The 70,562-nt window shown below is 42.8% G+C and overlaps 7 protein-coding genes and 1 long non-coding RNA gene across 9 annotated transcripts in view; 2 read left to right on the top strand and 6 right to left on the bottom strand.

Moving 5' to 3' along the window:
* Positions 1-1,263, top strand: part of LOC105918921 (C-C chemokine receptor type 6) — a 9,648-nt gene extending 8,385 nt beyond the window's left edge. For both annotated transcript variants that reach the window (XM_021311488.2, XM_012854104.3), the window contains one exon: positions 1-1,263. This exon is cut by the window's left edge and continues 1,000 nt beyond it. In XM_021311488.2, coding sequence (XP_021167163.2) covers positions 1-146 — 146 coding nt within the window. In that variant the 3' untranslated portion in view covers positions 147-1,263.
* An 8,279-nt stretch (positions 1,264-9,542) lies between these two features.
* On the bottom strand, positions 9,543-11,753 carry LOC105918920 (kelch repeat and BTB domain-containing protein 11-like). The gene has a single exon (XM_012854103.3). It carries the CDS (start codon positions 11,344-11,346, stop codon positions 10,063-10,065), a length of 1,284 nt encoding a protein of 427 aa, XP_012709557.2. The 5' UTR covers positions 11,347-11,753; the 3' UTR covers positions 9,543-10,062.
* Positions 11,754-21,861: 10,108 nt separating this feature from the next.
* Positions 21,862-27,750, bottom strand: LOC118559857. Its single transcript, XM_036130388.1, has 5 exons — positions 27,719-27,750; positions 24,977-27,450; positions 23,523-23,617; positions 23,336-23,444; positions 21,862-21,908 (listed from the first exon to the last, which is right to left on the bottom strand). The coding sequence occupies exons 2-5, from the start codon at positions 27,282-27,284 to the stop codon at positions 21,862-21,864; spliced, it is 2,559 nt and encodes an 852-aa protein (XP_035986281.1). The 5' UTR covers positions 27,285-27,450; positions 27,719-27,750.
* A 13-nt stretch (positions 27,751-27,763) lies between these two features.
* LOC118559892 lies at positions 27,764-28,803 on the bottom strand. The gene is made up of 3 exons (XR_004929000.1): positions 28,377-28,803; positions 28,108-28,191; positions 27,764-27,865 (listed from the first exon to the last, which is right to left on the bottom strand). It is a non-coding gene; the product is annotated as an uncharacterized LOC118559892 (long non-coding RNA).
* A 6,131-nt stretch (positions 28,804-34,934) lies between these two features.
* On the bottom strand, positions 34,935-39,652 carry LOC105918919 (C-C chemokine receptor type 6). The gene is made up of 2 exons (XM_021311480.2): positions 39,222-39,652; positions 34,935-37,427 (listed from the first exon to the last, which is right to left on the bottom strand). Exon 2 carries the CDS (start codon positions 37,416-37,418, stop codon positions 36,333-36,335), a length of 1,086 nt encoding a protein of 361 aa, XP_021167155.2. The 5' UTR covers positions 37,419-37,427; positions 39,222-39,652; the 3' UTR covers positions 34,935-36,332.
* A 1,545-nt stretch (positions 39,653-41,197) lies between these two features.
* Positions 41,198-42,381, bottom strand: LOC118559889 (C-C chemokine receptor type 6-like). Its single transcript, XM_036130568.1, has one exon. It carries the CDS (start codon positions 42,379-42,381, stop codon positions 41,299-41,301), a length of 1,083 nt encoding a protein of 360 aa, XP_035986461.1. The 3' UTR covers positions 41,198-41,298.
* A 5,088-nt stretch (positions 42,382-47,469) lies between these two features.
* LOC118559888 (C-C chemokine receptor type 6-like) lies at positions 47,470-50,481 on the bottom strand. Its single transcript, XM_036130567.1, has 2 exons — positions 50,407-50,481; positions 47,470-48,619 (listed from the first exon to the last, which is right to left on the bottom strand). Exon 2 carries the CDS (start codon positions 48,608-48,610, stop codon positions 47,522-47,524), a length of 1,089 nt encoding a protein of 362 aa, XP_035986460.1. The 5' UTR covers positions 48,611-48,619; positions 50,407-50,481; the 3' UTR covers positions 47,470-47,521.
* A 6,080-nt stretch (positions 50,482-56,561) lies between these two features.
* LOC105918917 (C-C chemokine receptor type 6) lies at positions 56,562-63,097 on the top strand. Its single transcript, XM_012854101.3, has 2 exons — positions 56,562-56,639; positions 61,630-63,097. The coding sequence occupies exon 2, from the start codon at positions 61,646-61,648 to the stop codon at positions 62,735-62,737; it is 1,092 nt and encodes a 363-aa protein (XP_012709555.2). The 5' UTR covers positions 56,562-56,639; positions 61,630-61,645; the 3' UTR covers positions 62,738-63,097.
* The last annotated feature ends 7,465 nt before the right edge of the window (positions 63,098-70,562 follow it).

The raw sequence follows: 70,562 nt of genomic DNA, 5'->3' as shown, positions 1-70,562 counted from the left end.
GGAGGATGTTCCGGGATCTGTGGTGTGTGGGTAAGAGGTACATCAACCCCCGCCGGTTCTCCAGGACCACCTCCGACACCTTCATGTCCACAATCCGCCGCTCGGTGGATGGGTCCAGTGAGAGCGGAGCATCTTTTGCCATGTGAAGACGTCGGTCTCAGGATCTCTGATTCAGACAAGCGGCTCTTTAAAGTCCAAACCCGATTCATTCTAAAGTCACAAGACAATGGATTCAGAAAGACTCTAAAGAAAAAGGACAAAACATGACACACTCTTGAGTTTTGAGTTGATTGTTGCTGTTTTTTTCAAAAGGATCCTGGCTGTTGCTGAAAATACTGTATAAGATACAATGATGTGTAAAGGTCAAACCTCCAAGCAAAGTTTCATTTAAAAGAAGATAAAAAGCCGAGTTCCCTTCCACCGAAACCAGTTTAGAAAGGAGAGGCTCTACCATTGTGGTTCAAACATTGATCAGGCAATGTGGACAAACAACGTCTGTCTTCCAACGTCTCTGTTTAGTGTAATTTTTTGGGACTTGGGTGCAACAACTGAACGACCCAAAGACCTTAAGATGTTTACGATGGTCCAGTGTTTGGAGCGTCCAGCACCATGTTTAAAGGCAACTTCAGACAGGAACAAATCAGAACATTGACACGTTTATTTTAATCTCCTAAAGACCAAACAGACACAGTATAAGTTTCAAAAGCTTTTGCAAAAGTGGTGCTGTTCACTGAGGTGTCTCTGTTCAACTCCGAAGGTACTTCCCCTTGCAGGCTTCTTTTATTTAGATTAATTAGGAAACGGATACATTGACACAAGATTACATTGACATACAAGATACTGCGTTTGAGATAAGAGACAGTCAACTCCTAATCTGGGCCTCATTTCCACAGACTTCTAATCATAATCAGTCAAAGCGGTTCTGGCTAGTACATGTTGCTCCTTGGGTTCAGCAGACATGGGTCACCTCCTCTACCCAAGGGTCAAATGAGCTACTTTTATCTCCACACAAACATGTTCACAAGCAGAGAGTGATAAGACTATAAGTATATAAAATGGTAAAGGATTAATAAATCCAACAAACCTTTTATGTGATTTTATCAGGGTCATAATCTGCAAACATCTCATTAAGTGTTCACACCCTTAAACTAATACTTTATTCAAGCAGCTTTAGATTACAAGAAAAAAAGAAGATGGATAAATCTTCTTCTACGGGACGTTGGTTGAACGTGATGTAAAGGAAAAGTACTTAGTTTCCAACACGATGACAAGACAAATAGATCTAGAAACAGATTACCTGTACTTTTAGTTTTCTGTTGTGGAAATCCACAGTCCAGAACCAGTAGTGGCTCCAGGGCCAGAAATAGCAGAACCCCTGGGTTAAACCTACCAGAACTTTAATTTTCTCCTGATGAAGCTGTTGTTTTGTTGATCTCCATTTATCCTTGGACTCCGTGTGTTACAGAAAAATAAAAATGCCAATTTTATCTAAAAGTTAACTCCACAGCATGGTGCTGCCTCCACCGTGCTTCACTAGGGCTTCGGGGTTCTTTGGGAATTGGACCCTAAAGTTCAGTTGCGGTTTCATCAGACCAGAACACGTCTTTCTACAAGGTGTTGGCAGATTTTAGTCAGGCCTGGGCGTCTGTCCCATAACCTACTCTTTGGTCCAGACGTGGAGAACCCAGCGGGCCGTCATCTGAAGTAGAACCAGAACTTGTTGGAAAGTCCTGCAGCTCCTCCAGTGCTGCTGTTGACCTCTTAGCGTCGGAGAAACGTCCCGTTTTGATGATGTCACTACTGAGCCGACATTCTCTGCCATTATTTCTGACTGTCTTCACCGTCCAGTTTTACAAATAAAAACCTGCAGGTTCTGGACCCTGAACGCAGGGATCCTTATGTTCCTCAGTAACATCTCTGCTCTTGGCTGAAGGATGCTGAAGAACAGAAAAGTTGAACAAGGAGAGCTGAGCTTTATTTCAAATTCAAAAAATCTTTATTACAGAGGTTTTATTCAGCCTCTAAAACCTGGAGAATTTCTTCTGTTTGTTTGAAATGTTTGTGAAAAATACTTTTTTATAGATTAATCCTAATATTTTCCTGACTTTTAGTGATATCTGGGGTTTTTCTGGTTCATGTGTAGAACTTGTTTAAGTCGAGGATGTTAAATATGGAGACTTAATTTCTCAGCACCAGGCGGCTCTCTGTCTTTATTTCCTCCGATGTTCTTTCTGCTTGAACTTAATCAGCTTTGGGATCAGTTTAAAGATTAAACTCTGAAACATTTGCCAGCTTTGAGGCTTTTTTGCTGCTGAAAGCTGAAGGAGTTCAGGAAGTCGGTCGGCGCTGACGCTTCCTGTCAGACTTTAAGCAACATCAATCTGCTGCTTAAATGTTAACATTGATGCTGATGTACAATCTGGATTTCTGTGGACGTTAAATGTAAAAATAAATATTTTATCATTCCAAAGATGTTTGTGTGAGAAGTCTCACTCTGGTGGTAATTCTCTGACTCAACACCAGATGACAGCAAAGATTGCAGACACATTGAAGAGGTCTCACTCCTTCTGGACTTTATGTTTTTAGGCTGCAGCATCAGGACCCACAGAAGGAGACCCTGAGGTGAGATAAACTGCTCTCTGGAACTACACTGTGAGTTCAGATGATGTTTAGACGTTTTCAGCAGGAAGAAGAATTTAAACAGTGATAAAGTCATTATCTGTAGAACTGCAGCCATGACTTCCTCATAATAAATCTGTCTTTCTTGATATCATATGTCCTCTGCATCATCTTCAATCATCATTTATGACTCATAAATCATAAACAATGTTTGTTGTTTATGAATGTGTTTATAAATTCTCACTTACAGACTGATTATTCTGTTTCTGTTTTGGTTCAAAAGGTGGGATGTGTTCAAAAACATAATTTACCTGAACCTGAACCCCTGAAAGCCCAATCCTTCTCTCTGATTGGCCGAAAGTAGCAAAGATGGTTTCCAGATAAAATATTATGAAAACTAGAAAAATTTGCATTTCCTGTGAAAATGCACTGTGAATGCAGTAAGCTGAATGATTGAGCAAAAGATGCAGAAGATCTTTGAAGAAGAGAAAAAATAGGTGAAAAGCATTGAAGAAGTTGAAAAAGTTAAAGAATTTGAAAGAGCTGAAGAATTTGAACATGAAAGAACAATAGCTGAATGATTAGAAGAAGAAAAAACTGAGGGAATGGCACCAAACATTTCCTAACTCATTCTAAACACTGAATCGTTTAACAAAGCAGAAGTAGAATTTCAAACTTGAATATACTGTAGCCATATGTGGGCCTGCATGTCCAGGAGTATAAGGGGTTTCGCCCCCATTGAAAAGCATTGGATGTTTGACACCTCCTAACTTGGAGATGCTTTACGTGACGAGGCCCAAATTTATTGTGGAGCATTTTGTATAAAGGAGGTACAGACTTTGTAAAGCAGAAGTTTGTAGGACCTTCCAAGAGCTACTTCCGGTTAGCAACATGCTAACCGTTAGCCGCTAACAGGGTTGTATTCAGTATCACCGTGTGATGGTACTCTGTTAGTTTGGTCCGAATCCTGTAATGGGAAGTGCCTCAAAAAGGGTGCCAATACTTAATGTCACCAAAGGTCACCAAAGGTCATGGGTCAGATTGGCCTCCTTTAGCAACTCAGCCTCACCACATCTGGGCCCAGAACTCAACATTTGACCAAAATGGTGTGTAGCCCCATTTCCCACAGGTGGGTGGTGCTGTATTGGCCAATTGGGTCGTGTCTGGGCATCATGCCAGGTCCTGTTGGAAGCAAAGGCCCAATAGGAAAGCATGTGAAGTCCAAAAAGTGACAGAAAAGTCACACATGCCTCATAATCACTTGCGAATTTCAGATTCCTACATTCATCACAGCCACTGCAGTGGGCGTCGAAAGTTGCCATTCTATTCCTATGTAGCCTGTCCCTCTGGCCAGCAGAGTTCCGTCGTCATGGAAACTCGCTGACACCTGCAGTGGGCCGTCTACAGAAGTGCAGACACTTCTGACACTGCTCAGACCATGTCCAATAGGATTATAATGCAGAACATTGCCTCGCACAACACTTCATATCTCCTGATCCGTAAGTGGTAGAGACGTAATTTTTTCTGCGTTTATTTCTTAACGGACAGCGGAAGAAGACTTGCTATCGGTTTTTGCTGGAAATATTTTAATTAAGGCGTAAAAAATTATGATATAAAGGCGATTTTTAAGGAATTTCAAAAATCCTCTAAAAACGGTCCCGAACAAATCGCTCTAGCTGAAAAAGCATAAGAGATATCAAAATAATTCTTTCACTGTGAGTATCAGCAGGCTTTTGACGACTATGTTGCTCATTTTTATGTTTGTACAGAAATCGGTGTAGGCACAGCGACAATGTAAAAAAGTGGATGATGTGGAACAATGCAGCTCTAAAGCATTTTCAGGATTTTGCACATTCGCTACTCCCGAACCAATTGTTCCTGCGGCAAAACCGTAACAGTTATCCAAAAAATTCCTTTTTTGTGAGTGCCAGAAGGGTCGGGACATTCATGTGTGAAAGTCTCATGCCTGTACATCAAACGGTTTAGGAGTAGCGACGATGCGAAGACGTGTGATGTTTTGGATTTTCAGACGTCATTTTTCAAAACCGCTCCATAGGAAATGAATGGGGGAGGTTTGGGGTTTGTGTCGCTCTGAGGTGATTTGCGAAAAATCTGTAAATGCTACACCAATGAGGGTTACATTTCCTGAATCCAGACAAAAATTCCTACGTTTTGATGTATAATTTATGTGGATAGGTTGAAAATTGAGCAAGTGAGAAGAAGTTGTTTGGAGAAGAAGAATTAGTTGAATTTCTAGAGTGTGCACTCTATAACTGCCTCCTTGACAACCATAGCAACGCATGTTATTTGCTGAATTTCTTGAAAAGCCAAAATTATTTTAAGGAGGTACTATATGAAAATTATAAAAGATATGAAAAAGCTGAAACATACCACAATAGCTGAAAGATATCGCTGAATTTTAAAAGTTGAATGGCGTTTCTAGCTGAAAGTAGGCCAATGCAGTAAGCTGTCAAAAAGCAGCTGAAATGAGCGGAATTTTTGTGAATTACTTTCATTTCCTATGGGAGAAAAAAAAGCTGAAAATTTGCAGAAAAAGCTGAATATTTTAAAAAGTTGAAAAGTTAAAAGTACAAAAAGATATAGCCATCGATTCCAGAAGAAGCTGAATAGTTTAAAAGTTGAATGGTTGAAATCGGACAAAAACTGTAGGAGGAGAAGCGAATCAAACTTTAAACAGTAAAAACGCGAAAGAGGATCTCAATAACTGTGAATGCCTACTGCATTCACGGTAATGATCTTTACAAGAAGAGGAAAAAGAAACTGGAAACTCTAGGTTTGCTCCTCATGTGGCATGTAACCATCCTGGCCATGAAATACTCCATTCCTCATGAAAGGCTTTTCCCACAAGAATGAAATCTGCAGTAGGAAAGCCAGAGAGCTCGCTCAGAGCCGCATTAGTCTGATAATCTAATCAGCTCTTCCTGCAAATGTTCAACCCTTTATTTAATATTTTCTGAGTTTCCATCAAGCATCAGAGTCTATAGAGAGACTTTATCTCCACTTATCACTTTTTTTCTCATTATTCCTGCAGTCAGATTTCTGAATATTCACCAGTCTGGTGTAGAAATATTATCTCAGAACACCATCAGTGTTTCTGAACGCTATGAACGACAATAACCAGCTTTTCTGACAGCTGATTGGTCGTTATGACCAAACAGCTGTTTTAAGCAGCATTTATAAACAGCAGTGGGTCCCTGCTAGAGATGCTAACAGTTTATAAATTTAGCAGAAAACAGTGATTGTAGCTGCAGCTCAATGACGAGGGTTAACCTATCATTATGGGATGTTTAAATGATGACCAAGCTCAATGTTTTTATTGGTTTTATCTACATTTAAACAGACTAAAAGCCAAACTCAGGGTTTTCTAATATCTTAATCAATTGTTGGTCTTCTTCCATCGCCTGAAGTAAGCGTTTATTCATCTGGTCCAGCAGATCTGCTGCTGATATAAAACCCCAGTTCTTCAATGCCAGAGACAGTAAAGCAGCAGCTAAACGAGAATTAACTAAAATCTAAATTCCTAACATCTGCATAGTGAGGAATTTACGCAGTGTTTTCTGTTTTTACTTAATAAAAAAAATTGTTCCAAGCACAGGACCTTGTGGAATACCTTCACGGCTATTAGTGATGCAAGTCAGTTGTTACCTGTGGACAGAGAACTGGTTCAGCACTTGAGTTTGAAAGCCTTTCTTCTCCTAAAATGAACGGTTTAACCAACAGAGAAACATTTTCTTGTATTTCCTAATAAAGTGATCAGAAAATGTGGGGGAAAGCAGCCAACGGCCTTCAGAAATCCTGGAGAACTGCTTATGGGCACCATCATAAAAAATTACAGGAACGTCTGTCTGCTTAGACGCAACAAAAGGTTCATCACCAAAAAAATGTGGAAATTCAGCCTTAATAACAGAAAATGAGTTAGTTTTGGTCCAACAAATGAACAAAAGAAGCTCAAAGTCAACAAAATATTTGACAAATTCTCAGAAGACAGGAACAGGTCTACCTACCAGATCTTCACCCAGAAAGGAGCCGTTTATAAAGAACTGTTCAACGTTTGGAGACGGTGTCACGCAGAAGTTTGTTGCTGCAACTCAGAGAAAAGAAACCAGCTCCTAAAATTTTTTTTATTTGCACCAAATGCTTACATAAAACAGACAAGTGCAACATTGTCCAATAACCCTCCAATAAACAATATCTAGCCCCATGTTTCTGTAATTCTAGGTCTAGAAGTCCTCCAGTGTGATGGCTGATTCATGTTGCAGATCCGGATCACATTAATAACCCAGACACATGCAGGATATTAAACCGAGGCCTGCTGAGGAAATATGAATGAGTCCCATTCAGCCGGAGGACACTGCAGCTCTGTTAACCGCTGACAGTAACAGTTTCTGTGGATGTCGCACCAAGCCAGCGCTGACCGTGGCGGCTGGAGGCCTCTGGCTCCGCTGGGCTCAGACACACAGGCTGCTGCTGTGTGCCACGTTGTTACGCACATTTCTACAGATAAAGCTGCAGTTTAGCTTCCAAAGATTTATGCCAGAACTCAGGGAGCCACAGCCGGAGGAAGAGGAAGAAGTTTTCAGAGACACAACGTGTCAAATGATGCAGCCAGCTTGATTTTAGGACGTCCAGACTCAGATTGGGCCAATTGAACCAGAGTTAACATTTAGACTTTATCCACAGTCTCATCTGGTCCCACAGATGTCTGGAGCCTTGTGGTTCACTCAGAAGAAGCTTTGCAAACCAGAGCAGCTCCTTCCTGGAGAGAGGAGACAACCTGCAGTCTAAGCCAGTCCTGGTGAAGAAGTCTCAGATCCTCACACCTCCACCCCCGTGTTTGACAGTATTATCAGGCTGTGCATAAAAAAAAAACACTTGTCTGGTCTTTTTCTGTTTCTCATATCATGAGGCCTGCAGCATCTGAGCTGGAGCTCTGGGGTGTTTATTTATTATTTCTCTGAGCATTGCATTGTCTGAAGTTAATTTGTCAGTGTCTCCGGGTTTAAATATCTTCCTCTACAGGACTGTCTCAGAAAATTAGAATATTGTGATAAAGTTCTTTATTTTCTGTAATGCAATTAAAAACATGAAATGTCATACATGCTGGATTCATTACAAATCAACTGAAATATGGCAAGACTTTTATTGTTTTAATATCGCTGATTATGGCTTACAGCTGAAGAAAACTCAAAAATCCTATCTCAAAATATTAGAATATTTCCTCTGACCAAGTAAAAAAAAATAATTATAACAGCAAAACAAAATCAAACATTTGAAAATGTGCATTAATGCACTCAGTACTTGGTTGGGAATCCTTTTGCACAGATTAGTGCATCAATGCGGCGTGGCATGGAGGCAATCAGCCTGTGGCATTGCTGAGGTGTTATGGATGCCCAGGATGCTTCAATAGCGGCCTTTAGCTCATTTGCATTGTTGGCTCTGGTGTCTTTCAGCTTCTTCTTCACAATAGCCCACAAATTCTCTATGGGGTTCAGGTCAGGGGAATTGGCAGGCCAATCAAGGACAGTAATGCCATGGTCAGTACACCAGTTACTGTGAGAATCTGATGTCGTCTCTTAACCACTACCATACTTGTGATTTAGTTTACTGAACCAAGCTGAGTGTTTTTCAAGGCTCAGGAAACCCTGCAGTGTTTCCAGTTAATTAGACGATCCAAGTGATTAGTTGAATAGCCTACTAGTATACTTTTTCACGATATCCTAATATTTTGAGATAGGATATTTGGGTTTCTTAAGCTGTAAGCCATAATCAGCGATATTAAAACAATAAAAGGCTTGCGATATTTCAGTTCATTTGTAATGAATCCAGAATGTATGACATTTCATGTTTTTAATTGCATTACAGAAAATAAATAACTTTATCACAATATTCTAATTTTCTGAGACAGTCCTGTATATTCTGGAAAATGTCTGTTAGCCCTTCAGGGACTGATGGGCAGGTCTGTGCTGAGCAGCGAGAAGCCAGAACTCCTGCTTTCATAGAGATGATGGGTAATCTAAGCTTTGAGGCTGACATCAGTCAGAGCAGAGCTTCCCCTTTTGCAGCATTTATGAATGGAGCATGCATAACACGTCTGAGTTCATGTTTATCTCTGAGGACTGACCTCTTTCACGCTACACCAGTTCTGCTGATATGTGAGATTATCGCCCTGAATTATGCAAGAGGATCTCCTCCACAGCCGCAGCTTCTTCTCCTCTTCTTCTCCATCTTTGTCTACAACCTGTGGCTCCAGAACCAGCTGGTTCTCATTGGCTCCTCTTAATATTTCTGAATAAACAGATAAATTATTTAAATGTAGAGACTGTTAGTTTAGCAGTACCTGTAAATAATTTTATTATATCTGATTGTCCACTGCAGAACAGATTAATGATTTTTCTTTTTCCTGTTGTTTTATTTCTTGATACAGGACAGCTTTCCTCATTTCTATATATTTGACATATATTTGTAAAAGGATCTATATCCATTGTTCTGCTAAAAAAAACACTTTGTCCAATGATAAATTAAACTCTATACGTTTATGTTGCTAAATCAAAACATTATTTATTTCCTAATAGTCAAGCATCTTTTTGGCCAGAGCAGGGTGCTGACCCCTGGTCTGCACTGATTTAAAAGCATAAACTTCACAGAGTTTAATTTCTGGAGCTTTAAGCCAAATGTCTACATAAAGAAGAGCTTTTCTGCCTGTTTTTAATCAACTTTGGGGGAAGTTTATTTACTGAATGTTATTCTCAGCTTTACCTGATCAGAGTAAATACATCGATTCTTACATTTCAGAGACTACATCCAGCTGATTTAAGGAGATTTTGGAGTGAAAGTTGCTGAGCAGAGCAGGAAACCTGCTGCATATTCAGGCATCGCTCCATAACTAACAATCATTATAAATTATAAATTGGTTACAGTGACACTAAACCCCAAACTATGGGCTATTGTCAAGAAGAAGATGAGAGACATGTTCAGGAATATTAACGGAAAGTCGTGTGGAAGAAAAAGCTGCTCAGGCTACAAGGATAATCAGAGATTTCAGGTGATCAGGAGGCAGAACCCATTCAATTCATGGGCTGATTAAAGCATTCACAGATCCACACTTTTTCCTTCCACTCAACTTTCCATTATTATGTTTGGATGCATCTCTGTGAACATCCAGCTCCTGTAGCCTGACATCTGGACTCATGTCACCAACAGTCTTCATGGATGCAGAGGCCAAAAAAGGAACTTTAATGAACTGTAAGCCACAATCAGATCAATTACCAAATAAAATAAACCCTTATGGAATAAATGGATATACGAGTCGCACTTTTTGAAGTTAATTACTGGAAGAAATTAACTCCTCAGCGACGTCCTCACTTATTAAGAGCAGGGAATCGAACCAGCAACCTCTCCAGCTTTGAACCTGCGGGGATCGCGTCACTTGTCCAGGGTGAGGACGAACGGCACCAGGGTTCCTCGCGCCTCCGCCGGACACGGCAGCGCCTCCGGCAGGAAGCCCTCGCGCTCGTCGCGCTCGTCGCGCACCTGGAACAGCAGCGCGTGGCTGCGGCCCACGCAGTAGATGCGGTCACCGAGCACCGCGCAGCGGAAGGGCTGCGGGTTGTCCAGCGGGAAGCGCGCGCCGCCCAGCCACACCTTCACCAGCGTGTTGTACCTGTACACGCTCACGGCCGCGCGCTCGCGCTCCACGTCGAAGCGGTAGATGAGGCTGCGGTGCGCCACCATGTCGGCGGAGCGCCGCCGGCTCTCGTTGAACGGACACTCCTCCCACTCGTCGCGGCGGCGGTCGTAGCGCAGCAGGCGGTAGAAGAGCGAGCCGCCGGACACGAAGAGCGCGCCGCCGCACGCCACCGCCTCGTGCGCCACCGCGAAGGAGCCTTTGGGCAGCGGCGCCACGTGCTCCCACCTGTCCGCGCGCGGGTCGTAGCGCTCCACGGCGAACAGACACTCCCCTCCGATGGCGTACAGGTGTCCGTCCATGGAGACCAGCCGCAGCTGGCAGCGCGGCTGCGTCAGGGGCCGCACCGGGCTCCACGCGCCGGTCCGCGGGTTGAAGCAGAACACCCGGTCCGACGCCCTGGAGCGGCCGTCCGCCTGCGTCCTCATGCCGCCCGCCACAAACAGGTAGTTGTAGAGGGTGCACATCCCGGAGCCTTTGGCCGGGACCTCCTCCGGGAGCACGGTCAGCACCTCCCACCGCTGGGAGTCCGGGCGCAGGCAGAACACCCGCCGCCGGGCGGGGTCCTCCAGCTGCGGACTCTGCGGGCGGCTGCTCTCCCGGCTCCCCCCGCGCTCCAGCACCTCGCAGGTCTCGGCCACCGCCAGCACCTCCGTCCCCTCCATCCTGCGGGCCAGGATGAGCTCCCGCTCCGCCGCTGTGAGGCGGCCGAACACGGCGGGGCTCCGCAGCACCTGCAGGTAGTGGTCGCTCATGAAGCGCAGCAGCCGCTCCCTGTCGCGCTCCGAGCCGCCGCGCTTCGCCTCCTCCAGCAGCTCGTAGCAGTTCTCCGCGGTGATCTGCGGCGCCGCACAGCCGGGCTCCGTGCGGCGCTCCGCGGCGCAGACGTCTGGATCCTGCGCCGCTGTCGCGTTCTTCTGCTCCATATTTACTGGTTCGGTTCGGTTCTGACAGGCCCAGTTACAGCCTTTGAATAGACATCCGCCCTCAGCAGAACCGCCGCCCTCCCCGCCGCCTCTCATTTAGTCACTCTGTTGCTCCAAGTTTGCGCCCCGCTCCTCCATCCTCCATCCTCCGCCGCTCCGCCGGGGCGCGGTGGCTGCTGCAGCCGGGCTTCCCCTCCTGCTGTCCGCCTACCGTTCTCTGCGTCTCTGGACACAAAGCCGCTCACACACCGCTGGACCCTTCCTCCTCCTCCTCCTCCTCTTCTTCCTCCTCCTCAGTCCAAAGCTCCGGACCGGGCTCCGTGCCTACGCCCTGCAGGCGGAGCGGAATCCCGGCAGTCCTGAGGTACAATGGCTCTGCAGAACCTTTCGCAGGGATTTCAGTTTTCACGCAGAGCTGCAGGAAAAGTTCAGCTGGAAGAGAAAAAAAACTCCCTTTCTGGGAAAAATGCAGATAAATGGTTGATAAAAAAACATAAATCTTGAGATAAAACACAAGAAATAAAGAAATATCTCACCTGATTTATCTCTGATGTCTGAAAAGGCTTTTTTAATGTAAAATATTCAGTTTGGGCCCAAACTGAGATGATTATTAAATCTGATCAAATTATAACCAACTCCATTTAAATTAGGCGGAACCTCTAAAAACGCCGCTGGGTCACAGATTCAGACCCAAAACGGGCATTTATTGCCCCCCCCCCCCCCCTATTAATGGAAAGGGTAAATTATTCCCCCTAAATGGAATAACAGAGTTTTTGAAGCCAATTATAAACACTCAATAGATATAAATCAATTTAGAAATCCAGCATTTGACGTCAGATTAATGAAAATAAATGGCGTTAAAATGAAAAAGATGTTCTGACAGATCCTGCGGTCAACAGATTCATATTTTCCTTTAAAATTCACAAAAGCTCCTCCTTCAACAACCCCGCAGTTTAATTAACTAATGCATTTCCTCTGTAAATCAATCAAGGTGACACGTTTCCTGGAGAAAAAATGGCGGTAAATCTTAGCAAACAGCTCCACCTGCTGGACGACCCCCGGAATCACAGCCACAGCTTTATTTGTAATCACAGCACAGATCTGAGTGTCTCTGCAGCCTTTGGTTAAACATAAAGCAGTTAGATTCTGCAGATATGTTACATCTTCCACCTCCACCGGATCCAAACTTGTGCTAAATCTGATTTTAGTTTCTTCTCGTTCTGCTGCTGTACCATCACTGAAGAACTGGGTTTTATATCAGCAGCAGATCTGCTGGACGGTGGACCAGATGAATAAACGCTTACTTCAGGAGATGGAAGAAGACCAACAATTTATTAAGATATTAGAAAACCCTGAGTTTGGCTTTTATTCTGTTTAAATGTAGTTAAAACCAATAAAAACACCAAGCATGGTTTAGGTAAACGTCCGTTAAGCTCCACCACACCATGACCTCACTGCCTCTCATTGGCTTTTTTCTTTTAAAACTCTTCATGCCATAATGAATGTAGGTTAACCCTCTGCATTGAGCTGCAGCCACAATCACTGTTTTCTGCTAAATTTATAAACTGTTAGCATCTCTAGCAGGGACCCACTGCTGTTTATAAATGCTGCTTAAAACAGCTGTTTGGTCATAACGACCAACCAGCTGTGAGAAAAGCTGGTTAATGTCGTTCATAGCGTTCAGAAACACTGATGGTGTTCTGAGATAATATTTCTACACCAGACTGGTGATATTCAGAAATCTGACTGCAGCAATAATGAGAAAAAAAAGTGATAAGTGGAGATAAAGTCTCTCTATGGACTCTGATGCTTGATGGAAACTCAGAAAATATTAAATAAAGGGTTGAACATTTGCAGGAAGAGCTGATTAGGTTATCAGACTAATGCGACTCTGAGCGAGCTCTTTATTGTTCTGGGATCTTTTATTGTTTTCCTCTTCCTTAAAACCATGGCATCTTTTTTTTTTGTTTTTACAGCAGATTGTATTATTACGGGCTGCTGGTGGGCGCAGTAACGAGCAGTGAGGAGCGGTAGAACCTGAGCGGTAGAACCAGGGACCAGCAAAGCTGCGTCCGGCACAGCTACCACGGCCCCAGAGCTCCAGGTGCCCCCCCCCCCCCCTGGCACCTACCAGTGATACCTGTCTCATATTGTGTTACAGGTACATTAAATGAAATAAGGTTGCCAAACTGGATTATAATCTCTAAATGTGTTTTGCAGGATGTCTGGTTTATTCCAGATGGGTGTAAGCTTTCATGGGAGGAGCAAAGATTTGATTAGTTTATTGAGCTCCCACCAGGCTGTGTTGTGGGAAATGATGATAAAAAACAATAGGGGTATACCTTCTGTCACTTTTTAATCCGATTTTGATGGATTAAAAGTGGGCGGGGCGATTAAAAAGGGGCGGGGCTTATTTTTTAATTGACCTTTTAGGTGACCCTACTCACATGATTGTCACGTGACCCTGCTCGTGACCCTCATGTGACACCCTATCATTGACCCCTACCGTGACCTCCATATGACCCCTCATGTGACACCCTCATGTGACACCCCCCACATTAATCATTATTAAATGAATTATTCCTTTATTAATTGTATTATTATTATTTTCATTTATATTCATATCATTAATAATATTATTACTACTATCATTGATATTATAGTAATTATTTAATTCTGTTACGCATACCCAACCTTATTTAGTAGTATTATTGTAATCATTTAAAGTTATTTATAATTATTTAACTCCGGTATACATACCAAATCTTTTTATTAGTATTATTATGATTATTTTGAATTATTTAATTCCGTTACGCGCACCCAATCTTTAAGGTGGGAGGAAATCAGTCTTTGTTTCAGCCGTAAAAGCAGTCAGACTATAATAAAGATTAAAAATAATACCTTCTGTCACTTTTTAATCCGATTTTGATGGATTAAAAGTGGGCGGGGCGATTAAAAAGGGGCGGGGCTTATTTTTTAATTGACCTTTTAGGTGACCCTACTCACATGATTGTCACGTGACCCTGCTCGTGACCCTCATGTGACACCCTATCATTGACCCCTACCGTGACCTCCATATGACCCCTCATATGACACCCTCATGTGACACCCCCCACATTAATCATTATTAAATGAATTATTCCTTTATTAATTGTATTATTATTATTTTCATTTATATTCATATCATTAATAATATTATTACTACTATCATTGATATTATAGTAATTATTTAATTCTGTTACGCATACCCAACCTTATTTAGTAGTATTATTGTAATCATTTAAAGTTATTTATAATTATTTAACTCCGGTATACATACCCAATCTTTTTATTAGTATTATTATGATTATTTTGAATTATTTAATTCCGTTACGCGCACCCAATCTTTAAGGTGGGAGGAAATCAGTCTTTGTTTCAGCCGTAAAAGCAGTCAGACTATAATAAAGATTAAAAATAATACCTTCTGTCACTTTTTAATCGATGGGTGATTTATGACCCTAATCATTTCCGGTCCCCCTTTGATTTCCGGCCCCCTCCCCATTTCCGGCCCCCTCCCCCATTTCCGGTCCCCTCCCCCACTTCCGGAATCCATACCCCTCCCCCATTTCCGGTCCCTTCCCCCACTTCCGGAATCCATACCCCTCCCCCATTTCCGGTCCCCTCCCCCACTTTAGGAATTCGAAACTGACACAGATTCAACAAATAGGATCTTCTCACCAACATGACAATCAAAAACGGGGCTTACCGGTCGATGGTTTCTTCCGCGCAACTCCGAGCCAGGCTCAAGATAAAACAACTCCGGTTATTTTTCTGCTTAACGCATGGTGTGACAAGATGATAGCAGACCGGATGTCAACGCTGTTCTGCAACTGTTGCGACTGGAGAGATGTTTTGAGGATCAAGAAAGTGGTAGCTTTTTAGACCCGCCCTCCTCACAACACCCGATAACGCCCCCCTTCAATGTTAACCACACCCCTTCTCAGTATAAAAAAACAACCGGGCAGACCGATCGGAACATCCATGCAGCTTCAGTGACCAGACTTTTAGCATCTGAAACCATGAACAACTACGCGGTTGAAAGAACTACCGATTCAACATCACCGCAGCATGGCTCCCCGGACAGCGACAAATTCTTTCCGGGACCGTACCACCCTCCTTCACCCTCGCCAACCCCTGAATCCTCTTCCGAACTCGACAGCGACAGCGAGAGTCTCCTCACATCGCTGCAGAAGCGTATCGACGACTGGGCCAATGCCCCAGGAGGCGTGCATGTACGGCCCGAGTACTTTGTTTTATGGGATGAGAATTCCACGCTTCCAACCACACTTCCAGCCATGGTTCCAGCCATGCCGTCTCTGTCAGAGACCCAGGAGGAAGATTCACAAGTGCTGAATCTTCCACCCTCCCCGGACCCTTCTCAGTCTGAGTACTCACAGCTCCAGGACTCAGAACTTCCCTCGGGCCAAGGAGAATCAGCCTCCCCACCCCCATCACCGCGTGAGGACGTGCAGATTCCATCCGGGGAACCAGACGCTGACACCGGCGCTGATGAATACGACGGGTGGATCCGCTTCGGCTTCATCAAAGCGGTGAAAACTGTGGTGCACCATCTTTTGAGCACCGCCATTGAAAAGTACATGCGTGGAAAGTGCTACGGATGCATCAATGATCGTCCGAGTCAGAGAGACCATGAATGTTTGGAGCAGCTTGACGACCGGTTCTTTGAAAGTAATTACTACGGTGTAATGCGAATGCTTTATAACGAGCGTTTCATCGATGCCGTTCAACGGTTTTTAGCCGCTCGCAACATCCATCAAGACAACGACACAGTCAACGCCGTCGCACAGGCCTATCTATACGAATTGACGCTATCCAAGCGGGTGCATGACCACATCAGCGAGGTGTATAATCAGCTGGTTCAAGAAAACTATGACTTAAAAGATCAACTTGAAACCATCACGCAGTACTGGCAGGGGTCTTGAAACCAAAGCATGCATGTTTTGTCATATCTTTCTGTAATATATATATTATATGAGTGTTTTCTACAATGAGTCTGTGATATATGAAATGATTGTTTTCTACAACTAGATTGTGATATATGAAATGAGTGTTTCTTTTACATTGAGTTTGTGATATATTAAACTAGTATTTTCCGCAATTAGTTTATGACATTGTATTAAAAGAATGTCTTTCTTTTTATCTAACCAATGAGTGTTTTTTTTTTACATTGAGTTTGTGATATATTAAAGTAGTATTTTCTGCAATTAGTTTGTGACATCGTAACAAAATTAATCTCTTTCTCTCAATCATCTGACCCCTCAACACAAAAAACTGTGTCTTTCTCTACAGTTAGCTTATGATATAATGAATGCATATTAATAATAAAATATATAAAAACCCAAATACAGACCTCTTATCCTTCATTTAGCATCACTACGTGCATGGGAAGGTATGGCTGAAGAAAAGTTAATGAAGCGGGTATATTACACGCCTTCGCACCCCGGCTCTTTCGGCGGGGTAGATAGACTACAGAGAGCTTTGGAAAGTGAAACGGGCGAGAAGGTAGCGGTTGAAAAGGTCCGAGACTTTTTATCGGAACAAGATGCTTATTCTCTGCATAAACCCGCAAGAATTAGATTTCCTAGAAATAGAGTGTTTGTCACCGGGCCTCTGAAACAGTTCCAAGCCGATCTTTGTGATATGCAGAGCTTGTCCGAAGAAAACGACGGTTACAATTATTTATTAACCGTTATCGACGTATTTTCCAAAAGAGCCTATGCTAGGGCTTTAAAAAGGAAAACAGCCTCTGACGTCGTAAAAGCTTTTGAATCCGTTTTAAAGGAGAGTCAGATTCCTAAGAAGCTTCAAACTGATGACGGAAAAGAATTTTTCAACAAATCATTCAAAGCGCTGATGGATAAAAACGGTATTAAACATTTTTCCACGGCTAGTGAAATAAAAGCGTCGGTGGTTGAGAGGTTTAACCGTACGTTAAAATCAAGAATGTGGAGATATTTCACCGCAAACAACACTCTCCGATATCTAAACGTGCTTCAGGATCTGGTCAAAAGCTACAACCACGGTTATCATTCAAGTATTAAAATGGCACCTATCCAAGTCACCGCTAGTAACGCTTTTCAAGTGTTTCAAAATCTGTACGGGACCAATTCCAAACGCAGTACAAAAGTCAAGACGGTGTTTAAACCAGGCGATCATGTCAGAATCTCCAAGCTGCGTGGAGTGTTTGACAAGAAATATGAACAGAGTTTCACGGACGAAATCTTTACAGTTACAGAAGTGATACAACGATCTCCACTCGTCTTCAAACTGAAAGATTTAGACGGGGAGCCCGTCCAAGGCTCTTTTTACGCGGAAGAGCTTCAAAAGGTGAAAATATCAAAAAACAAAATGTATCAAGTGGGTGAGATATTAGACAAACGCACCGTGCGGGGGGTCAAACAGGTCTTAGTACGTTGGAAAAATTGGCCGGAGAAATTCAACAGCTGGGTGAGAGCCGACGACCTGCGAGACGTATAAAAGAAGACGTTGCTCTCTGACGGTTGACAGTGCAACATGGACCGTTTAACTCAGGACGAGGGATTTTACCTGACGCTACCCTCCAACGCCAGCCTCGATGTCTTTAAGGATAATAACATATCGAGTTTCCGCGTGGATTTAGCCGAGCATATCAATTTACAAGGAGAATGGCAAGTGGCATTGACCGAGGTTTCTTATCCACACACATGGCATAATGTCCCCTCAGAAAATGCTTTTTTCGAATGGCGGAAAGCGAGCGAGGAACAAGTCCATCGCATACAGATTGGAAACGGATACTACAGTAATATGAATCAGCTTATCAAAGAGATCGAAGCTCATCTGAGAAAGATAGATTCAGATATTTATTTCAAGGTTAACAAACTCGCAAACATACTCACCTTCCAGGCCGGCGCTCAGTACCACCTACGTTTTCACGCTCCACTGGCCTACATGCTCGGCGCGGAACCCGGAAAATGGATCAAATTTGACCACTGGCACGCCCCTCACCCTATAGATTATAAAGCGGGTTTCTACCACCTCTATTTTTACAGCGACGTAGTTACGCCGCAGATAGTAGGGGACGCATACGCACCCCTCTTGCGAACGGTTCAGGTCCAGGGTGTGTTTGGAGATATTATCACGCAGACCTTTCATAACCCCTACTATCTCCCCGTTGCCAAGAAACATATTGAAAATATACAAGTTGAAATTAAAACGGATCAAAACACCCCGGTGAAATTTACATACGGAAAGTGCATCGTGAAACTACATTTCAGACCCGTTGCTTCACGCAGAGCGTTCAGGTGAAGCGGATTGCGCTTATAAAAACACACGATTGTGACCGGAATCATTCATAGCTGTTCAACCACTCACACCGACAATGTTGCAGCGTTCTAAAAACGTGAGGAAGAAGCTACGATAATCAAGACAACATGGTTTTCTTAAGAGAGGACCCGCATCGTTTTATCCCTTACTACCAGAACCAGGTAGGGGGAGAATTACCCGGTTTCTATGGTGCCCCTGTTATGTATGGCCGGGGGATAGGATCCATATTTTCAAAATTATTTCGTTTCGTCTCACCCCTATTTAAATCCGGCTTCGCTATTGCTAAACCGCATCTGAAAAAGGCTGCCACAAACATCGCCTCGGACGTCATAGGTAAAGCTATGACGAAAATAAGCGGCTCGCACGAGGGTGTGAATAACCAGGAGGGGTCGGGGGTTATGGTTTTGTCAAGAAGAGCTAGAAAGAGACCTCCGGGGCAACGTGTTGGGCGTTCACAAATAGTTGTGCCGCGCAAAAAGAAGAAATCAGTCGGCAGGAGCGAAGCAAGAGGGAGGAAGTCCGCTGCACGCAAGGATATATTTAGCTGAATTATTATTCTTCAATAACAATAAAACATGGCTCTTTTACACCGGAAATCATCAGAATGTACGCTGGCGGAACTCGACTTGTTTTCCGCCCCCATGACACAACTTTCTATCGAAGATAAGCTCTACACAGAAATATTACCCGTGTCAGCGATTACAGACACCGGGCCTATCGAGTTCTTTATCCCCGGAGATGGAGAGAAATACTTGGATTTGAACGATACATTACTTCATGTCCGTTTAAAGATCACCAACGCAGATGGAAGCGACCTGGCTAACGACGCCGCTGTCGGGTTGATAAATTACCCGTTGAATACAATGTTTAGTCAATGCGACGTTATTCTGGGGGACAGGCTAATTTCGCAGAGTAGCGCAACTCACCCGTACAGAGCAATGATTGAAACTCTACTCAACTATTCAGAAGACACGTTAAAGAGCCAATTTAGCGCGGGCCTCTTTTACAAAGACACAGCGGGAGCTATTGACTCTATCGTTACCACCGACGGTCCAAATTCGGGGATGAACAAGAGAGCCGCTTTCACCGCTAATTCCAGAGAGTTACATCTGATGGGCCCGCTTCACGCAGATATTTTCTTCTGCGAAAGACTCCTCTTGAATTCTGTCGATATGAGGGTTAAACTAACCAGAGCCAGCGACGCCTTCTCTCTCATGGGACCGCGTGATTCAACCTTCAGACTGAAAATTCTGGGGGCTTCGCTATTTATGAAAAAAGTTTCAGTCTCCCCGGCTATCCGACTAGGGCATGCCTCAGCATTAACGAGAGGAAACGCCCTCTATCCTCTTTCGCGCGTGAACGTGAAAACGTACTCTGTCCCTGAAAATTCCAGGATATGTACTCAGGAGAATCTCTTTTTGGGAACGATGCCGAAATATGTCGTTTTAGGTATGGTCAACCACGAGGCATTCACCGGAAGGAGAAGCATGTCGCCTTTCAACTTTAAGCATATGGATGTGGAATATTTAGCGCTCTGCAAAGACGGCAGACAGGTCCCCGCCAAAGCGTTTCAACCCCAATTCAACAACGGTATTTCAGTCAGGGAATATTACAACATGTTCACCTCTACAGGTCGTCATTTAAAAGACCTTCCTTTAAGCATCGCTCGTGAGGAATTTAACGAGGGTTATTCCCTGTTTGTCTTTAATCTCAATCCGAGCGAGGACGCAGACGCTCTGTCACCGGTGTGCAACGGCAATTTGAGACTGGAAATGAGATTCAGAGTTCCGCTGCCTCACACGACCACCCTGATTGTGTACGCTTGTTACGACTCAATTTTGGAAATTGACTCAAAAAGGCAGGTCCTGGTGGATTTTTATTAAAACATGAATAACCACGAGATCGAGAGTCTGATGCATCACCTATTGGGGGACCTATTTTGCGGCGTTTGGGCTTGTGATCAGCTCCCGTTACTCAAACGCACGTACAGAGGCCCCGCCTATTTTATCGTCAACACTCATCCTTCACACATGCCTGGAGAACACTGGCTAGCTTTGACTTTGGAGGAGAATGATGGAGCCACCTTTTTCGACTCTTACGGATTTCCCCCAGATTTCGAATTTTATCCCTCGAGCATAGTGACATTTTTGAAAGAGAGATCCTCGAAAATATTGTATCATAATCGTCAACTTCAAGACACTCTATCCCTTGTGTGCGGTCATCATTGTGTTTATTATCTTTGTCATAAAGCCTGCGGGTTATCGATGGATGAAATATTGGCTACCTACGACGACGATGTTTATAAAAACGATGTCATGGTATTTGATTTTGTGAAAAAATATCAGCGTTGTGTCAAAAATAGGACCCCGTGCTCGTTTAATCACGGAACGTGTTCTTTACAAATGTTTAAAGATTGTTACAAACTGTAACCGGTCTAGAAGAAAAACACTGTACGCACAATTAATTTGAAATAATAAAAGTATCTTTATTACAAATTCATTTCTCTAGTTTTTATTTCATACAGAGTTTTAAGGTGAAAATTTCAACCATGCAGGGTTCTTGACTCTTTTGCTCTTGACTCGTTCGTTGTAGGGGGTTGGATGCTCAAAGTCTATTCCGGAGAATTTAGGGGACAACACAATTTTTCCTTTTCGTTTTGCAAAAGGTTTAGCTCCATTCTTCTCCGATACGTCCGTTTCCGTCAAGCCTCTGTATTGCTCCCGGGCTTGCGGATTGCTGACTGAGGACACTGGGATGTTTAGCTCCTTCAGGGCGGTCATGAAATGGTTCCAGCCTACAGGTTCCTGGGTCTGTGTTTTCCTCTTAAACGGCAGCAGAAGGTTTTTCAGCAAATCGAGTAGATGTGAGCCTCCCATCACACGATCCCGATAAACAAATTCGCCTTTCGACGTCCAACCAGTACCATGTAGGGACAACTTTTTCAATATGTATTCTGCGTTCTTGCGATCTCTGTTTGGTAGAGCTTTTAGAACTTCGCTAGCGGTTTCATCCAATTCCATAGGAGAGGGTGTAGAAGCAGTAGAATCAGAGCCAGAGTCCGCCTCACCGTCATTATTGTCCGGGGTAGGGTTACGCTGCAAAGTTAAAGTCACTCTAGGTTCCTCCAGCTGACTTTGTTTGATCAGAGTTAGATATCTCTGCAACAGAGCGTTGTACCTTTTAATTTTTTCATAAGAACTCAGTCCCTGTTCATTCAGTATTTCCCTCATTTTAGAATCCAAATCCTCTTCAGCCGTCTGTCTGATAGAAGGCTCTGACGGAGTCAAACGTTTGAACTGATGCGGAGAGACGAGATACATCTTTTGCGCCGTCCTAAGAGACATTTTCTCATCTCCTGATGAGACCTCCCACCAACTCTCCGATTAAAGGGGCCACAACGCTTAGCAGGGGTAAAATAAACCCACCTGTTTGATTTTTCAGAGCCAGCTGCTTGCGTTTTAAACCCGTTCTTTTATCAGCCAGCAGTCTGATGATCTTTTTCTGCTTTTGCAGTTTTTTATGTTGAGCGGGAGATACTTTAACGTTACCTTTTAAGATATTCAGAGCTATTTCACACAAGGCTTTAAGAAAATCCGGCGAGCAGTGAGCGAGAATGTCTTTCCGTTTCTGTGGGGTGGCATGATACAGAGCCCTGAAAAGAGGTATGTTCCTTTTTATGCGTGTCGACATGGTAAATTAATTTACTTGGGTACATACACAGCCGGCCACTGACCAGGGAGCATTCCCGTTCTCAGTCTGAAACGATCTGGGCAAGTGGGAGTCAGATCGACGATTAAATACCCGTGAGGTTCCCTGGTGGCGTCTTGAAAACTCTCCATAAAGAAAGTTTTCTCTGACGGGAACATCTGACGCGCTAATATATTCAGCTGCAGTTTATCTCTGGGGTTCTTAAACAACACCATATAATTAGTGTTTAAGCTGATGGTGCGGCTGTACTTGCCTTGATGAAACACGTTCTGAGTCAGCATCATCACGCTCATATTTCTGTGATGTCTGTATTGCGTAAAAATCTTGACCACTTCTGGATGCTCCGAAGCCTGGAAAATTACATCGTCCAATATAACCAGATGATTCTGATCAGGAGGAAACAGATTTTCATCATCAAAAGAATCAGGTAGTCCTTCGATGAATTTAATCTTTTTATTCATTCTCTGCAATTCGACGTACATGGGTTGAAGAGATGTATAAATCCATACAATATTTACAGGTACAACATCCATAACATGGTTACAATTCTGCAAAACACGTTTAACAAAAAAAGATTTTCCACAACCGCTCGGACCCACTATCAGACATGAAAAAGGGGTTTTGAATCTAGGGTCAAATTCAATCTCCTGTGTTTCACCGGAGAGCGACATTGTTCTCGGTTAACCTTTTTAGTAACCAAAAGGGAGAGTTGTTCCGTCAGGAAAAAGCCTTCTCTTGTCATACACCAAGCGGAACTTTTTCTGAAATGTGGTATTTTTAAGTTGGAAGTTTCTTTTATCCCTCCTGATGGTATGCTGCGGAGCTTCTAACACGCCCCCTGTAGACCCCTGCAGATGACTTTCTACCAACTCTTTCACACTGTCAAAATTCACCCTCTCACTGCATTCCTGAGTTTGAGTGATGCCTTTACAACGCATCACAACTTTTTTCTGTTTTCTTGTCTGGTAAGCGTAGCTTTTGGGGCCTGTTGAAACAAATTGCTGTATGGTATCACCTCCCAGCTCATCCGTTAAATCACCCAAATAATTTCCCAGCTCGAGGGAGGTCTGACCCGGTTTAACCACGTAGATCAGGCTGTCTGTGTCAATGTACAAAACGCGCTCCTGAAGCGGTTCGAGACAGGTGAATAGTTTCAACCGTGCGTGTGCCGTGGTGAATGCCGCGATAAACACATTATTCACCTTGTTGGGGGGAGAGATGCATCGCTTGTTGTATTTCCACTGAATCATACACATGTCATCGTTCAGAAAGTGAAAGTAACTCACCGTGTATTTACCTGAAAACAGGAAGTTAAAAAACTCAGCTGAGTCTGTCACAATGGTAGTTTGAGCCAGATCATTTCTCTGCGCAAATTTTCCCCAAAAACTGTTCAAACACAGTTTAGCCACTTGCCTTTTAGCAGGATTGACCTCAATCTTCTCCACATCCAGCTGGATGCCTTGGTTCAGTTTGTAGTCTGCCACATACTTTAACCTGCTCTCCTCATCCGTCGCTTCAGCGGGAAAACCTGAAGCTTCCTGCTTACCCTTGAGAAAAGTGTGGATATACGGTTTAAAGATTGAACTGCTCTGGTTCTCAAAATGCCAAACCTCACTGATTTCAGCGACGGTGTAACCGAGTTCCAGAGCTTTGTTAAATTCGAGGGTTACCCATACCCCCGTCAACGCTCTCTCTCGGTCAGTGTGGCTGCATGGGCCTGCCTGGTAGTTCATTTCGGCGCAAGCACGGCAGAGAGTAAACACGAGTTTACCGGTAGATGTCTTGTACGGCAAAACGGGAAAAAACAGACCGCGGGGTGGAAACACAGTAGCCCTGATGAACCCGAAATAGCTACATGGATCGTCAAAATCTTTGCAGATGATTTTGGGGTGGCCGAGAGGATAGGGACAGTTTGCGTTCACGTACGGGTACAATGAGGTGAAATCTACATAATGCACCGATTCCTCCTCCTCCGCCGTGTACCGGAGTCTGAGAGCACAAGTACGCCCGCCGTATAAGGCATTACGCGGGGAAAGAGGCTCTGGTGCGTTGAATGAGTGTAGAAACCTTTTGAGACCCGGGTGCGATTCCTTCATTAGGATCCAGTCGTGTTCCCATATAACTTCTAATTGCACGCCGTAAACCGATTGCAATAACCTCGCTCTCTCCATGGTAGCAGAGTGGAATGTTTCAAAGCAAACCCCCCTGAGAGGACAGGTCTGGTCGGGTGGAAAGCAAGTGGGACACCCATGAAAAAAACACCCGTTGAACTCAAACGCGATTTTCACCCCTCGAACCTCCGCGTATCCATCGATGTGATAAGGGCCGATTTTCTTTTCACCTTTATTGAGCGCATGCTGAATGAAAATGCCTCGTTCCTGAGCTACCCATTCTAACCACTGAATAGACGCGTTCGAAAATGTTTTACATTGTCGTCGGTAATCCACCGGGGAGGGGATCGCGAGAGTGTTAGGAGGGAGGAAATTGGATGTAAAGACATTCATACAGGCTGACGCAATGGTGATCGACTTTAAAGGATCCACGGTTGTCTCTTTAAAGAACTCTTCTCTGAATTTCACACAAGCCTTGAAAAGAATCTCCACATCATTTTGACAATAATAAAGAGCTTCTTTCTGAAAGGCAAAGGGGTGTTTACAAGCCTCGTTGTACCAAGTGTAAAACCGATCCTGTTCGGCAGGGTTCATGCGATCTACCCCGTAGAAGCAGGGGGGAGGAAGCGGACCCATGTAGTTTAAAGTCTTCTCAGAGGAGAACAAGTGAGGGAAAAACCCTTTACAGTGATCGTTAAATCCCAATGCTTTCGGCATTTGGCTGAGTTTCATCGTAAGGAATGAAAGACTGTCGATGAATTTAAGAGCGTAATCAGGCTCGGTAAAAAAGAGAACTTTACTTCCCTGTGTTATTAAATGTGGTTTAATGCCCAATTCAACCATTACACTCAGAACCAAGTAAGAGTCAAACCCACGACTGTTGTGAGCTAGGAAAGTGTAACCTTTATAACAAGGTTTTCTAAAATGGAGCAGAAAATCCCTGACGCAGTTCAGGCCGTAAGAGTACCAAACTTCCCCCGCCAAAGTTTTTGTGTAGACAAGGAATGGGATGTGTCTCCCAGTTTGATCTGTAAACGTTTCAAAATCGTAAAAAAACAGTTTATTTCCGAGTTCAGGGTCTGTCAGTGTGGGTTGAATGTAACACTGGTGCTCGTTTAACGTTACATCAACACCGCTAGGGACTTTCTGACGACAGATCGTGCATTTTATTGAACACTCGTGAGGCTTGCTACCCCCACCTGCTGCTAGATCATATAGCCTTTTACAAACAGGACAGTATTTAGTCGTTTCGCAGTTACTCACATGCTTCCCGAGGTTAGGTCTCAGTGTGGGCTGTTTGTGCTTATCAAGGCAGAATGAATTACGACAGATTCGGTTACAATCTGTGCATTGTACAGAGTTGTACCGTTGGAGAGTACATTTTGGATCGAGACAAACTGAACAACGACCCTCGCAGTTATGCCTGTTGATGTTTCGGAAACCGGTAAAGCAGTAGTTGCAAATGTACTTAGAACCTGTGAATGCTGTGAGACTTTTTATTCCATAGTAATGATTTTTGAACAGAAGTAGAAAAAGCGGATTTGAACGATCGGAAAAGTCAGTCTGGAATTTACGAAGCATTGCGTCCTTACCGTCTTTATAGAAAACCACAATTTTCCTGTTGACAATCTTTTCAAATTTCTGCACATCGCTGAAAGTGACGGGGGTTTGCTCTGTGAGGCCCGCTGTGCGTTGCCAAAGTACAGCTTGCTGCACGGCTTGGGCGTCTGTAAAAGCAGGGTTACATAGATGGGCAAGACTGATTGAAAAACAGAGCTGATCAGAACGATTGGCGACGATATACAAATGTTGACGTTTTTTACGAATCAGTTCACAGTCCAATGTTTTTTCGGCTTTACGTTTGACACCTCCATGAGGGTTTCTTACAACCTGAACAATCATTTCTAAGTTGTTTGGATCCGGCAATTCCGCGTTTGACTGCGTTAGCTCCTCTAAAAATTCCAGAAATGCAGGCAGAATTGAATCACGTTCATCATTTACTTGAACGACGGCGTGATGAGAAAATCCTTCTCCGCTCAATTCTAGTTGGATAATATCGCTACGAGAGGCCAAACGAGCAGCTGACTCTGCGAGCTCTGTGAGAATGTGATACACTTGTGTGTAAAATTCAGCGGGGTTGGGAGCGTCGCCGGCTCGCGAGGCAATGACGTTGAAAGGACGTCTTATTTCTGTAACATTGAAACCTTCTCGCTCTCTCTGAGTTTGTTGGGTATGTTCAGAGCTGTTTACAACTCGCTCTCCATGACTAGTGCACGGTTGATCTGCTCGATCGAGTGTGGGGAGGTTGGGTGCAATGAGGCTTGGCTGATGAGGCTGGTTGGATGAGGGATTTTGCGAAGCATGATTCAAAGAACCTGAGGGAATATGTTCAACGTTTTCTACAAGACTACCCCCATGTTGCTCATACTGAAGGTTTGTAGGATTAGGGCTAAATGTTTGAGAGAGAGAAACGTTTAATTGATGAATCGCTTGTTCTAACCTGGACGGTGAATGTGGAGCTACATTGAAAGAACCAGGCACATGCTGAACAGGAAGATTTTGAAGGTCATTAACCATTTGTGTGATTTCGTGTAAAGCGTTTGTAACTTGCTGTTGAAACTCTAAGGAATTATTTTCAAGCGAGTATGGTTGAGAGAAAGAATCATTTAATCGTTCGATGGCTCGTTCTACAGATAGTAAACGTTCAAGATCCAAATCTGGACCCTGAGTTCTGAGGGGGGAATTTGGGGTTAGATTGAGAAATTCGGTTGCAGGGTATACAGGGAAATTACGGAGTTCATTCACAGCTTCAACAATTTCATTCAATGCATTTCTCAGTTGCTGGCTACCCATTTTAACAGAGGTCACAATTTAAAAGGTTAACTCTACTGTAGCGTTGAGATCTTGGCGATTTCGTCCATCAGACACTTGCAGCTTCTCAGAAGCTCCTCAGCTCTCCGACTGTAGTAGGTTCCTCTGCGGCCGCAGTATGGAATTTTCTGAATACTCTCCACCGTTTCTGTAATATGAGAAAATAATTATAATTAGGAGAGAATACAACATTGATTTATTATACGAGAAACCAAATTGTAGAAAAATAATAATTATAATAATGATAATAATATTAATAATAATAAGTGATAATAAAAAAAGAAAACAGTCATTGATTTATTTCGTCATACACTAACTGTACATACAGGTTTTTAATAAAGAAGGAGGCTGGGTTTTTTTAATTCATTTTATTAAAGGAAACATAGTTCTTTGAAAGCTTTGGGATTCAGATTTACCTGTGATAATCTTCCGGGCTTTAATTATTCTGGACAAGTTTTTGTTGATGGCTTCTTGAAACCTCAGGGTGGTAGAATGTAGCTTCACCAAACTGGATAGTTGCCTCTTACGTTTTAAAGAGGGTGTTCCCCTTCTGGCAGTTGGGGCTGCAAAAATAAAAAAATTAAAATAAAAAATAAATAAAAAATAATAATATATATATAAATAAGTAAATACAATTAAATAAATGAGTAAAAACCAGCATATAGGTGAAAAGTGAAGAGAGGCCGAGGAGCAGAGGTGTGATTCGAACACACACACACACACTCTCACACACACACTTTAAGACTTTAAATAAAGAAAAAATGAATTAATTATTAAATAAAGAAAAAAAACCTGTATTACTAACCCTGTGAAGAGGTTGCTGGCAGATCAGTTTGAGGTGCGTTCGCGGGTTGTATCTCTGCACCTTCAGCAGCGAAAGGGCCTGCTTCTGTTAAGAAAGAAAGACGGAGCTTTTTAATGGAGCGAATTACACGCATACAATGATTGCAGCAGAAATAAACACACACACACACACACACACACACACACACACAATGAGAACATGAAACTGGGCTAATTCAGAAAAATAAAATCGATATATAGTTTCAGAGTTATAAAGAATGGTAAACTTACGAGGCGTTGGGTTTACTGGTGGAATCGTTCCTTGTGGTACAACCGTTTGGACCCTGTTGTTTTGCGAGGTGGGCAGTTTTGTTTTTTTATACTGAGAAGGGGTGTGGTTAACGTTGAAGGGGGGAGGTATCGGCTGTTGTGTGGAGGGCGGGTCTAAAAAGCTACCACTTTCTTGATCCTCAAAACATCTCTCCAGTCGCAACAGTTGCAGAACAGCGTTGACATCCGGTCTGCTATCATCTTGTCACACCATGCGTTAAGCAGAAAAATAACCGGAGTTGTTTTATCTTGAGCCTGTCTCGGAGTTGCGCGGAAGAAACCATCGACCGGTAAGCCCCGTTTTTGATTGTCATGTTGGTGAGAAGATCCTATTTGTTGAATCTGTGTCAGTTTCGAATTCCTAAAGTGGGGGAGGGGACCGGAAATGGGGGAGGGGTATGGATTCCGGAAGTGGGGGAAGGGACCGGAAATGGGGGAGGGGACCGGAAATGGGGGAGGGGGGCCGGAAATGGGGAGGGGGCCGGAAATCAAAGGGGGACCGGAAATGATTAGGGTCATAAATCACCCATCGATTAAAAAGTGACAGAAGGTATTATTTTTAATCTTTATTATAGTCTGACTGCTTTTACGGCTGAAACAAAGACTGATTTCCTCCCACCTTAAAGATTGGGTGCGCGTAACGGAATTAAATAATTCAAAATAATCATAATAATACTAATAAAAAGATTGGGTATGTATACCGGAGTTAAATAATTATAAATAACTTTAAATGATTACAATAATACTACTAAAAAAGGTTGGGTATGCGTAACAGAATTAAATAATTACTATAATATCAATGATAGTAGTAATAATATTATTAATGATATGAATATAAATGAAAATAATAATAATACAATTAATAAAGGAATAATTCATTTAATAATGATTAATGTGGGGGGTGTCACATGAGGGGTCACGTGGTGGGGTCATATGGAGGTCACGGTAGGGGTCAATGATAGGGTGTCACATGAGGGTCACGAGCAGGGTCACGTGACAATCATGTGAGTAGGGTCACCTAAAAGGTCAATTAAAAAATAAGCCCCGCCCCTTTTTAATCGCCCCGCCCACTTTTAATCCATCAAAATCGGATTAAAAAGTGACAGAAGGTATACCCCTATTGTTTTTTGATGATAACTGATCCCTCAGCTACTTATTAAATGAGAGGAAACAGTATTTTATTGAGAACCAAAGTAATCACACCCAGGGCGTTACCATCATCTCAGAAGTGAGGAGATCTTATTTTTTAGTGATTTATCATCATTCTCTTGCTTTCAGTTGCACTTCTCCTTAGTGGCTAAAAGGCCAAATAATCACAAACAGCCACAGCGCAGCACCAGGGGACTAACTTTAATTCTTTTATTTAACAAAATCTAAAGTTTTAGCAGGTTGAGTTGACATAATGACTTTCTGACATCTACGGAGCAAGCAGCCAGACCGTAAGGTGCCAAATGAAAACACTGAAGATGAGATGTTTGGTAAAAAAACAACAAAAAAGAAAACTGTTTGGTTTGATTGAATGTGACTTTGGAAAGAGCCTTGAGATGACGTGTTGTGAATTGGCGCTATATAAATAAAACTGAATTAAATCATAAGCCACATGATTTAATTTATAACGATCAGATCTGTCTTTCTACCTAATTCATATTCCCAATCAGAGCGCACCATCAAGCAAACAGCTGATGCACACAGCAGCAGACAGAGAGCGGCAGCCCCAGATCAGCCTCCGTTGTTTCGGCTCGAACAGGAACTAAACTTCTCAGCGGTTGCTAAAAAGAGGAGCTGATGTTTCTGAGGGAAATCTAGAACATGTGAAGGTTCCACATCTCCCAAAGGACAAGATAACCACAGACGAGTGGCTGAAGGTTATTTATGAGGACTTTGCTGAACACTGTTTCCTGAGGGGAAACTCAGATCAGGGGTTTCGAACAAACAGATCTTGAAAAAAAAACTGAAATAACTTCCTTATTTTATTTCTAAAATAAGGAAACAAGAATGGTGTTTGGTGAGCTAAACCAAAACCAGCGGTCCCACTGTGTTTCTGTCCCACTGTGTTTCTGTCCCACTGTGTTTCTGTCCCACTGTGTTTCGGTCCACCAGGTTAAAGCCTTTGGTCAGCTCGGCCTCGTCTGTCTGACCTCCTGCAACACAAACACTTCACCATAAAACTGTATTAATGATTTGTGACGCAGTGTTGCGCCAAGAAGGGAGGTGTGACCGGTTTTTCAAATATGGTTGTAGCCAATCAGAACGAGGTCAACTAGAATACTGTTTATAATAGTATTCATCTGTAATATTCTGTTCTGGTTTATGTTTATTATTTGGTTAAATTTAGCTCTGTCCTGTTTTGTGTGTTCTATTTTGGCTTGTTTGTATCTTTAGACTTGTTCTGTTTGCTCCCTTGATCATTTCCACCTGGTTTTAGTTAATTGGTCCCTCCCTGGTACCTTGTCTGCCCGCCTATTTAAACCTCGCTTAGTTTTCAGTTTGTTGCCGGGACTTCACACTCTTTTCGTTGGTAAGAGCCCCCAGTACTTTGTTGTATTTAACCTGTTCTTGTTCTTTTTTGAGTCTGTCCAGTTCTTGATGTCGGTACCATTTCTGCCTGGACCCTGTGTGTTCGCCTGCCCAATTCCCTCACCTACTTTTCAATAAACACTGTAAAGGATTTACAACCGTGTCTGGCTGACCACTGGGTTCGTCTCTTCACAAATCATCACAGTAAGTCCCGGCCATATGATGAATCGGTCGCCAAGACACTTTCTCCGCTCAGGAGTTGCTATGCTGCGCGAGCCCGGTAATCCATTCAAAATGCCGACTCTCGAAGCTCACTCACCCCAAGTCTGTCATCCTCAGAGCGCGCCCGTCCAGACTTGGATTATTTTTTTGAGGTTGAGGCGGATGTGGTGCGGGAGATCCGTCCAGATCTTTTCTCGGAACCGGCTCGGCTTTCCTCTCCTAACGTGGAGCCGCAAGGACCGCCACTGGCTTCAGCGGTCGTGCCCCGTCAGGAAGCATCAGTCCTCCAGCAGGGTCCATCACCTCGCCGCCGAAGGAAGAAGCGCTCGCCTGCCGGCCATCCATCCAGCATTGGCGGGCAGCCGCCCGACGAGCCAGTCCGGCCTCACCCGACTGCCGAATCCCTGGCTCGACCCACTTCCGGTCCAGCAGACAGGAGTTCCTCGCCTCCCAGAGTTGAGAGGCCCACAGCTCCCCCTGCTGGCGTCCGTGACTCGGAGTATTTTACACCAGAGAGTAAAATAAGAACTTTTGCCCCCATCATCAAACGTCTCAGGGAGGCTCTACTAATCCAATATTCAGAGGAGCTGAAGGAGAAATTAAAGGAGGTTGAGGGACATTATAGGTCAGCCCTCCAGGCTTTCTACTGCCGACCTGAACCTGTCTCCGAGGGTCCGGCCGACGCCTCGGCTCCTGAATCTTTCCCCGAGGTTCCGGCTGACGCCTCGGCTCCTGAGTCTGTCACCGAGGGACTGGCCGACGCCTCGGCTCCTGAGTCTGTCACCGTGGTTCTGGCCGACGCCTCGGCGCCCGTCAAGCCTAACGAGGGGGTCTGGGAGGACCTGCCTCCGCCCAAGTCACGAGAAGGGGTCCGGGAGGATCTGCCTTCGCCCAAGTCCGATGAGGGGGGTCAGGAGGTCCTGCCTCCGCCAACACGTGACGTGGGAACCCAGAGGGGCCCGTCACTGTCCTGCGACGTGGGAACCCAGAGGGGTCCGTCGCCGACATGTGACGTGGGAACCCAGAGGGGTCCGTCGCCGACATGTGACGTGGGAACCCAGAGGGGTCCGTCACCGACCTGCGACGTGGGAACCCAGGGGGGTCCGTCGCCGACATGTGACATGGGAACCCAGGGGGGTCCGTCACCGACATGTGACGTAGGAACCCAGAAGGGTCCGTCGCTGACCAGTGAGGCGGGATTCCAGGGGGATCCTTTGTTCTTCGGGCACCCTGGGCCTCCAAAGCTGATGCAGCAACTGTGGTCTCCTGGAGTCTTTGAGCCTCTCGGAGTTATGTGCAAGTCTAGACCCCTTATTGCCCTCATAGACTGCAAACTTTGGGAGAGACTTTATTGGATGTCGCTTTCTGAGACCCTCCAGGAGCTGGTCCTAAGACTCCTGGTGGCTAAGGGTCTGACTTTGGCCCCTGGAGCCTGTAGCCCGGGGCCTCCTGAAGCCTGTAGCCCGGGGCCTCCTGAAGCCTGTAGCCCGGGGCCTCCTGAAGCCTGTAGCCCAGGGTCTCCAGTAGCCTGTAGTCAGGCTCCCACCTTAGCAGCCTGTAGTCAGGCTCCCACCTTTGCAGCCTGTAGTCAGGCTCCCACCTTTGCAGCCTTTAGTCAGGCTCCCACCTTTGCAGCCTGTAGTCAGGCTCCCACCTTAGCAGCCTGTAGCCAGGCTCCCTCTTCAGTCGCCTGTAGCCAGGCTCCCTCTTCAGTAGCCTGTAGTCAGGCTCCCCCTTCAGTCGCCTGTAGCCAGGCTCCCCCTTCAGTCGCCTGTAGCCAGGCTCCTTCCTTAGTCGCCTGTAGCCAGGCTCCTTCTTTAGTCGCCTGTAGCCAGGCTCCTTCTTTAGTCGCCTGTAGCCAGGCTCCTTCTTTAGTCGCCGGTAGCTAGGCTCCCGCACTGGTAGCCAGTGACCAGGCGCCGCCACCTGTAGCCAGTGACCAGGCGCCGCCGCCTGTAGCCAGTGACCGGGCGCCGCCGCCTGTAGCCAGTAACCAGGCGCCGCCTCCCCCAGCCGGTAGTCCGGCGCTCTCCTCAGTCTGTAGTGCGGCGCCTCCCTTAGCCTGTAGTCCGACGCCGCCCTTAGCCTGTAGTCCGACGCCGCCCTTAGCCTGTAGTCCGGCGCCTCCCTTAGCCTGTAGTCCTGCCTCTTCCTTGGCCTGTAGACCGGCGCCAGGATCTGCATTCTCTTACTCCAGGTCGCGCCGACGGCCTCCGAGGTTCCTGGCCCGTCGACGGCCTCCTGTCGCCCTGATCCGCCGACGTCCTCCTGGACGCCCGCCGGAACGTCTGTCACGCCGGGGCCGTCCTCCTGGACGCCCGCCGGAACGTCTGTCACGCCAGGGTCGTCTTTTGGGACATCTACCAGACTACCAGTCTAGAAGACCTTTTGTTTGGAACATGTTTGTTGGTTTTAGTCCGCCCTGTCTGGGTTGTTTTTTGTTTAGGTTTTGAACTATTTTCTTTTGCTCACCCTGTCTGGGTTGTTTTGTTTTGTATTAGGTCTGTCCCTCCGTCCTGAAACCCCCTCCACCCACCCGGTCTGGTCTGTTTGTTTTTGTTTTCAGAGGACGTCTGGAATCCGTCCTTGAGGGAGGGGCTCTGTAATATTCTGTTCTGGTTTATGTTTATTATTTGGTTAAATTTAGCTCTGTCCTGTTTTGTATGTTCTATTTTGGCTTATTTGTATCTTTAGACTTGTTCTGTTTGCTCCCTTGATCATTTCCACCTGGTTTTAGTTAATTGGTCCCTCCCTGGTACCTTGTCTGCCCGCCTATTTAAACCTCGCTTAGTTTTCAGTTTGTTGCCGGGACTTCACACTCTTTTCGTTGGTAAGAGCCCCCAGTACTTTGTTGTATTTAACCTGTTCTTGTTCTTTTTTGAGTCTGTCCAGTTCTTGATGTCGGTACCATTTCTGCCTGGACCCTGTGTGTTCGCCTGCCCAATTCCCTCACCTACTTTTCAATAAACACTGTAAAGGATTTACAACCGTGTCTGGCTGACCACTGGGTTCGTCTCTTCACAAATCATCACATCATCTCTATATTTATTCAGTATATATCCATGTCCTGTACTTATGGAACCATTGTTTATCCTGCACTGCTGCTGGTTAGACCTAAACTGCATTTTGTTGCCTTGTACCTGTGTAATGACAATAAAGTTGAATCTAATCTAATCTAATCTAATCTAATCTAATCTAATCTAATCTAATCTAATGATGGAGCTGCATATCATTACCACACCCAACCATTTTACCAAGGACGGACATGGGGCCTGATGAAACAAGTTGATGATATTATTTAAATGAAATTCTTTGGAGAATTTACCTACGCAGCAACATGAACTTATTGAAATGGTTTATAGTGATGTCATGGCACCTTTAATTATATGTTATATTTACCACACCTTGTTTGGGAGAAGTTCCCACACAGGTGAATCCTGCTCTTCCTAGCTGACTCCAGCCTCCATCCTCTCCTCACTCTCCTCCATCTCCAAACTGTCTTTTCTTCTCTCACCTAAACAATCCAATCAGTACAAAAACCTGAAGGGCAGCAACTTTCCAACCAACACCCACGCTTTTGACTGAACACCGAGGTGCTTAAAACTGTCAAAACCTGCAGGCTGAATTCCAGATCTGGTTCCAGAGAGCAGTTTAGACCCTTCTGTGGGTCCTGATGCTGCGGCTTCAAGGCATCTCAAACACGTCAAGATGAAGTGTCGACAATCTTTGCTGCCATTTGGTGTTAAGTATCAGAATTACCACCAGAGTGAGACAAACATCTTTGGATTGATAAAATATTTATTTTTACACTTTAAATCCACTGAAATCCAGATTGTACATCAGCCTCAAAGCTGACATTCAAGCAGCAGATTAATGTTGCGTAACCTCTTAAGTCTGAGGGTCTATTTACCAAAAAAAAAAAAAAAAACATGCATACTCGTATTTTAAAAGGCATTTCTGAACTTGTACAGTGACTAAACTGAGAAAAAGAAAATATCTACCAGAATAAAGTAAATTATTCTAGGCCTGAGAAAATGATATTTAAATGCCCCAAAAAAAATAAGTCCCGCCCAAAAAATAAAAAAAATAAAACAGATGTTTACATACAAGACTCATACATTTGCTGTAAAGAAGGAAATAAACACAATAATTTGTAACGACAACATCCTGGTTACATCTGTAGCAAGTTTAGTTTCCCCACAACAAGCAATGAAGAAGTTCTACATGTTTAGACTGAATGAAATCCAGATGGAACCCATACAGTTTAGTGCCAGTATGGCCCAGTTGGCACAATTTTTGAAATTTGAAATTTTTCTTGAAATTTAAAAAGTGGGATGCTATTTGTATTTGATATATACTTTTGTAGAGGCGTCTCCGATGACTATCTGGAGAAATGATGAGTGTGTGTCGTCTCAGTTAGTCAGCTACATGCGTGTTATTGTTGCTAAAGAGCTCACGCCTGACAGGAGGCAAATGTTTCAGGGTTTAATCTTTAAACTGATCCCAAAGCTGATTAAGTTCAAGCAGAAAAAAGCTGAAAGAAAATGGAAGGAGATAAAGACAGAGAGCCGCCTGGAGCTGAGAAATTAAGTCTCCATATTTAACATCCTCGGCTTAAACAAGTTCACATGAACCAGAAAAACCCCAGATATCACTAAAAGTCAGGACAATATTAGGATTAATCTATAGAAAGTATTTTTGACAAACATTTCAAACAAATTGAAGAAATTCTCCAGGTTTTAGAGGCTGAATAAAACCTCAGTAATAAAGATTTTTTGAATTTGAAATAAAGCTCAGCTCTCCTTGTTCAACTTTTCTGTTCTTCAGCATCCTTCAGCCGAGAGCAGAGATGTTACTGAGGAACATAAGGATCCCAGCGTTCAGGGTCCAGAACAACCTGCAGGCTTTTATTTGTAAAAGTGGACGGTGAAGACAGTCAGAAATAAAGGGAGAGAATGTCGGCTCAGGAGTGACATCATCAAAACGGGACGTTTCTCCGACGCTAAGAGGCCAACAGCAGCACTGGAGGAGCTGCAGGACTTTCCAACAAGTTCTGGTTCTACTTCAGACGACGGTCCGTTGGGTTCTCCACGTCTGAGAGGGACGGCCATTTGTCAAAATCTGCTTTAGAACAAGTTCCTTTGAAATCTGCAGGTCTGAATCAGCTCCTGACGCTGATCACATGGTAATAGACGCGCCTTTATTGGAATCGTCCACCAATGTAGCTACATGGGAGATGTAGGTATTGGAGGTGTCACTGGAGAAGTGGCGGTTCCTGAACTTCACCCTGAAGACGGCGTACAGCACTGGGTTCAGGCAGCAGTGCATGTAGGCCAAGGTCTGCAGCAGGGTAATCGCCGTCTGCAGGGAGTCCGCAACGTGACAATCAATTTGGTCGAACAAACTGATAGTGTCGAACAAAAGGACGAGGTTGTATGGCAGGTGGCAGAGGATGAACACGAGCACCACGACCAGCACCACTCTGACTGCTTTGTGTTGCTGGAAGTTTCTGTTTTTCAGCAGGGTGACCATGACTGAGGCGTAGCAGAAGATCATGATGAGCAACGGCAGGAAGAAGCCAATGGAGAGCTGGATGATAGGAACGCCTATCTTCCAGATCCTTGCTGTCCCAGTGTTGTGAAATTTAATCTCACAGACATACTGAGGAGCTGTTGGAGTCTTTTCCTCTTCATCAAAGCCAATATAGATGCTATGTGTTGGCTCGTACCAGTGGTAGAAGTAGAAAGTGGGAACAGACACCAGGACGGCACAGAGCCAGATCAGGACACAGATAACGCGGCTGTATGACAGCGAGCGTAGCCTGAAGCTGCGGCGAGCCTGGACGATGGCGATGTAGCGGTCGGTGCTGATGCAGGCCAGCATCAGCATGCCGCTGTACAGGTTGACGCTGTAGGAACCACGCAGCAGCTTGCAGGCCACCTGGCCCATCGGCCAGGAGTACAGCTCGTTGTAGATGATGAAGGGTAGAGCCAGGACGAAGAGCAGGTCAGCGATGGCCACGTTGAGCAGGTAGACGTCCGTCATGGATTTGGTCCTCTTGTAGAAGGCGTAGGTGAGGATTACCAGGCCGTTCCCCACTAAGCCCAGGATGCAGATGATGGCGTGGATGTAAGGACCGACCACAAGGCTGACACTGTAGCTGGTACTGAAGAGACACAGACTTTCTGTACTGCTGATGTTGTAGTCGTCATAGTAATCATCATAGTAGTAAGTTGGATTATCTGAATTATTGAAAAAAGACATCTTGTTTCACTGTAATAAAAGTCAGAGAGAAAGTTAATCAGAATATGTTAAATTAAGACAATAAAAATCAGCAATTCCCAACCAAATGTTTAAAAGTATTAAAACCCAGTAGACGGTTATAATGTTGACAAGAAAGACAAAGTGAAATTCCAACAAGGAAAACTTTCAGTTGTGCCATAAAATGGCTGATCGGACTATGGCCCCTTCATGGGCCGTCCGTTTTTCCGATATTCCTTATCGGAGCCTTGGTGGAGTATGTGTCAGTTTCATTGACGTTTAGATTAATTTATTTTCCATATAAATAAAGTGGACTAAATATTGATAAATTGCCCTTAGGTATGAGCTTCTTCACAGTTTACCGGGCCTTTCACCCAATGAACGCCTGACATACCAGATGAGATGAACCCAGACGGTCAGCTGACGTAGGATTTTCTTGACGTCCGTGTAATTGCATTGTTTAGCTAAAGGTAAATTCTGCAAGAAAGAAAAAGCTCTTCAGAGAGACCTCAAAGGTGCTGCAGACATTTCAGCCTAGTACTGCTTGTGTTCTACCTCAAAAACAACCTCTTTTTCAGCTGTGAACATTTGGCAGAAACCTTATATAAAGCAGCAAAGAACAAAGATGAAGAATTTGGCTAAAAGATTGCTGAAATAGTTCAACTCTGTGACAAAAACAGTCGCTGAAAGGTCAACAAAAAAAGCGGACAAAGCAGTGTATAGTAATAAGAAGTAGCCCCATGTCTTCCCCAGGCTCCAGAGCTAGCTGTGGAGTACCACAGGGCTCCCCGTTCGGGCCAACTCACTTTACGATGCGTATATCTAACCTTCGTTTTGGTAAATCTATCAGACAAGATGGAATCTATTCTGTCCAAGAGAGATTCAGAAAAACTAGTCCATGCATTTGTTACTTCAAGGCTGAACTATTGGAGTTCTTCACTTTCAAGAAGCCCACAAAATGTAGACGAAAGTTTTTCTACAGCATTTGGATCCTTTTATGTTCTTACTTCCTTGAGATAACATTTGTTATGAATCGGTAGTATAATAAATTGCGGCTATGGATTGTTTACAGACTCCTTGTTGTTCTATGTGTTCACTGGAAGTTCATACTGGTTGGTTCGGCATAGGAACCGGTTATACTTCAGGTTGAATGATTGTAACAAGTTAGAACAGCACCATTAACTGATTTTAAGAGAACAATCATTGACCGCACGCTCTCTGATACTGTCACACCAGCCTTTCTGTTTCACAAGCCAGGAGGGCGACACAGTGACAGTAACACTGAGGTGCTTTGCACAGACGGACAGAGAGATCAAAACCAGATAAAAATATTAATTAGGAGTGTGTAAACTTTCTAGATCCACCACGTTTCCCCAGTAAATGCTGAACTGCTGTACATTCTGCCATGTGATCGGACCGACAGTAAAAAACAAATCACATGATGTTCGGTCCAGAAAACAACCAAGAGTCTGATGGAAAGTTTAGAATTTAAACGTGTAATTAATTCACAACATTATTAATCTACAGGAAGTTCCCCATGACTGATTTATTCTGCAGGTAAAATACTGACGGTTCTTCAGAGAACCAATCTGCTGAACAGAACAAAAGTCAACCTGGACTACAAACTGAAACAAAACTCCTAAAGAAACGCTCAGTGACTCAAACCAAACACTTTATTTTACTAAAAACAAGAAGACTAAACGCTTTAAAATAACTGTGATTTTATTCAGTCATTTAAACAATCCAGCATCAAATTGATCTCCTTCAGTATTTCTCTCATGCAGTCTGTTAAACCAGGATTCTCACCTTCTGAAGCTGATTTTAGGATTTTAGTTCCTCCTTCATGTGCTGAATCAGCGCCCTGAGAGGAGAAGACGATCGTTTTACAGTCTGAGCTGCTTTCTGTGTCAGAATGATCCAATGCTTCCTCTTTGCTTTAATGTCTCAGAAAACACAAACACAAACACACAGAGTGACGTGAAAAACCGGTCTGATTTGTGTGGCATTAACCCAGCGGTTGTTCCTCTACTTGTCCACCAGGTGGGGGTAGCGTACCACTCAGCCCTTCGTCCACCTTGTACCTCCATATTCTCAGCTGTAGGTTTGGCGGCATCATGCTCATTTATGGACTCATAAGGTGTGTCTGAACTCTAATGTTGGGCCACTAAATGGTGGTGTTTAACTCACCGAATGATAAAAGCAAAGTTGTAAATGCTGCTTAAACTTATTTTAGAAATGTAAAAGTTAAGTCCTACATATACCTATCAAATAAACCAAGTTTAAGGAAGAATCCAGGAAAGTTTTCTAAAGCCTGAGTGGAAAAACCAGATCTGTTTCTCTTATCCAGCTTCCTGCCCAGCAGGTCCTCATGTTCCTCTCTGTACTGCACAGATTTCGGTAAATCTCCAAATTAGACCTAGAGATGTTCTAATTTTGGTGTTTTCTACACGCTCAGGTTAAGCTGAGCGTAATAAAGATTTTTTGAATTTGAAATAAAGCTCAGCTCTCCTTGTTCAACTTTTCTGTTCTTCAGCATCCTTCAGCCGAGAGCAGAGATGTTACTGAGGAACATAAGGATCCCAGCGTTCAGGGTCCAGAACAACCTGCAGGCTTTTATTTGTAAAACTGGACGGTGAAGACAGTCAGAAATAAAGGGAGAGAATGTCGGCTCAGGAGTGACATCATCAAAACGGGACGTTTCTCCGACGCTACGAGGCCAACAGCAGCACTGGAGGAGCTGCAGGACTTTCCAACAAGTTCTGGTTCTACATGAGACGACGGTCCTGTCACTACCCGATCCGTACCATAAGCTCATTTGCGCGTGCCCAAATAGAATAACTTCTGGTGGGAAATATTTCGTTTTTCTTACTTTTTTATTCTTTTTTATTTTTTTGAGGCAGGGGTTTCTTTTTGTATATCTTTGTATTTGCGGCAATAATCCATATTCTAAACAATAAACAACGGAAATACATAAAAAATACATTGTTTTTTGTTTTTTTTTAATAGCAAAAATGTTTCCCAGTTGTGGTTAGGGAAATAAAAATATAAATCATTTCTTAAAGCACATAAACCCCCAGCTATAAACACATATAGGAGTACAGAAACATATTTGATTTAGAATTTTTTTTATCATTTATTTTATTTGCATATGTATGTATTTTGTGCTTAATAAATGCATTTTAATAAGGTATGCCTTCGCTTTGTGTGTGTTCTTTGTTCTATTCCCTGTTCGTTTTTGTAAAAAAAACAAAAAAAAAATAAAAAAATAAAACAATGCGGCTACTATAATGACGAGGTCTTCTCTAGTTTATGATGTGTACACCAGAGGGTGCTAATTTCTCAATCGATACTTTTAACTTTCTAATAAAATAAATGTTTAGAACATGATTATTTGTATAACGAAATTCACCGTATAATTAAGGATTAAATATTTTTTTCCAGTCCTGTTTGAACAAGCAATAAAACTAACAGAGTGCATTCAGACAATACAGTTAAACATTACGCAATGATTCCCGGACTGGAAGCTGGAGCATATCCGATGATGACGTCAAGCAATACAATGGAGAGAATGTAAAACGTATCAATTTCTTTCAGAAAAGTCTTCAATATTTTATTTATGATATAGTTTAGCATTTTTTAATGATTTAAGTATAGAAATAAGTATTTTCCGTACCGTAATTACATCATTTTTTTGGCGACCCGGAAGTTATTCTGTTTGCGCTTGCACAAATGAGCTGATGGTACGGATCGTGCTACCGGTACGGATCGGGTAGTGACAGGTCCGTTGGGTTCTCCACGTCTGAGAGGGACGGCCAGTTGTCAAAATCTGCTTTAGAACAAGTTCCTTTGAAATCTGCAGGTCTGAATCAGCTCCTGACGCTGATCACATGGTAATAGACGCGCCTTTATTGGAATCGTCCACCAATGTAGCTACAATGGAGATGTAGGTATTGGAGGTGTCACTGGAGAAATGGCGGTTCCTGAACTTCACCCTGAAGGCGGCGTACAGCACTGGGTTCAGGCAGCAGTGCATGTAGGCCAAGGTCTGCAGCAGAGTAATCGCCCGCTGCAGGGAGTCCGCAACGTGACAATCAGTTTGGTCGAACAAACTGACAGTGTCGTACAAAAGGACGAGGTTGTATGGCAGGTGGCAGAGGATGAACACGAGCACCACGACCAGCACCACTCGTACTGCTTTGTGTCGCTGGAAGTTTTTGGCTTTCAGCAGGGTGACCATGACTGAGGCGTAGCAGAAGATCATGATGAGCAACGGCAGGAAGAAGCCAATGGAGAGCTGGATGATAGGAACGCCTATCTTCCAGATCCTTGCAGTCCCAGTGTTGTGAAACTTAATCTCACAGACATACTGAGATGCTGTTGGAGACTCTTCCTCTTCAACAATCCCAACATAGTCGGTATATGTTGGCTTGTACCAATCGTAGAAGTAGAAAGTGGGAACAGACACCAGGACGGCACAGAGCCAGATCAGGACACAGATAATGCGGCTGTATGACAGCGAGCGTAGCCTGAAGCTGCGGCGAGCCTGGACGATGGCGATGTAGCGGTCGGTGCTGATGCAGGCCAGCATCAGCATGCCGCTGTACAGGTTGACGCTGTAGGAACCACGCAGCAGCTTGCAGGCCACCTGGCCCATCGGCCAGGAGTACAGCTCGTTGTAGATGATGAAGGGTAGAGCCAGGACGAAGAGCAGGTCAGCGATGGCCACGTTGAGCAGGTAGACGTCCGTCATGGATTTGGTCCTCTTGTAGAAGGCGTAGGTGAGGATTACCAGGCCGTTCCCCACTAAGCCCAGGATGCAGATGATGGCGTGGATGTAAGGACCGACCACAAGGCTTACACTGTAGCTGGTACTGAATTCACACGGATTTTCTGTACTGCTGTTGTAGTAGTCATCATAGTCATCATAGTAGTAAGTTGGATTATCTGAATTATTGAAAAAAGACATGTTGTTTCACTGTAATAAAAGTCAGAGAGAAAGTTAATCAGAATATGTTAAATTAAGACAATAAAAAGCAGCAATTCCCAACCAAATGTTTAAAAGTATTAAAACCCAGCAGACGGTTATAATGTTGACATGAAAGACAAAGTGAAATTCCAACAAGGAAAACCTTCAGTTGTGCCATAAAATGGCTGATCGGACTATGGCCCCTTCATGGGCCGTCTGTTTTTCCGATATTCCTTATCGGAGCCTTGGTGGAGTATGTGTCAGTTTCATTGACGTTTAGATTAATTTATTTTCCATATAAATAAAGTGGACTAAATATTGATAAATTGCCCTTAGGTATGAGCTTCTTCACAGTTTACCGGGCCTTTCACCCAATGAACGCCTGACATACCAGATGAGATGAACCCAGACGGTCAGCTGACGTAGGATTTTCCTGACGTCTGTGTAATTGCATTGTTTAGCTAAAGGTAAATTCTGCAAGAAAGAAAAGCCTTCAGAGAGACCTCAAAGGTGCTGCAGACATTTCAGCCTAGTACTGCTTGTGTTCTACCTCAAAACAGCCTCTTTTTCAGCTGTGAACATTTGGCAGAAACCTTATATGAAGCAGCAAAGAACAAGGATGAAGAATTTGGCTAAAAGATTGCTGAAATAGTTCAACTCTGTGACAAAAACAGTCGCTGAAAGGTCAACAAAAAAAGCGGACAAAGCAGTGTATAGTAATAAGAAATAGCCCCATGTCTTCCCCAGGCTCCAGAGCTAGCTGTGGAGTACCACAGGGCTCCCTGTTCGGGTCAACTCACTTTACGATGCGTATATCTAACCTTCGTTTTGGTAAATCTATCAGACAAGATGGAATCTATTCTGTCCAAGAGAGATTCAGAAAAACTAGTCCATGCATTTGTTACTTCAAGGCTGAACTATTGGAGTTCTTCACTTTCAAGAAGCCCACAGAATGTAGATGAAAGTTTTTCTAGAGCATTTGGATCCTTTTATGTTCTTACTTCCTTGAGATATCATTTGTTATGAATCGGTAGTATAATAAATTGCGGCTATGGATTGTTTACAGACTCCTTGTTGTTCTGTGTGTTCACTTGAAGTTCATACTGGTTGGTTAGGCATAGGAACCGGTTATACTTCAGGTTGAATGATTGTAACAAGTTAGAACAGCACCATTAACTGATTTTAAGAGAACAATCATTGACCGCACGCTCTCTGATACACCAGCCTTTCTGTTTCACAAGCCAGGAGGGTGCGACACAGTGACAGTAACACTGAGGTGCTTTTGCACAGACGGACAGAGAGATCAAAGCCAGATAAAATATTAATTAGGAGTGTGTAAACTTTCTAGATCCACCACGTTTCCCCAGTAAATGCTGAACTGCTGTACATTCTGCCATGTGATCGGACCGACAGTAAAAAACAAATCACATGATGTTCGGTCCAGAAAACAAACAAGAGTCTGATGGAAAGTTTAGAGTTCGAACATGAAATTAATTCACAACATTATTAATCTACAGGAAGTTCCCCATGACTGATTTATTCTGCAGGTAAAATACTGACGGTTCTTCAGAGAACCAATCTGCTGAACAGAACAAAAGTCAACCTGGACAAGAAAATGAAACAAAGATCCTAAAGAAACGGTCAGTGACTCAAACCAAACACTTTATTTAACTAAAAACAAGAAGACTAAACGCTTTAAAATAACTGTGATTTTATTCAGTCATTTAAACAATCCAGCATCAAATTGATCTCCTTCAGTATTTCTCTCATGCAGTCTGTTAAACCAGGATTCTCACCTTCTGAAGCTGATTTTAGGATTTTAGTTCCTCCTTCATGTGCTGAATCAGCGCCCTGAGAGGAGAAGACGATCGTTTTACAGTCTGAGCTGCTTTCTGTGTCAGAATGATCCAATGCTTCCTCTTTGCTTTAATGTCTCAGAAAACACAAACACAAACACACAGAGTGACGTGAAAAACCGGTCTGATTTGTGTGGCATTAACCCAGCGGTTGTTCCTCTACTTGTCCACCAGGTGGGGGTAGCGTACCACTCAGCTCTTCGTCCGCCTTGTACCTCCATATTCTCAGCTGTAGGTTTGGCGGCATCATGCTCATTTATGGACTCATAACCTGTGTCTGAACTCTAATGTTGGGCCACTATATGGTGGTGTTTAACTCACCGAATGATAAAAGCAAAGTTGTAAATGCTGCTTAAACTTATTTTAGAAATGTAAAAGTAAAGACCTTCATATACCTATTAAATAAAATACGTTTAAGGAAGAATCCAGGAAAGTTTTCAAAAGCCTGAGTGGAAAAACCAGATCTGTTTCTCTTATCCAGCTTCCTGCCCAGCAGGTCCTCGTCTTCCTCTCTGTACTGCTCAGATTTCGGTAAATCTCTAAATTAGACCTAGAGATGTTCTAATTTTGGTGTTTTCTACACGCTCAGGTTAAGCTGAGCGTAATAAAGATTTTTTGAATTTGAAATAAAGCTCAGCTCTCCTTGTTCAACTTTTCTGTTCTTCAGCATCCTTCAGCCGAGAGCAGAGATGTTACTGAGGAACATAAGGATCCCAGCGTTCAGGGTCCAGAACAACCTGCAGGCTTTTATTTGTAAATGTGGAGGGTGAAGTCATTTAAATCCCATATTAAACAGGTTTCCAGAGTTTCCTTTTTTCACCTCCGGAATATCGCCAAAATTAGAAACATTCTGTCCAGGAGTGATGCTGAAAAACTAGTCCATGCATTTGTTACTTCAAGGCTGGACTATTGTAATTCTTTACTATCAGGAAGTCCACAAAATGCAGTTCGAAGTCTTCAGCTGATTCAAAATGCTGCGGCAAGAGTTCTGATGAAAATCAACCAGAGGGATCATATTTCTCCTGTTTTAGCTTCCCTTCATTGGCTTCCTGTTAAATCAAGAATAGAATTTAAAATTCTCCTTCTAACGTATAAAGCCCTTAATAATCAAGCTCCATCATATATCAGAGCTCTGATTACCCCGTATGTTCCTAACAGAGCACTTCGCTCTCAGACTGCAGGTCTGCTGGTGGTTCCTAGAGTCTCTAAAAGTAGAATGGGAGGCAGATCCTTTAGCTATCAGGCTCCTCTCCTGTGGAACCAACTCCCAGTTTTGGTCCGTGAGGCAGACACCCTATCTATTTTTAAGACTAATGTTAAAACTTTCCTTTTTGACAAAGCTTATAGTTAGAGTGGCTCATACCCTGAGCTATCTCTATAGTTGTGCTGTGATAGGCCTAGGCTGCTGGAGGACATCAGGGTCTAATTTTCTCACTCTACTGATTTCTACTGTTCTCCAGTTTTGCATTGTATTACATTGAAATGACTGTCGTCATTTCAGCTTTTAACTTTTTGCTCTCTCTCTTTTTCTTCATAGTAGGTACACCTGGTCTGGCGTTCTGTTAACTATGACATCATCCAGAGAAGACGGCTCACCCGCTACTACCATCTAATGTAGAACAGATTACTAGATCAATGTGTGCTTCTGTGCTTTTTTGTTTCTCTTGTTGTGTCTCTGTTCTGTCTTCTGTAACCCCAGTCGGTCGAGGCAGATGACCGTTCATACTGAGCCCGGTTCTGCCGGAGGTTTTTCCTTCCCGTTAATGGGTGGTTTTTCTTCCCACTGTCGCTTCATGCTTGCTCAGTATGAGGGATTGCAGCAAAGCCATGTACAATGCAGACGACTCTCCCTGTGGCTCTACGGTTCCCCAGGAGTGACTGCTGCTTGTCGGGACTTTGATGCAATCAACTGGTTTCCTTATATAGGACATTTTTGACCAATCTGTATAATCTGACCCAATCTGTATAATATGATTGAACTTGACTTTGTAAAGTGCCTTGAGATGACATGTTTCATGATTTGGCGCTATATAAATAAAATTGAAGACAGTCAGAAATAAAGGGAGAGAATGTCGGCTCAGGAGTGACATCATCAAAACGGGACGTTTCTCCGACGCTAACAGGCCAACAGGAGCACTGGAGGAGCTGCAGGACTTTCCAACAAGTTCTGGTTCTACATGAGACGACGGTCCTGTCACTACCCGATCCGTACCATCAGCTCATTTGCGCGTGCCCAAATAGAATAACTTCTGGTGGGAAATATTTAGTTTTTCTTACTTTTTTATTCTTTTTTATTTTTTCGAGGCAGGGGTTTCTTTTTGTATATCTTTGTATTTGCGGCAATAATGCATATTCTAAACAATAAACAACGGAAATACATAAAAAATACATTGTTTTTTGTTTTTTTTTAATAGCAAAAATGTTTCCCAGTTGTGGTTAGGGAAATAAAAATATAAATCATTTCTTAAAGCACATAAACCCCCAGCTATAAACACATATAGGAGTACAGAAACATATTTGATTTTGAATTTTTTTTATCATTTATTTTATTTGCATATGTATGTATTTTGTGCTTAATAAATGCATTTTAATAAGGTATGCCTTCGCTTTGTGTGTGTTCTTTGTTCTATTCCCTGTTCGTTTTTGTAAAAAAACAAAACAAAAAAAACAATGCGGCTACTATAATGACGAGGTCTTCTCTAGTTTATGATGTGTACACCAGAGGGCGCTAATTTCTCAATCGATACTTTTAACTTTCTAATAAAATAAATGTTTAGAACATGATTATTTGTATAACGAAATTCACCGTATAATTAAGGATTAAATATTTTTTTCCAGTCCTGTTTGAACAAGCAATAAAACTAACAGAGTGCATTCAGACAATACAGATAAACGTTATGCAATGATATCTTCCCGGACTGGAAGCTGGAGCATATCCGATGATGACGTCAAGCAATACAATGGAGAGAATGTAAAACGTATCAATTTCTTTCAGAAAAGTCTTCAATATTTTATTTATGATATAGTTTAGCATTTTTTAATGATTTAAGTATAGAATTAAGTATTTTCAGTACCGTAAGTACATTATTTTTTTGGCGACCCGGAACTTATTCTGTTTGCGCTTGCACAAATGAGCTGATGGTACGGATCGTGCTACCGGTACGGATCGGGTAGTGACAGGCCCGTTGGGTTCTCCACGTCTGAGAGGGAAGGCCAGTTATCAAAATCTGCTTTAGAACAAGTTCCTTTGAAATCTGCAGGTCTGAATCAGCTCCTGACGCTGATCACATGGTAATAGACGCGCCTTTATTGGAATCGTCCACCAATGTAGCTACAATGGAGATGTAGGTATTGGAGGTGTCACTGGAGAAATGGCGGTTCCTGAACTTCACCCTGAAGGCGGCGTACAGCACTGGGTTCAGGCAGCAGTGCATGTAGGCCAAGGTCTGCAGCAGAGTAATCGCCCGCTGCAGGGAGTCCGCATTGTGACAATCAGTTTGGTCGAACAAACTGACAGTGTCGTACAAAAGGACGATGTTGTATGGCAGGTGGCAGAGGATGAACACGAGCACCACGACCAGCACCACTCGGACCGCTTTGTGTTGCTGGAAGTTTCTGTTTTTCAGCAGGGTGACCATGACTGAGGCGTAGCAGAAGATCATGATGAGCAACGGCAGGAAGAAGCCAATGGAAAGCTGGATGATAGGAACGCCTATCTTCCAGATCTTTGCTGTCCCAGTGTTCTGAAATTTAATCTCACAGACATACTGAGGAGCTGTTGGAGTCTCTTCCTCTTCTTCAATCCCAATATAGATGCTATGTGTTGGCTGGTACCAGTGGTAGAAGTAGAAAGTGGGAACAGACACCAGGACGGCACAGAGCCAGATCAGGACACAGATAACGCGGCTGTATGACAGCGAGCGTAGCCTGAAGCTGCGGCGAGCCTGGACGATGGCGATGTAGCGGTCGGTGCTGATGCAGGCCAGCATCAGCATGCCGCTGTACAGGTTGACGCTGTAGGAACCACGCAGCAGCTTGCAGGCCACCTGGCCCATCGGCCAGGAGTACAGCTCGTTGTAGATGATGAAGGGTAGAGCCAGGACGAAGAGCAGGTCAGCGATGGCCACGTTGAGCAGGTAGACGTCCGTCATGGATTTGGTCCTCTTGTAGAAGGCGTAGGTGAGGATTACCAGGCCGTTCCCCACTAAGCCCAGGATGCAGATGATGGCGTGGATGTAAGGACCGACCACAAGGCTGACACTGTAGCTGTTACCGAATTCACACGGATTTTCTGTACTGCTGCTGTTGTAGTAGTCATCATCATAGTCATCATAGTAGTAAGTTGAATTATCTGAATTATTGAAAAAAGACATCTTGTTTCACTGTAATAAAAGTCAGAGAGAAAGTTAATCAGAATATGTTAAATTAAGACAATAAAAAGCAGCAATTCCCAACCAAATGTTTAAAAGTAATAAAACCCTGCAGACGGTTATAATGTTGACAAGAAAGACAAAGTGAAATTCCAACAAGGAAAACCTTCAGTTGTGCCATAAAATGGCTGATCGGACTATGGCCCCTTCATTGGCCGTCTGTTTTTCCGATATTCCTTATCGGAGCCTTGGTGGAGTATGTGTCAGTTTCATTGACGTTTAGATTAATTTATTTTCCATATAAATAAAGTGGACTAAATATTGATAAATTGCCCTTAGGTATGAGCTTCTGCACAGTTTACCGGGCCTTTCACCCAATGAACGCCTGACATACCAGATGAGATGAACCCAGACGGTCAGCTGACGTAGGATTTTCTTGACGTCTGTGTAATTGCATTGTTTAGCTAAAGGTAAATTCTGCAAGAAAGAAAAAGCTCTTCAGAGAGACCTCAAAGGTGCTGCAGACATTTCAGCCTAGTACTGCTTGTGTTCTACCTCAAAACAGCCTCTTTTTCAGCTGTGAACATTTGGCAGAAACCTTATATGAAGCAGCAAAGAACAAGGATGAAGAATTTGGCTAAAAGATTGCTGAAATAGTTCAACTCTGTGACAAAAACATTCGCTGAAAGGTCAACAAAAAAAGCGGACAAAGCAGTGTATAGTAATAAGAAATAGCCCCATGTCTTCCCCAGGCTCCAGAGCTAGCTGTGGAGTACCACAGGGGTCCCTGTTCGGGTCAACTCACTTTACGATGCGTATATCTAACCTTCGTTTTGGTAAATCTATCAGACAACACGGGATCTATTCTGTCCAAGAGAGATTCAGAAAAACTAGTCCATACATTTGTTACTTCAAGGCTGAACTATTGGAGTTCTTCACTTTCAAGAAGCCCACAAAATGTAGACGAAAGTTTTTCTAGAGCATTTGGATCCTTTAATGTTCTTACTTCCTTGAGATAACATTTGTTATGAATCGGTAGTATAATAAATTGCGGCTATGGATTGTTTACAGACTCCTTGTTGTTCTGTGTGTTCACTGGAAGTTCATACTGGTTGGTTCGGCATAGGAACCGGTTATACTTCAGGTTGAATGATTGTAACAAGTTAGAACAGCACCATTAACTGATTTTAAGAGAACAATCATTGACCGCACGCTCTCTGATACACCAGCCTTTCTGTTTCACAAGCCAGGAGGGCGACACAGTGACAGTAACACTGAGGTGCTTTGCACAGACGGACAGAGAGATCAAAACCAGATAAAAATATTAATTAGGAGTGTGTAAACTTTCTAGATCCTCCACGTTTCCCCAGTAAATGCTGAACTGCTGTACATTCTGTCATGTGATCGGACCGACAGTAAAAAACAAATCACATGATGCTCGGTCCAGAAAACAAACAAGAGTCTGATGGAAAGTTTAGAATTTAAACGTGTAATTAATTCACAACATTATTAATCTACAGGAAGTTCCCCATGACTGATTTATTCTGCAGGTAAAATACTGACGGTTCTTCAGAGAACCAATCTGCTGAACAGAACAAAAGTCAACCTGGACTAGAAACTGAAACAAAACTCCTAAAGAAACGGTCAGTGACTCAAACCAAACACTTTATTTAACTAAAAACAAGAAGACTAAATGCTTTAAAAAAACTGTGATTTTATTCAGTCATTTAAACAATCCAGCATCAAATTGATCTCCTTCAGTATTTCTCTCATGCAGTCTGTTAAACCAGGATTCTCACCTTCTGAAGCTGATTTTAGGATTTTAGTTCCTCCTTCATGTGCTGAATCAGCGCCCTGAGAGGAGAAGACGATCGTTTTACTGTCTGAGCTGCTTTCTGTGTCAGAATGATCCAATGCTTCCTCTTTGCTTTAATGTCTCAGAAAACACAAACACAAACACACAGAGTGACGTGAAAAACCGGTCTGATTTGTGTGGCATTAACCCAGCGGTTGTTCCTCTACTTGTCCACCAGGTGGGGGTAGCGTACCACTCAGCCCTTCGTCCACCTTGTACCTCCATATTCTCAGCTGTAGGTTTGGCGGCATCATGCTCATTTATGGACTCATAACCTGTGTCTGAACTCTAATGTTGGGCCACTAAATGGTGTTTAACTCACCGAATGATAAAAGCAAAGTTGTAAATGCTGCTTAAACTTATTTTAGAAATGTAAAAGTAAAGACCTTTATATACCTATCAAATAAAACACGTTTAAGGAAGAATCCAGGAAAGTTTTCTAAAGCCTGAGAGGAAAAACAGATCTGCTTCTCTTGTCCAGCTTCCTGCCCAGCAGGTCCTCATGTTCCTCTCTGTGCTGCTCAGATTTCGATAAATCTCTGAGTTAGACCTAGAGATGTTCTAATTTTGGTGTTTTCTACACGCTCAGGTTAAGAGAAACAACTTAGCGCCAGCTCAGCTCAGCCAACAACCATCATCTCTTCATTATAATTCCCTTTTTTTTCTCATCCTGTACCAAATAACTTAATTAACCCACTTCACTTTACATTCTCCCCTCCAAAGCAATTACGTCCTACAATTAAAAAATTTTCTTCATAACAAAAACCTTTTGATTACTGATTAAAAACAACATATTTTTGCTAGAAGACATAGACTAAAAAGGGATTTTGTAGACTAACACCCTCCTGTCACTTTCTTTTTTCAAATATCACATTACACATGTCAGCTTACATAATAATATATATGATTTAGCAATGGCATCTAGGTGTTATTAGAGTGTATCTGTTGCTTTATGTCTGTTGGTTGTGCTGTTCTTTTTGTGTCTCTTTCCAGGTGATGGAGCAGACAGAGGACATTTTATCATTCTCTTCCTTTTATCTCCTCTTTCTTTCACCTCTACTCTTTTTTTTTTCTTTTCTTTCACTTTTTGTTCTTCCTTTACTCTCCCATTGTCATGTCCATATAATTTGAAATTCTCCTTGCAGGAATCATAATAAAGCTATTTACAAGCATAAATCAAGTGGAGCACTATGGCGAAAGCTGTTTGCTCCACTTGTAAAAGCAAAATCTGTCGAGCTCTATCTGGCATTGAGACATCAATTCCTATTGCCATAGTGCTAGACAGGACACTGGGAAAAAAAAAAAAAAAAAAAAAAAAAAAAAAAAAAAAGACTAACACCCTCCTGAGAAAGACGGTTCTGGTTCTGCCTTGGGTGCCTTCCATTTCCAAACTAAAATAACGACAACCTCTTCTCACTTCTCTTCCACTCCAGGTGACATCAGGACCTCCAGGATCTGCTGCTGAGCGGTTACTGGACTCTTGTACTGGAACGGCTAGGTGAGGGTTTTTATTTTGTCCAAGAATAGCTTTAGCTGTTTTGGCAGCATGCTCAGCCATGAAGGTAGACGGGGTGAAAAATGAGGACTGGACCTGATGTGCAGAAAGTAAAACTCTACAACAAAGCTTCTGAATAGTTCTACAATAAACTGTGGTTCATTGTCTGTTCGTACTTCTTCAGCTGAAGGTGTCATATTTCCAAGAAGCTTTCTGCTTCACATTCAACCATGTTTAAAATAATTAAACATTTTAGTCAGTACAATTTTATTTCTATAGCACCAATTCACATCACATCACCTCAAGTCTCTTTCCAAAGTCAGCTTCCATCAGATCCTCCAGGTTGGTGAGAAAGTTTCCTCTCTAAGGAAACCCAGCAGGTTGCATCAAGTCTCTCCAAGCAGCATTCACTCCTCCTGAAAGAGCGTAGAGCCACAGTGGACAGTCGTCTGCATTGTTGATGGCTTTGCAGCAATCCCTCATACTGAGCATGCATGAAGCGACAGTGGAGAGGAAAAGTGTTGCTGGATCTTTGAATCATATTATCATGCATGCTATAAGTTAGGATGATTTGGTTTCCATGTCTCAGGAATCCATTCAGCTCCCCCCCCCCCCCCCCACACGGTCGTGGAAGTATAGTTTCACCTGTATACCTGTGGTCTTAATGTGGTTCGGTCAGCCGTTTGTGATGTAGCTAGGAACATGCGGCAGCTCAATGTCCTTTTCATTATGTTCTCCTTTAATCTCGTTGTACATGTGTATAATAACAATAAAAGTAATTCCTATTCTGTTCTTTTATTTGCTCTAGGAATGACCTTCTCACTCAAACATACTCCTCTATATCATCGACATATACCTTTACCTTTTATTCCAGCTCGTTTGCTGTGGTTGCCACCACAGTGCATCTGTGACGATGAGGAATTTACCCAGAACGTACATAACCAGGAAAGACTGGCAGCGAAGAGGATCCAGATCCTTTGAGTTGATCAGTGAGACCAAAGGCTTGTTATCTGTGAAAGGTTCGTTTGACTCCAAGCAACAAGAACATCGATAGAAACACTCTGATGACCACACACATCAACCAAACATTTATTTTTGATTTCGGTGTATCATCATTCAGTACACTACAGACTTGAGGAGTTCATCGTCCTCCTGCATTAATAAGCCTCCATGGCTTCCCTCAGCATGACTGACATTAAAGCTGTAGAGAGGAGTGACTTTACCTTAGCAGCCACGCCTACATGGACCAAAGTAATCAGAATAAACAGCTGATCGGAATAAAAATGCGTCGTGTAAACAAGCCAATCAGAATGAAACTGTATCCGAATGAGAGGAGTGGTTTATGTTGATTAATCCGATCAACGTGCATATAAACGCTCGTCAGGATCAAGTTATTCCAAATGTGGCGAACTAATCTGAGCGCACATGTGCGCCCGACACGGAAATACGTCGGAAAGCAAACCTGACGACGCTCCCGATAAAAACCTTTCTGTTTGGAAAAATTAAAGAGCTCCAAGTTACTGTATTGCTTATTCAGTAACGCTTCAACCGTAATTAGAACCTGGTGTAAGTCCATCCTGGGCAACTCTTATAATACTCCGTTGTTTACTATTTTTTTGTTTTTCAGCAAAGATGGAAATTCTTCTTGTGTGTTTTTTTAGGGGAATTTGATAACTGCGCTTGTCACAGCGGTTCTATTCTGAATAAAGTCAGGCGCCTAAACATGTACGTTATGATCGGATTAATTTATTGTGTGCCCATATAAACGATACAATCCGATTATTCAATCTGAATACGTTTTAATACACTTGTGAAAGTTTGTGTATGTAAACATAGCTAGTGAGGGCATTTTCCTGTTGAGGATACACTTTTTGTTGGTTTTTACCAGTTCCTTCTCTGGTTGGAGTCACATGAACAAATAAGGCAAAGAAAATACCAGCGACTCTTTCTGGGTTTGGCCCGATGGCATCTTTACTTACTACATGACCCAAGAAGTCCAACATTGACTGAGAAAACCAACATCTCTCATTGTTGATCTTAAGACTGGACCTTTTGATGGACTCCATCACTCCACTGAGCCTCATGTCGTGCTGCTGTTTCGTTTCTCCAAAGATAAGGACGTTATCCATTTAAAGGGGGCAGATGTGATGCCGAGAGGCAAAAGTCTGTTGAAGCTGTACCTTCCTGGAGTTTAATTCAATTCAGTTTTATTTATCTAGAGCTAATTCTCAGCACATTCGGTCAGTTCAGTCAGATCCTCCAGACAGATTGGTTCAAAGTTTTCTCTCTGAGGAAACCCGGCAGATCGAGTCATTGACTTTGCAGCAATCCCTCTAACATTGCAAAAACGGGTCTAAAAACAAGTAAAATGTTCTTAAAGTTAGTGTATTTATCTTTGATTTGAGCAGGTATATAAGATTATCTGCCAATGGAATGAGTATTTTGACCCGTAAAATAAGATAATTAGACATCCTGCACTTGAAATAAGATGATGGAGATGAGTTGTTCCTTCTTTAAGTGCAAAAATCTTATTCCATTGGCAAATCATCTTATTTACCTGCTCAAATCAAGGACAAATACACTCATTTTAAGAACATTTTACTTATTTTTAGTTCTGTTTTTGGAGTGTACCGAGCATGCATGTAGAAACAGTGGAAAGTAAAATTCCCCTTTAACAGGAAGAAAGCTCCAGCAGAACCAGAACCGGGCAATGTGAACGGACGTGCACAACCTCCTGGAGGTTTGAGAAGACAGAGCAGAGACACAGAAAGAGCCCAGAAGCAGAAGAAGAGTGCTTTCTCTGTCAGAGAGGGTGATGGAAGACTAGCTTCATCCAGGAGACAAATACAGCGAAGCAGACACACTCTGAGCCAGTTTTCAGGTTAAGAGGATGAAAAAGAGCACAGATGTGTCTAGGAGAGAACAAGGTTAGACTCTGAGAGACAGAACCAGATCATGTAGAAGATGAAGCCCAGGAGACCCGCCCTGCAGGACGTTGTCACGGCTGTTGCACATATTCTGTAATGACCTCATCTAGTGTTTAGCTCTTCATCGTCTTCATTTCTGCATCCACCCATCTTCAGCTCTCGCACACTTATTGTAATGTTCTTCTCCTTCTGGATTTTCCCTTGCTGCAGAGAGTCATCTGCCTCCATCTAACCCGTCTCCTGCATCTTCTTCTCTCACACCAACCACATTCATGTCCTCTTTTGCTCCAGCCATAAATCTCCTCTTCTACCAGGCCTCCTGCCTGTCAGTTCCAGCCTCAGCAACCTTCTCCCAACCTTCTCCCTATCTCTCGTCTCTACAGGTCCAAACCACCTCAGTCTGCCCCCTCTGGCTTCATCTCCCGTGCGTCTAACATGAGCCGTCCCTCTGATGAACTCGTTCCCCATTCTACCCATTCTGGTCTGTTTTTGTGTAACTTTCTCCTGCAAAATATCATCATTTCCTGCATTTCCTGCATTTGGCTGTGCATTCTGCAGGGTCAGTGTGTTTGGATCTTCCAAGTTTTCTTATTTTTTGCACTGGTGTCATATTCATTTGTTAATTTTACCTCACTCATGGTTCTGGATTGTCCTTGAATAAATCCAGAGTCTCACAGTGAAATGCACATCGTAGCGTTGCATGATGTTCCATTTGCTGTCCTTGGTTGTCGGCCATATTGAAGCAGGATTTTATCACGTAGTCCAGTGACCCCGCTGTCTCTCTGATGCTCTGCTTTCTGTGCCCTAAAGTCTCAGTTTTCCTCCAGCCTGATAAAAGGCTTCGTGTTTCTCCACCCTGCTGCGCCCTGGAGTGGAATTTGGCTCCTCAATATGACGTTACGTTGGGGAAATATTTTTAATTAAGCCCTCTGACACGTCATCATACCCAATTATCATTCCTGCAGACTTAAGTTGGTGCTCCGCCTCTGCTCCCGCTGAATACATCACAGCGATCACCTGAACTGGTTCTTCCTCCTGGGTGGACTTGGATCTGTACCGGGAGAATCTTTGCATTGCAAAAACAGAACTAAAAATAAGTAAAATTTTCTTGAAATGCGTGTATTTTTACTTTATTTGAGCAGCTAAATAAGATTATCTGCCAATGGCAAGAGTAATTTTACTCCTAAAATAAGATAATTAGATATAATGCACTTGAAATAAGTTGATGGAGATGAGTTGTTCTTATTTCAAGTGCAAACAACGCTGAAGAGAAACGAAGCAGATGCCAGCTTAGCTTTTACCAACAACCTCTTTTTTTATGTATACTTCCCCTCTTCTTATTAGGAACCCAGCTGTGATCAGATCACCCAAATACAGAATAACTTTATTGAACCCACCTAACATGACGCTGTCAGTCGTTGTGGCTGAGCGCTGGGACCTGATGGACTGCTCTGGGTTTTGGTCCTGCAGGAAACCATCTGTGGCTAACTTTGTATAACTCATGATCATTGAACAAATATTTAAACCCTGAAACGTCTACGTTTGTTGACATGACTCACTAACTGATGTATTTCACTACGATCAGACCAGTCAGACCAGTTTTTTCCATCACTCTGGGTGTAAAGACATTAGAGGAGGCTTCGCAGATCATTCTGACACAGAAGGCCGTTTGGACACGGAAACGATCGGCTTCTCTTCTCAGGGCGCAGATTCAACACATGAAGGAGGAAACTGTCCTTACATCAACTTCAGAAGGTGAGAATCCTACAGACTGTGTGAGAAAATGAAGAAGATCAGTTTAGATTAATTATTTTAAAGGGTTTAATCTTATTGCTCTCGCTGAAAGTGAAAAGATGTTTAGTCTGAATCATTATAGAGGAATGCAGAGGCGTTCTGCTGGATTTACAGCTTTGTTTCAATTTATTGATCCTCAGTACGGCGATTATTTCTGTTTATGTTGTTTAGATTATATTTAAGACCAATAAATATGATGATGAACAAAAAAATAATCCCAAAATAGAATCTCTTATAACTAAGATACCGTTTCCCTCAGGTTAGAGATACAAGGAAATTAAGTCATTTTACTAATTTCTCCGAGATGTTTGCTTAAAGTTTTGTTGTTAGAAATAGGTAAAATATTTCCAAAAGAAAGTTTTAATTCCAACAGGAGGTTCAACTTCACCTTTGTTCCCTTTAGCAGAACTAAAACATGTTAAACTGAATCAAGTATTTGTACCAAGGTTCCTCGATGAACCGTCTGTAGAACTGTTTGTGTTTTACCCGCAGAATAAATGAGTCCTAGTGAACCTCCTTAAGGTCAATTTAGTTTTATGTACAAAGCTCCAATTCACAACATGCATCATCTCAAGGCTCCTCCTGAAAGAGCGTAGAGCCACAGTGGACAGTCGTCTGCATTGTTGATAGCTTTGCAGCAATCCCTCATACTGAGCATGCATGAAGCGACAGTGGAGAGGAAAACTCCCCTTTAACAGGGAGGAGAACCTCCAGCAGAACCAGAACCAGGCTCAGTGTGAACGCTCATCTGCCTCCACCCACTGGGGCTTAGAGAAGACAGAGCAGAGACACAGAAAGCTCAGAAGCTCACATTGACCCAGGAGTACTTTCTATGTTAGAGAAGACAGAGCAGAGACACAGAAAGCACAGAAGCTCACATTGACCCAGGAGTACTTTCTATGTTAGAGAAGACAGAGCAGAGACACAGAAAGCACAGAAGCTCACATTGACCCAGGAGTACTTTCTATGTTAGAGAAGACAGAGCAGAGACACAGAAAGCTCAGAAGCTCACATTGACCCAGGAGTACTTTCTATGGTAGATGGTAATAGTGGATGATCTGCCTCCCCTGATGATGTCACAGCTAACAGAACACCAGACCAGGTGTACCTTCTATGAAGAGAAAAATGAGAGAAAACAAAAAGTTAAAAGCTGAAATAACAACAAACAATGCAGATTGGAGAGCAGTAGGAGAACTCAGCAGAAAGAGAGAAATAGACCCTGATGTCCTCCAGTAGCCTAAGCCTATAGCAGCATAACTATAGAGGTAGCTCAGGGTAACATGAGCCACTCTGACTAGAAGCTTTGTCAAAAAGGAAAGTTTTAAGATTAGTCTTAAAAGTAGACGGGGTGTCTGCCTCACGGACCAAAACTGGGAGTTGGTTCCACAGGAGAGGAGCCTGATAGCTAAAGGATCTGCCTCCCATTCTACTTTTAGAGACTGTAGGAACCACCAGCAGACCTGCAGTCTGAGAGCGAAGTGCTCTGTTAGGAACATACGGGGTAATCAGAGCTCTGATATATGATGGAGCTTGATTATTAAGGGCTTTATACGTTAGAAGGAGAATTTTAAATTCTATTCTTGATTTAACAGGAAGCCAATGAAGGGAAGCTAAAACGGGAGAAATATGATCCCTCTTGTTGATTTTCATCAGAACTCTTGCTGCAGCATTTTGGATCAGCTGAAGGCTTTGAACTGCATTTTGTGGACTTCCTGATAGTAAAGAATTACAATAGTCCAGCCTTGAAGTAACAAATGCATGGACCAGTTTTTCAGCATCCCTCCTGGACAGAATGTTTCTAATTTTGGCGATATTCCTGAGGTGAAAAAAGGAAACTCTGGAAACCTGTTTAATATGGGATTTAAATGACATGTCTTGGTAAAAAATTACACCAAGATTTTTTACTTTTTTACTAGAGGCCAAGTAAATGCCATCCAGATTAAAATAGCTGTGAATTAATCATATGTTTAAACTCTAAACTTTGCACCAGGGTCCTGTGAGTCTCCAAGAACTTTTGTTTCCTGCTGCCGGTCCTGTCAGAAGAGTAAAAGTACAGCAGAGATCCCAGTGGATCAAAAAAGTTTAAAAGCTCCTATATAATATATTTATTTGGTGCTCTGTCCCTCTATTTCTAAGCATCACAATTTCTGTCACTTATCTGAAAACTGCTATACTATATTGACTGATATTTGTTACTTTATGTTGACAATGTCTATTTCTTACTAACTGCTCATAAAATGTTGGGACTATCCCTTTAAGTCCTCAAAGATAAAAAAATAAATAAATGAACAGAAATCTCACAAGAAATATTTTGTCACTTCCTTTTCCTAATCTTAGTTTTTGCAATGTTTCCTCCCCATTTTGCAATTGATGCTTTTAATTAAACCATGTTTATAGTTTTATAAATATGAATTAAATAAGTCATGGTACCGTGTCTTTATGTAACTTCCTTCTTCAGTTTCCTTCTATTTGTTTTCTTCTGTTTCATTTTTGTGGTAACTTCTGCGTACATTGTGGCAGGTATAACTGGTTCCTCTCCTGACTGCTATTTGTGCTTTGCCAGTTTTAAGAACCGGTTTTGATCTCCAGTCACAACAGTGAAACACCGAGCCTGTAAACAACCAAAAAAAGTTTATTTTTATAGAAGCAATACATAACAAATGTCAACTTAGGTCACTAAGAACATAAACTGATCCAAATGCTCTGGGAAAACGTTAAGCTGGATATCCGGAGAGTGAAGAATTACAATATTCCAGCCTTGAAGTGACAAATGCATGATCTGGTTTTTCTGAACATGTCTGGGACAGAATCTGTCTAAATTGGCTGATGTTATGAACACAAAAAAAGTTTTAGTAACGTTGGCCGAGGCAATGCCATCCAGAGACACATAAACAGTTTTCTCCTCAGACGTTTTGGTCTAAAGATAAAAAACTCTGGATGGAGAGTGATCCAGGCTTATATGTATTTAACTCATTTGCTTCCGTTCTAATCAACTAATCCAGTTTAACTGATAAATTAATCTGAAAGTCAGCAGAAAATTCAAAACAGATCCCATGCTGTCTGATAGTCTTACTAAGATGAGGCGTAGATATACGAATAGTAAATGGAATTGGCCTCAACAGTGAATCCTGTCCAGACTTTGAAACTTTGACTAAAAAATTTAACGAAAATCCTAAATCAGCTGAACTTTTAGCTCATTGTTTTTTTCTTCCTTAAATTAATGTGTTCACTTGTTCACATCAGGAATAATAATAAAAACAAAAAACGCCGGCACAGTGGTACAGTTGGTAGCACTGTTGGGTGAGTGGTGGTGTGTTGGTTCGAGCAAGGCATTCCATCCTTGAAAGACTACAAGGTTCTGGGTTCAAATCCCAAACACTGCTGCTCTGAGTTTCTGAGCAAGGCCCCATAATGCTCACTGTGTGCCGCACAGAGATACGGGATAAATGTAGTGGACATTTTTCATTAGAATGTATGTTGCAATGACAATTAATTATTATTATTATTTTTAAACATTACATTATATAAGTTGAAAACGTCAAATTTGTTGGTCAGTATTCCTGTTATCATGGCTTAAAGCAGCTCTGAACATGAGGGTTTTCAGTCTGATTTAAAGAAACTCAAACTCTCAGGTATTTAGCAGTTTTCTGGAAGTTTGTTCCAGATTTGGGGAGCATAGGAACTAAATGCTGCTTCTCCATGTTTGGTTCTGGTTCTGGGTATGCAGAGTAGACCAGTGATTTATAAACTAACAGGATAGTCATTATTATTATTATTATTATTATTATTATTATTATTATTATTATTATTATTATTATTATTATTATTGCCTTGCATAAGAAGGTCCTAGGTTCAGAACCTGGCCTGACAACTTTCTGCATGGAGTCTGCATGTTCTCCCTATGCATGGGTGTTTTTTTCTGGGTACTCCAACTTCCTCCCCCAGTCCAAAAACATGACTTTTAGGTTAACTGGGCTCTAAATCGCCTTTTGGAGTGAATATATGTGCATGGATGGGTGTCCTATGTCTCTGTTATGCTGTGATGGACTCTGCCTGTAGCCCATTGTCTGCTGGAGACTCTGAATGGATAAGCAGGTATAGACGATGGATGGATTTCTGTTGACTTTCTTATAATAGGGCTTGATGAAATAAAGAATAGGACATAAAACCAGATGTATTTGTAAAAATGCAAAACATTTCAAATTGTTATAAACAACACAGTCAGAAACAGAAATTAAAAATACATTTGAGCCCAATATTACAGGCATATTAACATATCTGTTGAGCCGTTCATGTCATGGTGGAGGTAAGGAGGACCCAAGCACAGAGCACATGGAAATGAGTCATTTAATGAATAAAAATTAAACTAAAAACTGTGGCAGCACAACTAGACATAGCAGGCATGGAGATATGGGATGGCAGAAGGTACAAAATCCACAGAACAGAGGAATGAATCTGAGTTAGGAGCAGGTAGGAACCAGCATGTGGGAAGAGATGACCAGGTAGCTTGTCTAGAGGAGAGAGGGCATGGAGAGCAGGTGTGGGTAATCAGATTATTATGGGCAACAGCTGAGACCAATGGAGACTGTCAAAGGAGAGGGAGAAAACACAGAAAGAAATCTAACCAGGACAGAATCAAGAACCTATTAAATGACTGATCTGCTAATTGGTCCACAAAAGTAAGAACTAATATAAAGAAAAATAACCGAAGAAAGCGTGATCCATGAGACACAACAACATCTCCTTGCAACAAAAGTCTGAAAATCCTTCAATTAAACTGTTACAAACCTTCATAAATTGTGGTTTTCTCTGATCATTTTCAAGAGTCTTTGGTGCAGCCTGTTCATAATGAAGAATAACAACCAGCCAAAAAGCACTGACAGCTTGGATCGCTGCAAAAAAATGAACTCATCTTACATGCAAACTAATAACTTTTTATGTGTTGTTACAGTGAGAACTACACATCAATGAATGAGTCAATATCCAATCAGGCAACTGATGACTACGTAGGTGAAGTCGGACCTTGCACCTTCAATAACAGCAACCATGTGAAACGGCTGCTCAGTTTGTACGTCCACCCTGGCATCTGTATTCTGGCCTTCGTGGGGAATGTTCTGGTAATCCTCACCATTGTGCTGAAAAAGAAACGGACCAAAAAAGAGAATGAAAGCGACATCTTCCTGCTCAACCTGGCCATCAGCAACCTGCTCTTCGTTGTGGGTCTGCCTTTCCTCATCTACAACGAGCTGTTTTCGTGGCCCATGGGGCAGGTGGCCTGCAAGCTGCTGCAGGGCTCCTACAGCATTAACCTCTACTCGGGAATGTTGCTGCTCGCCGGGATAAGCACCGTACACTACTTCATCATGGGCTCTAGTTTTGAAAATATGATGTCAAGATCATTGAACGTATGCCGGATCATGTGTGCCATCATCTGGGTCTTTGCCATTCTGGTTTCTGTCCCCACCTACTACTATCATCACTGGTATAAGCCGTCAAGTGACATAATCTTCATGCTGGGGAGTAAAGAAGAAGATCAGCCTCCACAGTACGTCTGTGCGCTTCGGTTTAACGACAGTAAATCCTCCCGGATGGTTAAATTGGCTGTTCCCAGCTTCCAAATCACTTTTGGCTTCTTGCTGCCACTGCTCATCATAATCGTCTGCAACACCTTAATCATCATCTCCCTGCTAAGAAAAAATGCCTCAACGGAAGCCAGATTTGGGGGACAAAGCCTAGAAAAAAAAGCGATTAAGAAGATGATCTGGATCATGGTGGTGTTTGTCGTCTGCCACATGCCGTACAACCTCATTCTGCTGTATGACACCACCAACATGTTTCAGCTGATGTCGTGTGAGGTGGCAGACGGTTGGCAGATTGCCCTGTCGATTACGCAATCCATCGCCTACCTCCAGTGCTGCCTGAACCCGGTAGTGTACAGTTTGGCGGGAGGAGACTTCAGAAACTATATCAAGACCTTCTACTTACCCTCAAGGATAAATGAGTACGTCTGTGTAAACATGACTGAACGACCAAACCAGTCATGTGCTGTTGAACAGTAAAAAGATTGCAAACTAGACCCAAGCAGTATCCATCTAACCAAGAACTCTAAGTAAAGCCCAACTGTATTTACCTTTGAGGTTTACTATGATCTTGATTGTTGATAAGGTTGTCCTTGTTTTTCCACAGGTGTGAAACTATGTTCTGCTTTGTTGTTGTTGTGACCTTAAATGTAAATTACAGTATGAGATGTTGTTGAAGAAGGATGACATGGGAGGAACGAGAGACGAGACAAAGCCGCTCCTCTTCATCGGCCATCAGGGGGATTTTTATTCCAGGACTTACAGTAAAATCTTCATTCAGCAAGAATCCATTTCATCACAACTTCACCGTCTCCTTTTATAGGACTTAATTTACATGGACGTGTGTGGGGTGTTCTAGTTCCATATCACAACAGATGCTTCATATCATTCCTGGAAATAATGCTTATATAACAGTTTTACTGTGAAAAAACGGAAATAGCCAAGCATTAATCAGCCTTGATATTATTAGGAGAATATCCACTCCTACTCTCCAAGTTTATATTAACAAAGTTCAACAAGAGCCCAGTCCTCTTTTTTTCATCTCCATTATCTCCCATAATGTTTAACTATGACAAAAGAAAGTTAATAAGTATTCTAAACAGAAAACTGTAAAATAAAATGATTAACTCTCACTTGGCTAACGGCTTTGAATGGAACAACCTTATTGCATGAAGACATGCTTCAGCAAGAGTTGGTTTGGCTACTTGTTTTAAACAAATGATGATTGTCACAGTTTGTACTGAAAAAACATCTTCTAGCTGTTTGTCAGGATGGACTGAGGTCTGTTTGATCAGATTGGCTGGCTGGGGGTGTGCAGACACAGGTGAGGGGAACTGGGTTTAGGGTTGGGAGTGGGGAGGGGGATTTTTTTGGCAACTTTTAGTTGCCGTGTTTTGGTCCCGCCTTGGGGTGGGCTGTCCGATGGTTGGGAGGTAGAGTGCACCTGCTGGGGCTCAAATCCTATTGGTCCAGGGAATCCTATAGCTGGCCTGAGTTCCTCTAGTGTGGTTGCACCAGTGGGGAGGGGGGGCAGCTGACTTGCAGCATTGCTGTGGTCACCGTGCTGGTGGTGTGGGTGGAGCTGTGGGGTGGGGCATTTTGGGAGCTGGGGATACGTGGAGATGCCTACTTAGTCCCATAAGTCCGTTTTCCAACGGCCCTCTTCTGTGTGTGAGAGAAAGACAGAAGGGGAGAGGGGAGACAAAACTTCCTGATCTGCTCCAAAGTTTGCCTTACAGTGTTAAATTTAGAGCTATGTGGGGACGTTTTTGCCTCAGCCATGGCGGGAACAATGAGAAGGACTTTAAAGCGCAAAACCGCAGATTTTTTTCTGCAGTGAAATAATTTTTATTGGTTGGATATTAGATCTTCATGCTGCACTGGTCCAGCGAAGTGCAATCACTTCTAGGAATCAAGACTTTAAGAAGTGATTGCAGTTTAAGAAACCCCAGTTTAAAAATTGTTTTGGAACATTTTTTTTTCCTGGGGTGCGTTCAAAAAATTATATCCTCATCCATCAATGTATAGAAATTTGCATATCTAAAAAACTGTTTTCTGAGGTTGGGCCCAAAACAGGCTGTTGCCCAGGGGCCCACATTTGCACTGTGTATGCATGATGTTTCCACAAAAACACATTTTAGGATACAAAACTTTTATGATATTTATGTTTTCTTTAAGTTTGCATGTTCTCCCTGTGCATGCGTGGGTTCTCTCCGGTACTCTGGCTTCCTCCCACAGACCAAAAACATGACTGTTCGGTTAATTGGTCTCTCTAAACTCTCCTTAGGTGTGAGTGAGTGTGTGTATGAATGGTTGTTTGTCCTGTCTGTCTCTGTGTTGCCCTGCGACAGACTGGTGACCTGTCCAGGGTGAACCCGCCTCTCACCCAGTGAACGCTGGAGATAGGCACCAGCAACCCCCGCTGCCCCATGAGGGATAGGCGTGACAGAAAATGGATGGCTGGATGTTTTCTTTATTACATGGTATTTGGGTTATATGCACAGACAAAGAGGTTACTGTTGATTGGCTAATTGGATCTAAGCAAGTTCTCCCCTGAAAAAGATTATTTTGAAGTTAATTTTAAACACAATGAGTTAAAGGCATACTATGCAACCAGGGTTGATTTTCCAGCGAGGCTCCCCCCAGAGGGTGAAAGTAAAAGTGCACTGTCATAAAGATGCTCAGCTGTTCTGGTTTCTCCGTCAAGCCAGGCGCGGTTGTTTTGAGCTTAGCAGACAGGCGAACGCAACGAAAAGTTGAAAAAACAGCAGTACAAATAATGACTAACACAGTGAAAGTATGAACATCAGGCGGTGGCCGCGGCGAGGCAGTAGCGTCTCGCCAACATTAAAAAAAATAAAGAAAATAAAAAAATAATAATAATAAAACTCGATATGCTTGCATGTTTATTTGAGGTTAACACGGGGTTCTTTGTTGTTGCTTTCGTGCATGCATATAGTGAATAGCAGGGCAAAAATACATGGAGTTCTCGCTGTAAAGCAAGACCGACTCTCGCGGTCTTGCACGAGACTTCTGAGCCTGTGGGTGCGGGCCGAGAGTTCTTGCAATTGCAAGTACGGTATTTCCCCCACAGACCACCAGGGCGGCCGAGAAAACCTTTGTTCGACCTGAAATGACTCATTTAATCATCCAAAACGGTATGCCTTTAAGTTGGCCTGATGTTTTCAATCATCTTTGATGACATGATTGACCTGGAGGTTGTTGTTGGAGGGCATCAGTGAACCTTCTGTCTTCAGGCTAAACCTGCGACTACACTTATCCTTCACCACCATCAACCCAGACATCCTCAATCAAAACTTCACCCAACTGACGGTGTGGCAGCCTGCTGTCAGTGGATCACCAGCTTCATGACTGACTGGCATCAGCAGGTGAGGCTGGAGAGCTTCTCCTCCCACACAAGAACCATCAGCACCGGCGTCCCCCAGGGGTGTATTCTCTCACCACTCATCTTGTCTCCAAACACAAATGACGGCGGACTCATCTCTAACCTTCTGAAGTCTGATCCAGGACAATGACGAGTCTGCATAAAGACAGAAAATGGACTGGCTGATGGACTTGTATGGTCAGAACCACCAGGAGCTGAACCTGCTCAAGACAGAGGACTTTCTGAGAACCCTCTGCTTGTTGTGGATCACCTGCGGTTCCTAGGAACCAGACACGTCCTGAAGAAGGTCCTGCAGAGGCTGGACTTCCTGTAGCAACTCTAGAAGTCCAAACATCCCAGAGGCCGCTGCTCATCTTCTCCACCGCCATCATTAATTCTGTCCTGTGTTCATCCGTCACTGAGTGGTTCGGCTCATCCTAAAAACAGAACCAGCCCAAACTGCAATGACCAGTCAGGTCTGCAGAGAGGACCATCAGGGTGGACCTTCCCTCCATCCAGGACTTCTACCAGTCCGGGGTCAGGAAGATAAGCTGCTAACATTTCTGCAGACCCCACACATCCTGCACACAAACTGTTTAGACTTTCACCATCAGGTGGCGCTACAGAGGCACTATTTGCTAAAACCAGCATCCAGAGGGACAGTTTCTCCTTCCAGGCTGTTTTCTCTCATGAACACAACAACCACCTCACAGCCTGAGTAATCAACTAGTCTGCTGGGAAGCAAAACAAGCGTATTTGCACAATTATAACCTGTCTTTGAAAAAGAAAGAAAATAATATCTGGTGTACATACAAATACATGGTGCTCCTTTTATCTTATCTTCTCTAAATTGTATATATCAATACTTATTGTCTGTACAAAATGAAGTCAAATTAATTTTTCTGCACACAAAGCTGATTCTGAACCCGCCTGAGACGAACCGAAGAGTTTAAGCGACCACTGAACAAAGATTTAGAGAGAAAAGGTGAGAAATCCCCCGCAGCTCTTTGAATTATTTACTCCCATTGATGTTTCTCTAATAACTCCCTGCTGGCTGCTTGTGTTTAAAGCCTGGAGGCATTTTGAAAACTGGCACCACAGAGGAGATCCATTAGTAACGAGCCTGGTCGGAAACATCAATGCAATGCTCATGGAGAGTTAAATGATTTTAAACACATTTTTAGCCAGAAGAATGAAATTATGACTAAAACTGGGTAAAAGAAAACAAAAAATAAACAGTTTGCAGTTTAATAAAACCCTTTCAGTGATCTTTTTGAATATCAGTCATCAGGTAAGGGTAAAGGAAAGGCTTTTTGTTGTGTATCACGGATATGATCGATGAATGTTTGGTCCTGAAAGTGTTTTCTTAACAGGGGTTGTGTGGGGTAGCTATGAGCAGTCAGCCTGTTACCTGCAGCAGACAGCAAAGTGTTCCCATGAGACTCGGCTGCAACGTTTCATCCAGTAAACATCAGCTAGTGACTCTGGGCTCGCTGCGCCGCATATTTCAGATGCTTCCCTGCTCTGACACCCACGCCCTCTAATGAAAGGGTTATTGCTGGATGTCTGCTTAATGTTAGGACAGATATCTGAGGTCTTATGACAACATGAGTAGGACAAGCGTTCCAGTTCTGTCTGTTTTCACGCTGAGGATCTGAGGAAATGTTTGTGACTTTGTAAGGACTCGATTAGTTGGACGTTCCTGAGCCATGAAGGTAGAATTTGTCCGTCTTGTGAAGTGAAGCAAGGATCTGATGCTTATTGTTAAACACGTAATAAGAAACAACTCAGACTGCTGGACTAAACCCGCTGCTTCCTGATACCAAATGAATTAATCAGAACAAAGAGGGTAAGCAGATTTAGTGTTTTCACCCCACCCAAACCGCCTCATCCTGGCAGACAGACCAGAATGTTTCAGGTGTTTCTCTGCTCCGTGCTTCTGGTTTCAATAGATGGATTATTACAAGGCGCCTCCAGAGGACCATGAGTTTTGGAGGATATTCACTGATTTACTGCTATTTCCCAACCCTGGGTAAAAAACAGCGGGAGTGCTTTTATTTCTGCATTTCCACATTCTGATGACACCGGTGGAGCTGAAAACCTTTCTTTAAACATATTTGGTGTTTTTTTCTTAGGAGGAGATTCTAAAACTCAAAACCCAGACAGTCCAGCTTCTGAAACAAATGAGATAAACGCCTGAACGGCAGTCTTTTGTCTCTGCATGCAGAAGGAAGGGATAATAATAATAATAATAATAATAATAATAATAATAATAATAATAATAATAATAATAATAATAATAATAATAATAATAATAATAGCAACTATAATTGTTATCTAATTGACCTGGAGCCTGAGGTGCAGAGCAGGACCTTTAAAATCTCACCTCATATGGAGAAACCCAGGTTACCAGATTTTAACCATCAGCTGCAGAAATCCTACATGAAATGATGATAAGATAAAAACTGGTGAACACAAGTTATCAAAAGCTCAAATATAGAGGAAAAAGAACATTTACCTTCATGTTGTTTCAACCCCTATAAAATCTGACCTTAGATCAGCTGTCGTCCCTCTATTCTGTCTCATACAGAGAAAACACCAAAAAGCTCTTTTTCCACTGGTTCTGCTATCACTTCCTGCTTTAGTTTCAGAAGCTGATCTAATCTGCACCTTCAGAGAAGCTTTATATTTGTTGCTCTGAACAATAAACCTCATGAAAAACAGGCAATTTAGACCCGGCTTTAAAACAATGATCTGTGCCATTAACACATGTTATCTAAAGACGGATCTCAAAGCCAGTTTTTCCGTAACGGTTTGGTTCGTTTATAATTATGCAGCTTAGCTTGTGCAGCAGCAGCGATAAGAACTGTGTTTCTGCAGCTGCAGTCGGCTTTTAAGCTGCAAGAAACGACGGCTGAGATCCTCAAAGCAGCTCCTTTCCAAATCAAACAATGAAAGTGTCATTTTAGTTTAAACATCCAGCAGCCGTTTGTCTTAATTAAAAACACATCGAGGAGGAGGAGGAGGAGGAGGAGGAGGAGGAGGAGGAGGAGGAAGAGGAGTGATGCTGGAGACACAGCATGAAATTATAGAAAGACTCATTAAGCTGGCGAGCTTCCAGGTCTTTTGTTTGATGCTTGTGTTTCTCTGAATTCATTTTTCAATTAACTTTTTGAAGTGAAAAATACATTTATTATGTTAATGAGCTGCAGCTGCCTGCTTCACTGCTTCACTGCTGTCTGGAGGTGAAAAATAATTAAAGTCATCCAGTAACGTCTCCATTTAGAATAAGATGATGTTCACTGGTGAGTTTGAAAAACAAAACTCTACATGTCAATTAAAAGGATGGATGGACATGAAATCCTATAATAAAACGTAGATTCTGTATTTTTTTTCAGTTCTCATCCGATCTCAGAAAATACTTCAACCCTGAACGTGACGGAGTCGTTATTCATAAAAAGATTTCTGCTGCAGATGATCTTAAAACTCAGTCTTCCAAAAGGTGTTGCTCTTATAAATGTCAAAACATCACAAAGTCACATAGTTTGACACACTGACAGGAGAAATGTCTAAAATGTCCAAAACTGGAAGAACTTTTAGTGGAAATCTCTTTGCTTACATGGATGATCTTCAGCACCAGGTGAGTGAGACTTGTTGCTCACATGGTGGACACGTCTGTCTGTGGTGGCTCTAGAAGAACTCAGTTATGCATCTGCTTCTATCACACTTTTTCCTTCCACCCAATTTTCCATCAGCGTGCTTATATAGAGACTGATAGAGACGACAATTACTTATTTTTTACTTTATCCTGCTAGCAATAACCCAGTGTCACTGAAAAACGTGTAATATCCACGTTGGTCCATGGGGGAAAAACAATTTAGCTCCTCGGTGCGTGTCAGGCTTATGTTTTATTTGGCCTTTATTATTGGCTTACAACCAGGTCACGTGACTATCAAGCTTTCCTAAGCAAAAAAAAAAAAAAAACATGGCTGGCGATTGCCTGTGGAAAAGAAAACATTTAAGCAAAACATCTGTGTTTATATGCATTTTGATGACATTTCTAGTGAGAAGTATGGATGTTATGGAAGGTAGATAACCTTTCCTTTATCAGTTTCACCGATGATTTCAGGGCGTCTCAGAAAAAATGCAGCCAGTTACTTTATAAAAATCAATATTTAATAAAAACATTGCAGTTCAATGAATTTTGATGACATCACTAGCAAAACGTATGCATAATATATTTATAATCTTTGTCCACGTAAGGTGGACAATCTCTTATTTATTAGTGTTCTCCAGGGTGGAAAGCGGGGTGCATTCCATTTACTCTATATCCATCTGCCTTACTTAAAGAGGGAAATTCAACAATTAAAGACGGGATCTGCAATCCTTTTCTATTTTTATGACATTTCTAGCAAAAGTATGCAAAATGCTTTCATAATATTATGTCAGGAAGTGAAGATAATATTTTGTTTAGTAGTTTTTCCGACCCTAACCCATTTTGCTGTTTCAATGGAGGCATGCAATCTTTTTAGTCTTCAAAACTTTTTTTGGAAAATTATATGAAATATAAACCAGAGGTTCTGATAAACAAAATATGACGTGGAGCATTAACTGGCAAATGAGTATCTAAGTTACATACATTTTAAAGGAGTATGTGAGTCACGTATAGCCATGGCGTGGCCAAAGGTTCTATTTTATATATCATTTTATCTTGTCCTGTGAACCAAAGATCAGTCTATCGCTCATTCTGTCCTGATAGGTCAATCTTACCGTCACACGTTCCCTGACATAAAGCAGTCTAAAGATCATTTGAGTATAGCGTCTACAGGAAGGGGCAGAGCAGACCGAACATCTTGAAGAAGCTTATAGGAGCAACAACGTTTGTAGCAAGATGCTGCAGATCCTTTCTGCTGTGTAATG

Source organism: Fundulus heteroclitus, unplaced genomic scaffold (genome assembly GCF_011125445.2).
Source record: "Fundulus heteroclitus isolate FHET01 unplaced genomic scaffold, MU-UCD_Fhet_4.1 scaffold_36, whole genome shotgun sequence".
Taxonomy (NCBI): domain Eukaryota; kingdom Metazoa; phylum Chordata; class Actinopteri; order Cyprinodontiformes; family Fundulidae; genus Fundulus; species Fundulus heteroclitus.
Note: the sequence above shows the minus strand (reverse complement) of the source record. Positions and strands in the feature narration are given on the sequence as shown.

Bases quoted from the DNA above. Each gene is read 5' to 3' on its own strand.
- LOC105918920 (XM_012854103.3), bottom strand. From the start codon at position 11,346: ATGAGAGGCGGCGGGGAGGGCGGCGGTTCTGCTGAGGGCGGATGTCTA.
- LOC118559889 (XM_036130568.1), bottom strand. From the start codon at position 42,381: ATGTCTTTTTTCAATAATTCAGATAATCCAACTTACTACTATGATGAC.
- LOC118559857 (XM_036130388.1), bottom strand. From the start codon at position 27,284: ATGGGTAGCCAGCAACTGAGAAATGCATTGAATGAAATTGTTGAAGCT. The intron at 23,618-24,976 runs GTAAACACCCCT...TCCTGTTTTCAG, and splicing joins CACTTGGTACAACGAGGCTT to GTAAATACACGGTGAGTTAC. The intron at 21,909-23,335 runs GTGATACCATAC...TCTCCGCATCAG, and splicing joins TTTAACGGATGAGCTGGGAG to TTCAAACGTTTGACTCCGTC.
- LOC105918919 (XM_021311480.2), bottom strand. From the start codon at position 37,418: ATGTCTTTTTTCAATAATTCAGATAATCCAACTTACTACTATGATGAT.
- LOC118559888 (XM_036130567.1), bottom strand. From the start codon at position 48,610: ATGTCTTTTTTCAATAATTCAGATAATTCAACTTACTACTATGATGAC.
- LOC105918917 (XM_012854101.3), top strand. From the start codon at position 61,646: ATGAATGAGTCAATATCCAATCAGGCAACTGATGACTACGTAGGTGAA.